At 37.3% G+C, this 66,273-nt stretch overlaps 3 protein-coding genes across 4 annotated transcripts; all 3 read right to left on the minus strand.

The window, feature by feature from the left end:
- Positions 1–7,040: 7,040 nt before the first annotated feature.
- Positions 7,041–9,085, minus strand: TAAR5 (trace amine associated receptor 5). The gene is made up of 2 exons (XM_017500615.2): positions 9,012–9,085; positions 7,041–8,162 (listed from the first exon to the last, which is right to left on the minus strand). Exon 2 carries the CDS (start codon positions 8,113–8,115, stop codon positions 7,102–7,104), a length of 1,014 nt encoding a protein of 337 aa, XP_017356104.1. The 5' UTR covers positions 8,116–8,162; positions 9,012–9,085; the 3' UTR covers positions 7,041–7,101.
- Positions 9,086–28,626: 19,541 nt separating this feature from the next.
- Positions 28,627–43,479, minus strand: TAAR2 (trace amine associated receptor 2). 2 transcript variants are annotated; one of them, XM_017500613.1, is made up of 2 exons: positions 43,394–43,474; positions 28,627–29,759 (listed from the first exon to the last, which is right to left on the minus strand). In XM_017500613.1, exon 2 carries the CDS (start codon positions 29,672–29,674, stop codon positions 28,643–28,645), a length of 1,032 nt encoding a protein of 343 aa, XP_017356102.1. In that variant the 5' UTR covers positions 29,675–29,759; positions 43,394–43,474; the 3' UTR covers positions 28,627–28,642. The 2 variants fall into 2 exon arrangements, with proteins under 2 accessions (XP_017356102.1, XP_017356103.1); XM_017500614.1 differs by lacking the exon at positions 28,627–29,759 and adding an exon at positions 36,264–38,026 and having other exon boundaries at positions 43,394–43,479.
- A 15,115-nt stretch (positions 43,480–58,594) lies between these two features.
- On the minus strand, positions 58,595–60,524 carry TAAR1 (trace amine associated receptor 1). The gene has a single exon (XM_017500616.2). The coding sequence runs from the start codon at positions 60,117–60,119 to the stop codon at positions 59,109–59,111; it is 1,011 nt and encodes a 336-aa protein (XP_017356105.1). The 5' UTR covers positions 60,120–60,524; the 3' UTR covers positions 58,595–59,108.
- Between the last annotated feature and the right edge of the window lie 5,749 nt (positions 60,525–66,273).

Raw genomic sequence — 66,273 nt, forward strand, 5'->3', positions numbered from 1 at the left:
CAAAAGACAGTCAGTTAAGAAACCAATGATCTAAGTTTGCCTGACTGAGCTGCCACATATTGCAGGACAGTCTCCTGCAGTACAAAGTGAAGCAGTTTGAAAACTTAGGGAGAGAAGGAGAGTAGTGAGGACAGTGGTGGAACTCAGTGTCAGAGGCCAGAGTAACCAGTGCCACAGCAGCAACAGAACATGAACTACCTGGGACTCACAGAAAAGGGCAGTGCAGAGACCTGGCGTGCTTGATTTTCCCTCCTAACGCCTTTTTTCCTGAAATAAAGGAACACACAGAAATAGTACTTGGATTGAGTTGGGGAAATAACAGGTCAATGAAATAAATTCTCCTTTCCCATCACTTAACTACATGGGGACTTGAGTCAAACCCCTCTAAGCTACTGATTGTTCCTCAGGATGGCTGGTGTTATCTAGAAAGCTGCCCTTAACACACCTAACCACTGAAAATGTCTCCCTGTTTGAAGTTCTACTTTCTTTGATGTCATTTAGTGGCTGTGCTGTGCTTTCAGGCTAAAGCCAATTTTTTTTTTCAAGTTAGAATTGAACTAGGGTCTGTAACTGGAAGTCTTGAATTCATTTTGAAGTCGGGAGCATGTGGCTTTGATAGTACAGCATTCAAAGTAATTGATAGTGAAGACACAAGATCTTGCATTAAATAGAAGGGAATAACATCCTAGGGGCCTGTGGTGGGCAGCACGATTTCCCCCTCCCCCAAACATGCCTATATCCTAATCCCCAGAACCTGTTAATATATTACCTTGCTTGACCAAATGACCTTTGTTGGTGTAATTTAATTGAAGATCTTGACATGTGAAGACTACCCTGGATTGTCAATATGGACCCGATGTAATAACAAGAGCTCTTATGAGAGAAAGAGAGAAGCAAGAGGGCCAAGGTCAGTTGAGATGTAACAATGGAAACAGAGGTCAGAGTGATGCAGCCACAAGCCAAGGAACGCAGGCAGCCCCTAGAAGCTGGAAAAGATGTGGAATAGAATCCCCTCTAGAGCCTCTAGAAGGCACACTGCACTGCTGACATCTTGATTTTAGCCCTATAAAAGACAATTCAGGCTTCTGGCCTCCAGAACTATATAATAATATATATTTTTTGTTTTAAACCACTATGTTTGTGGTAATTTGTTACTGTGGCAATAGAAAACTAGCACAGCGCCTTTGCTACCATCCATCTTTTAGTGAGGATGGTGTTCAGATCTGTCCCATTTCTATCCCTGCCATGCTAACATATCTGGAATCCTTAATTTTGTCTGTCACAGTGACCCTCTCCTGGAAATCAGAAAATGAGTATCAGCTTCACAAATTATCACAAACCCACAGAAAAATAAATATAGACAGATACACTCAAAGTACTGTATTTCAAAACAGCATGCTTTGAGTAGAAGGACTAGAATATATCAAATGTTGACAGCAGTTTTCTCTAGAAAGTGGGAGTTAGGAAAAAACTCTTTTCTTGCCTGTGCTTTTGGCCGTTTTCCAAATGACATACATATGCAATGAGTTATAATGTTTATCAACGGAAGAACTTATTTTAAAAAGAAAATAAAGCAGCAAAAACACATCATCTGTATTGTCTCAAATATATTAAATTATTCAACTCTGTCATCCTAACCATGTCCAGCAAGATTCAACCCAGCTGAGTCCTTTAAATTTTGCTCCTGGAAAAGAGGGAGAGTGGTGTTCTAGAAATCATGTAGACACTTTGGGTACAGATGGTTTAAGTCTCAGCTCTTTTCTTTGTTGACAGTATGAATTTAGAACAACATTACTAACCTATCTGAACCTTGCCCCTTTGCAGAGATTTTCTGAATAAGGATTCAAGTTTAATAAAGGCAGGTTTTTTTTTTTTAAGTAGCTATTAGTTTGTATACTGCTCTTTTAGTTTAATTCCAAAGTATATTTTTCTACCTTTTACACCCATTGGGAAGTGACCTAAAACCCAGTTCAAATTCCACTTCTTTTTAAATTAAGTCTTTGTGATTTTGACAATTTAGGGAGCACTTATTATGTGCCAAGTACTATGACAACTGGCTTATGCACATGATTATCCCACTTCATTTTCACAACACAATGAGGTAAGTGCTATTTTCTTATTTTACAGATGAGAAAACTGAGGCTAAGGAGAGGTGAGTAACTCCCCCAAAACACAGGAGATGGGAAGGGTCAAATCTGAAACCAGCCAAGCCTGTCTGGCTCCTTAGCCCTTGCTTTTGAATACTGGCCTCTACAAATAAGCCACAAATTCCTCCTATGATCACTATAGCTCTTTGTTCTACCTGTGTTGAGAACTGATTTTATACTGCTTTGTTTGTTCTTACTTATAGCTATTTCTATTCCATTGGACTGAAAGCTTTTTGGGTGCAGTGTTTGACATTTCTGGAATTTTGGATTCAACAGATTTTAGCATCACACTCTTCACATAGCAGATTCTCTGTAAGCATAGACAGGCTGACGAAAATCACATCTGAAGTATTTGAAGTAACATTGTACTTCTTTGAACCTAAAACCTGGGAGAAGTAATTTAGGGCCATGAACGCTGGACCTCTGGCCACATATGCAAGGCTTTCAGAGTGCCTGGGCTTGCTGTTCAGAACCCAGGTCCACAGTGGATGTCTAAGCCCTCCCTAAAAGGAAATAATTGAATAGGCATGCAGGAAAATATTTGTCCTTAAGAAAGCCTGCCCTGTGATTTCAAACTATCCCAGGATCACTGGTGTTGCCCCTCACAATACACTTAGGTGAGGTCAAGGTGTGGAAGTTGAGAAAGGTCACTCAATGCTGGCACGTACTTTCAATGTTAGGAGGACAGAAACGGAACAGGCAGAGGGCAGCATGGGACAGACACAGGGATTTTGCCTGTATTACTCGACTTTCCAGCACAACAGACTTTCAGTGATTTATGACAATGAATATTTATTTTTGCACACGTTCCATGAGGGCTGCAGGGGGGCTGCAGCTCTGCTCCAGCTGTGGGTTAATTATGGGTCTGCTCTACTTGTCTGCTTGCTGTGGGACCCAGGCTAAAGGAGCAGCTCTGATTGAGACAATGTGTTCCCAGTGGTGAACGAAGTGCAAAAGCTGAACTGAACCATGCAATTACATTTAAAGCTTCTGTTTGAACACAGCAAGTGCCACATCAGTCTGTGTTAATTGATCGAGGCAAGTCACATAACAAAGCCCCACATCAGTGAGTCTGAGACATTGGCTCCTTCTAAGACAGTAGAGAGTGAAGGAAACTACAGTGGGAAAGAGCATAAAATAGAGGTGGAAAGTATAGAAAACATACCTCTTAGTGGCAACATATGATAGGTGCCCAGGGCCAGCTCTCGGGACAGTGAATCCCTTCTCTTTGGTAGTCAGAGGTTTCCTCTACATTTCCAGCGTTGTAGCCATAACAGCTCCAGAGACAAGGTATGCAGGCTGTAAAGCCCTGCATAGGAGAATGGGCCTCATTCCCTCTCTCACTCTGTGGGCTGCTGTTAGTGTGACCTCTTGATTTTTGGTGCTCTCTACAGAACTAACTTTTTGAAGCAGCATGAATCAGAAGCAATACAGAGGGGTCCTTGCTAGGGAAATTGCCTTCCTCAGAACCTTTGTCCATCTATATGGCACACAGGTCATACAGTTCTACTCATACACACAACATATACTCATATACATACACAGCTGTTTCTGCTCATACACACATACACTCAAGTGTGTTACGTACTTACACACACTGCCAATTGGGGTGAGCTATAATGTGGTTTGACTAAGTTGTAAGAAAACAATATAATTAAGTTGAGAGGTCTTTGTAGAAAAATATAATGGTCAGGTTTATACAAAACAAGAAAGATGTAACATGAAATTTAAAACCATGCTGATACATTTAAGGAAGCAGGAAATTTTTAAAAATACCAAAAAATTCTAAGCAAGCACAAAAGCGCCAAGAAATGATTGTGCTTGTCAAGCAATCTTCCAGTGGGATTCTCTTGATAAAGATGAGTTTTTATTAGGCTTCAGACTTTCAGCAGTTAGTGGTGAAGTGTGACCATCACTGCCTCTGTTCACATCTGATCACAGAGCTTTCATGCACCGAAGAATGCCCCAATGTTCACATTTAAAGGATATTCTGAAATCAGGGGGTCCCTCAACTTATACAGGAAAAAATTCTATCTTTATATTTACTAACCTCTATGTGAAATTTTACCACTTCCTTCCATTTTAAATATAGGCAAAACCTCAGTGGTATTAGCACTACTTCTGATGTTTGTCACCAATAGAAATTGCTTCAAATCTCAAAATCATTGTTGCAGATATTATCAAATTTCATTTATGCTCATTACTACTTTGAAATTATAGTAGTTTTATTACACCTGCCAGCAGATCTTGTTATTTCATGCTTTCAAAAAGAAACACACATATGATTATATTACAAATTTGACTATTTCTAAGATATTTATATAAATATATTTTAACAATTGTTTTTCTTTATCATTCCATGTTTTTTAAAAACCTTCATTCCGTCAAAAGTTTTCATCATGAGTAGGGATCCGTGGTCTTCACCAGAGTGTCAAAAAAGTCCATGGCACAAAAACTTAAGAACACTTGTCTTATGTGTGGTTAACTTTGACTCAGCTAGAGAGAGTGATAAGGGTTATTATCACCACCGACACTCTGCTGAGATCTCAAGAGAATGTCATTGAGTACAGGCTTTCATTTGTCCAAGGGCCTAACCCAGTTTTCTGGGTGCAATGGATTTGCTTCTTACATTCTGTTCACCTATCAAAGAGGATGAAAGAGCTGAGCTTTAAATCCTGGGGTCGGGCACCTCCCCTCTCCACCCATCAGCTCACACTTCCCTTTGTGGTGTCCACTGAAGGTGCGATTCTGGTTCTCATTCTTCTCTGGCTCTTTGGTGATACAAACATTGTACCATGACATGCATGTCCATGTGTTTCTGTGATTCACTGAAAACTGAAGTCTCCTACCTGCTTTTTAGTGTCAGTCCTATTCACAGATTTATTCACTGTCCAGGTTTCCCTAATATTTCAGAGAAATAGGAGACAGGTTAACAGTTTTCAAGTAAGAAGATAGGTTAAGAGCTTTTAAGTAAGGAGACCAAGGTAGATTGCCAAGTCTTTGCGTGTCTCATCTGTGTGCCCTGTAAGGGTAGTAATATCCACCTCTCAGGTTTATAGGCCTTAAGTGAGACGCAGAGCATCACAGGTTCTCAGTAACTGTCAGTTCCTTCCCTTCCGTTCATTGAGGGGCTCTCTGGCTAAGGCAGCCTTCTCCGCCTGACAGGAAACAGCAATATGTGCAAAAAGTAGAATCACTTCTTTGTTCTGTGCAAGTGACTAGTTCAGAGCTCCACCTTGTGAAGCAGCAGGGTGTCTTACTTCCAAGATAGAGACTGCTATGCCCAGTTGATTGGGAATGGGGTGCTTATTTCCAGAAAGGCAAGGGAAAAACATGCTTTTTAAAGGAATGACTCACTTATAGGTTGCAAATTGTATTTATTGTTATATAAAAGGCACAGTATTTCTAGTATCTTAATAACAGAAAACTATATATACTAGGATAAGTTTTAGTTTATAATTCATTTGTAATTTAATTATTTAATAATGCCTAAGAGTTACCAAAAAAAAGAAACTATAATTAATTCCAAAGAAAAATTAAGTGCTAAAAAATAAATAGAAAAATATTTTCACAACAAATTTTTTTTAAATAAGGAAGAAAGTTTGGGGTTCAATATCACTTCTCTCTCTCTCCATATATCTACGTATAAATAAATGGAATAAACCTATTTTAGTTAACTTCATTGACAAAATAAATTTTTACTCCTTTACTGATTATTATTGACATGTGAATGGTTGTTTTAAGTAATTTGTTTAATGGCTGCTTATCTGAGTATTGACAAATGAATTGCTACACTCCTTCCTTCATTGTCTAAGTTACTCATTGAGATTGATTCACCTGTATCTGCATCTATAGCTACACCTGTCTGTGCATCTGTAGTTGAGAGGCTTTGAACTAATTTATAAAGAAGTTTTTCAAATAAGCAATTACTAATTTGAAAAAACATCAGTAACTAATATAAAGGAACAGTGATTAGAGGCTTTAGGAAAATATTCAGAAGATAGTCAGGGTGTGCAAAAAGGTGCCAGTGCCCTTACCAGTGATCGCTGCGAGAAACCTTTGGTTCAATTCTGAGCAAGCAGGTGGCACAGGGGCTTGTTTTTACAAAAACAAAAACAAAAGCATGTCCTGGTGTCCCTGGAAAGATAGCAGCTCTAACTTGTGTGAGAAAAATTGAAAGGAAGAAGTAATAAAATGGAACGATATCGATAATTATCATTTAACCAAATATTCCAAGTATTTTCAGGTTTAAATTATTCAAAAAGATAAGAAAAAATATTCCTTCAAGAATATGACACTTTTACTGAGGGGTTATTACAATGGACAAACCTGGCTGACAAACCTGCTTACTGCCTGGGTTTTTAGGAGATGGGGGTTCTAAAATGAACATTTTGAGAAAGAGACATTCTGAACACTTGATTATGATTATGAAATATGAAGTGAAATTATGATTCAAACTAGGTTTCCTAAAGTTAGATCACACCATATTTTCACTTAAGAACACAGTAGAAAGGAAATAGTACAGACCCCTAATTTTTAATGGAAAAACTCTGTGGCAGGAGAAGGGAGGATTCAAAGATTGTTGAAATCTCTCCTGGCTGCTCCATGTGGCAGAACCAGTGTAAGAACTCAGAAAGCCAGACCTCAGTGCTCTGTTCCTTCCATCTTTGCATCTTAGTTGTTTCAAGGAAGCAATGAACTAGGACCCAAGCATGTGCACAGTGTTCTGGCTTATCCAGGGGATATTAAGATGGTTTCATGCTCTCCTTTTCCTCCAATGCACTATAAAAACATTGAATGAGGGGGAAGCTTCATCTCTTTCCAAATTAAGGAGCTTGTCTTTTTCCTCTGCTTAACCCATGGTACCTGGAAGCATGCTCACAAGCTCAACACCACACAGCCCACTCATCCTTCCTATGAGGTCCTACTCCTTGCCTTCATTTGGTAGAAGGAATCATTCTTGATACAAATCAGCAATGCGTGTATGCGATGAGAAAATCTTCCGACTCAGCATGAGATTCAGTGCCTTTCTAAACCACTGGTAGGAAAACACATAGATGATGGGGTTGCAGGCTGAGTTGAAGTAAGCAAACCAGATAAAGATGTCAAAGACCAGTGGTGGTGTGATAAAGTGAAGGAGGCTGTCTACCATCGTGTCTATGGTGAAGGGCAGCCAGCACAAGAGATATATGCCTACAGCAATGCCCAGGGTCTTGGCAGCTTTTCTCTCATGCTTGGCAGCCCCAGCCAGGCTTTTGCTCAATGTGGTAATCTGCTGAGCCTGCCTGGTAGCAACCACAAAGATCTTCACATACAAGCTGATCATAATAAGGCAGGGGACAAAGAACAAAGGGAAGTTTAACCAGCCCCAAAATTTATTGAGAAGCAGTTGGCAACTGCCCACGCAAGGCATCTCTTCCAGCCACTGGCGGAGCCTTGTCTCTACCACATCTGTGTAGAGGAGGAAGGAAGTGTATGCAGCTGGCACCCCCCACCCTGCCAGGATGTACCTGAGGGCCATCCTCACGGTGAACTTGGAGGGATAGAGCAGGGGGTCACAGATGGCACAGTGGCGGTCAATGGAAATGAAACAGAGATGGAAGATGGAGGTGAGGCAGAAGAGGGTGTCCAGGTAGGTGTGCAGGCGGCAGAGGAAGTCCCCAAAGAACCAGCAGCTCTCCACTGAGCGAATGGTGCTGAGGGGCAGCACCAGCAGACCCAGTAACATGTCAGCCAGGGCCAGGGAGAGCAGCAAGAGGTTGGTGGGTGTGTGAAGTGCTTTGAAGTAGGACACAGCAAGTGCCACAAATAAATTCCCTAGCACGGTAATCAGCATGCCTGCTGCACAGGCCAGGTAGATGACCAACTGGATGCCCAGAGGATGTGCTGTCCTGGGGCAAGACCCATTCACCTGGTAGCAGAATGCCGCAGGGTGTTCTTGAGCACCTTGAATGAAGACAGCTCTCATTTACGATTTCTGTGCTTCCTCTCTCGGGGAACTGCCCACCTTCTCCACTCTGGGGCGAAAAAAAAAAAAAGTCTGCTAAACAATCACGATATGAAATGAAGAAGAAATGAAAGTACAATTTGGAAGCTAGTACGGTGTCCCTGGGTACTGAATCAAATGTGCCCTGAAAGTCAAATGCAGCATGGTATTCAAGGTTTCATAAGAGCTTCTTCTGCTAGCCCTGGTTTATATGACTAGGTACTTTAAAACTAGTGTAGGTGACGTGGGGATGAAGGCAGCAAACCACCTTGCCATGTATGCACCTATGCAACAATCCTGCATGATCTGCACATGTACCCCAGAACCTAAAGTACAAAAAAAAAAAACTAGTGTAGATAGTATTCTTAAAGAAAGAAAAGAAGGATGTAAACTGAATGCTTCCTCAAAGAAACCCTGATTATATCAGTAGATGGTATTAAGTAATAGAGGATGTCTCTTACATTTTTATAAGGTACTTCTGTCAAATGTAAAGTGAAATTTAAAGCAATGATCTGAACCAAGTGACCAATTAATTCTTGTTAATAAATTATTCCTTACAAAAAGTGTAACTTCTAGCTTCTCTCCTTAAGAATTACCTACATTGACAATAAAATCAGCAGATTAAGATTTTTAGTTACATGTCAACTCTTCCCAAGAGAAGAATTCAGCATGCAAATATTAATATTTAAAAGAGCAGAAATTGCTCTACTTTAGTTTTAAATGTTGCACATTTTACGGTGATAACACAAAGTGTTTACACATCTTGATAAAACTACGCTATATGCAAAAGGACTTTATCTACTTAATATCTTCACATAAGTCTGTGAGCTATTAACAAAGTCCTAATATATTGAATTCAGGGTTTCTAAGCTACTTACACAGGTAGGAATCAGAATCCCTTCTGGGAAGGAATGTTTCTGGGAGCAGGTGGACATAGGGAGTGTTAGAGTACTCTTCTGTTGGCCATAATGACAGATGTGCCATCAGTTAATGATTTTATACTCTCAATAGAAACTACTCCTCCATGTGCGATGATACAAATAAGCTGTGAAGAGGCACCATGGGACCTAGTTTGCACTCTTTGCAAGTCTCAGTTGTTTAAATTTCCTCCTCAATGCAGAGTCACTTACCCTGACAATTAATTAGAGATAAAATAAAGACACTGGATGTACATATTCTTTTTTAACTCTTCAGTTCTGGGATGTTTTGAAGGTATTCTTGCCTGCTGATGGTTGCTATATCTTCTCTAATTTCATTTTTAGGGAGTTGCTTATTTCTCTCCTGCTTTAGGATTATTTGTGTACATTTCTGTCAACATGAGAAATAGTTGAGAATAATTGATCTGAGTTTTTTGGTTCATGAAGGGGTGCTTTGTGGCTTCCACACGGGATTGATCATTGTGTGTTTTTTGAGCTCTGTATTTTGTGATGGTGAAAGAAAGCATGGTAAATGAAACAGTTCACCTGAAAGAAGAGTTAAATTCCTGTTTCATCCTTTCCTGGGCCATCGCCTATCCTCTCCCTCTGAATACCCATTGGTAAGAGTATGTATAATTACACCTGTGTAACTTGATTTCATGGGATATTATCAAGGAAAATAATATGTTGAATCATGTTCTTCTTTCTGCCTGTTGATATCTTAGAAGCTGACATGCCTCTTTATAGTTACAGAGAAACCATTTCACAATATCAGTCAAACTAAAGTTGTAAAAATGACAGAATGCTAGAGGGGACACCAAATTACATCTGCCAGAGGGGCCTGGAAGAGAAGGTGGGGGAGGTCAAAAAGAAGAAAGGAGGTTGGTATGCACCTCTCTTTTCTCTACAAATGCAGGGCTAAACCCAGTGTTTTCTAAAGCAAAGCTTCCTAGAGCCTGGTGACTGCTGGAATCTTGCCTTTTGCCAACTTCGTGTGTGTGGAAATAGATTTCTGGCTCCAGAACTTAATCAGACCAAGGAAGGATATTGCGTTACTCTGTACCTTGAAACCCCTTTAGCTTAAAAGTCATAATCCACATATAATTGGCTAAGGAGTCCTATGGCTTTATATTTTATTTGATCAAGAACCTGTGAAAAATACAAACAAATGTCTTGCAGCTGGAATAGGATTGAAGAAGAAAAGAGAGAAAAGTTTTTGGGTTTTTTTATTGTTATTTTTTATTTTTTGAAACAGAGTCTTGCTCTGTATCTCAGGCTGGACTGCAGTGGCACAATCTCGGCTCACTGCAACTTCCGCCTCCCAGGTTCAAGCAATTGCCTGCCTCAGCCTCCCGAGTAGCTGGGATTACAGGCACCGGCCACCATGCCTGGCTACTTTTTGTATTTATTTTTAGTAGAGACGGGGTTTCACCACGTTGGTCAGGATGGTCTTGAACTCCTGACCTCAAGATCCACCTGCCTCGTCCTCCCAAAGTGCTGGGGTTACAGGTGTGAGCCAACGTTCTCAGCCAGAGAAGGGTTTTTGGTTCTGGGATAGATTACATCAAACCTACTTAAATGGAATATGTAACACAAATGTATTTGAAAATGCAGAATTTTACAGACTGTTTCTTGATCACACAAGACAAACCATGCATGCTAAAGGATATTCTGTGGGGCACTATTAATAGCAGTAAAAAATGGAAATAATCTGAATGTTCTCCAGTAGGGGGATGGATTAAACAAACTAGGGTAACTATAGTACAATTCACGCAATAAGGTATTTTGCAATCATTAAAATTAATGTTATAGTTCTATCGCTATTGACCAACATATATTCTAGTATGATCTCTAAGTCTCAGATTACTTAACAAACACCACTGTGTCCAGTTTTCCCATCTATTAATTGAATATAACACATTATCTATGTCACAATTTTGTTGCGAGTATTAGCGAGTTAAGATTCATAAAGTGCAGTCTCTGGCATGTAGAAAGCTGAGTTGGGTAGACAAGAGTTTGAATAGATATCTAGTACCTACAACTGTTAACTTTCCCAAGTTATTAGTCACACGAGAGACAAATGGAAAGTAATTGATTAGTCCCTGGACAAACTAACATTGTAAGAATGCTATGAATAAATCACTCACATAGTGTGACTTTTATCAGCAGCTTTTCTCCTAATACTCAGGTACTAAATCTGTTATGAGACATGGGGAGCAACCCATTTTAGAAGTGGTGCTGTTATTACATGATCATATATATATTAATGGAAAACTCTAACTGCTCCACCAAGAAACTATTAGAACTAATAAATACATTCAATAAAGCTGCAGGATACATAATCAACCTATAAAAATCAGTGTTTCTACATACTAATAGCAAACTATCTGAAAAAGAAAATCAAGAAAGCAATCCTACTTACAATAGCTACAAAAAATGAAATACCCAGGAATACATGTAATCAAAGAGGTGAAAGATATCTTCAATAAAAAATATAAAACACTGCTGCAAGAAATTGCAGAGGACACAGATAAATGGAAAGATATTCTATGTTCATGGACTGGAATAATTAATATTGTTAAAATGTTCATGCTACCCAAAGTAATCTACAAATTCAATACAGTCTTATTAAAATATCAGTAACATTTCTCAGATAAATAGAAAAATAATCCTAAAATTAATATGGAACCACAAAAGACCATGAATAGCCAAAGCAATCTTGAGTAAACAGAACAAATCTGGAGGCATCATGCTACCTGACTTCAAAATATGTTACAAAGCTATTATAACCCAAGTAGTATGCTACTGGCATTAAAATAGATGCATGTACCAGTGCAAAAGAATAGAGAACACAGAAATAAATCTATGTACTTACAGCCAACTGATTTTTGACAGTCAAGAACACACATTGGAGAAAGGAAAATCCTTTCAATAAATGATACAGGGAAAATGTGATATTCACATGCAGAAAAATGAAATTAGACCCCTATATTTCACAGTATACAAAATCAACTCAAAATGAATTAATATATGTAAGACCTGAAACTACCGCATAGGGGAAACACTTGATGACCTTGGCTTGACCAAACATTTTTTAGGTAAGAACTCAAAAGCACAGGCAACAAAAGCAAACCTAGACAAATGGGATTGCATCAAACTAAAAAGCTCCTGCGCAACAAAGAAAGCAAACAACAGAATCAAGAGACAACCTGCAGAATGGGAGAAAATACTTGCAAACTCTGCATTTGAAAAGGGGTAAGGAACTTAAGCAGCTCAGTAGTAGAAAAAGCAAATAATCCAATTAAGAAATGGGCAAAACACTGAAACAGACATTTCTTAAAAAAAATCAAAGACATACAAATGGCCAATAGATATATTAAAAATGCTCAGCATCACTAATTCAAAGGTACTCAACTCTGGGGCCTCAGATTGGTACCAGTTCCTAATCCCTGGGCCATGGACTAGAGTTCCAAAATCCTTTTGGAACAACGAATGGAGGGGGAAGTAGCATATGTCTTATAATGGCACTGATAATGGTACTCGTCTGTGGCCTGCTAGGAACAGGGCTGCCTAGCAGGAGGTGAGAAGTGGCAAGCGAGCATTACCACCTGAGCTCTGCCTCCTCTCAGATCAACGGTGGCGTTAGATTCTCATAAGAGCACAAATCCTGTTGTGAACTGTGCATGCGAGGGATCTGGTTGAGTGATCCTTATGGGAATCTAATGCCTGATGACTTGAGGTGGAGCAGTTTCATCTTGAAACCATCATCTCACAACCCCATTTGTGGAAAAATTATCTTCCACAAAACTGGTCCCTGGTGACAAAAAGGTTGGGGACTGCTGACTAATTATCAGGGATGTGCATATCAAAATCACAATGAGATATCACTTTGTCCCAATTAGCATAGCTATTATTAAAAAATGCAAAAAATAACAAATGCTTGCATGGAGTGAAGAAAGGAGAACACTTATATATTGTTGGTGTGAATATAAATTAATATAGCCATTGTGGATAACAACCTGAAGGTACCTCAAAAATTAGAAAATTGAACACCTATATGATCTAGCAATGACACTACTGGGTATTTATCCAAAGGAAATTAAGTCACTATGTTGAAGAGTATCTGCACTCCATGTTTATTGCAGCACTATTCACAATAGCCAAAATTTGGAATCGACCTAAGTGGCCATCAATGGATTAGTGGATTAAAAAATATGGCATGTATACAGAATACTAAATGGCCATTTAAAAAGAATGAAATCCTAATATTGGTAGCAACATGGATAAACCTGGAGGACATTATGTTAAGTGAAACAAGCCAGGCACAGAAAGACAAATATCACAGTCTTAGTCATTGGTGGAATCTAAAAATCTGATCTAATAGAAGGTCACAATAGAATAGTGGTTATCAGAGGCTGGGGAGTGTAGGGAGGAGCGGATGGTAAGGAGAAACTGGTGAATGGGTACTAAGTTACAGTTAGGAGAAACAAGTTCTTGTGTTCTGTTTCTCAGTAGGGTGACTATGATTAACAATATTGTATGTTCAAAACAACTAGAAAAGAGGACTTTGAATGTTCTCACCACAAAGGAATGATAAATGTTTGAAGTGACGAATATGCTAAATATCTTAATTTGGTCATTACACAATGTTTGCGTGCACCCCATTAATATGTACAATTATTACGTGTCAATTTACAATACAATTAAAAGAAGTTACGTTGCTGCTCTAGGAGAGGTTTTTTTGAACAGAAGGGCCTGTGACCCTCCAAGGTAGCACAAGAGTAATGGGGATCTAGGAGGCAGTTTCAGAAGAGCAGAGAGGAAGCACAGAGAGGATGGTTGTGAGACTCACGAGAAGAGCATAGGCCCAGGAGTCAGGAACCTCGAATTAATCTCCCGGTGCATTTGACTGAGTCCGACGGCCTTGAGCCATTCTTGGTTCCAGTGTCCTCATATTGCCTTTCCTAGTCTCATTTCCCACTTTGTTCTATTTTCATTTTTTTATAAATATACTTAAAAAAACAATCTGGTCAATTCTTTTTTCTTGTATACATTCGTGTAAGCCATTCTTAAATCCTTTGGAACAAGGGGAGGAAGTGGATGTAACATGTATCTTATAGTTATAATGAATTCTTGGAACCAGCATTACAAATTCGAGGAATATATCCCAGGGAGATGATCAAACAAGACAAATTAAGCATGCTAAAGGATATTCTGTGGAGCACTATTAATAGTAGTAAAAAATGGAAATAGCCTGAATGTTCTCCAACAGGGGATGGATTAAACAAACTATGGTAACTATAGTACAATTCACACAATAAGGTATTTTGCAATCATTAAAATTAATGATATAGTTCTATTGCTGTTGACCAATATATTTATGACAGTTTGCTGAGTAAAACAGACAGATATCAAAAGACAGAAAGCGAAATTAGCAAAATCAATCTCTGTCAGTCCATATATTCAAGGAGAAAGTTGACAGCTGATCTCTGGTTGGTTTTGGAATTACCTCCCTCATTGTATTTTTCTGGGGTACTTGAAGTTTTATTTTGTTCTTTGTAATAAGCCTGTATAACTTTTACCAAAGGGAAAAAAAAAAAGTCTATATTTGTAGTTCAAGAAAGAAGAATGGGTCTTGGGCGTGCTCAGATATTAAACTTTGTCCCAGGCCCCCTAACCAGTAGCAATATAGTCTTTGTACTATTAGCTGTGCATGAAATCTGCTAGAGAAATACCCCAGACTAAAAATTAGTCTAGATAGCCTAGCTCCTTCTAATTTTGAATACACCCATGCATACTTGGGAAATTTTTATTTTTCATAAGCATTTGAAAATGTTTTATGGAATATTTAGAAATTGTTACTCAATTCTTGTTTATGGTCTGGAGTGTTACTATCAAATTCTAGAAACCAAATTTATTTTCCAATTACCGACAACTTTAACAAAATAAATTATAATGAGACTATGCTAATTATGATAACCTGAGATTATGAAGCCAGATGGAAGTGTTCCTAGTACAAGCTCAAACTGGCACGCCTCACCCAGGCTCAGAGACTCTCTTACTATAGCATGTTGTCTATGGACAGCCTTGGCATGCCTTTGACAGCACACAGGACAGAATAGTTCTTGATTCCTCAAAATCTGTCTGATATGGTTTGGGTCTGTGTCTCTACGTAAATCTCACGTCAAATTGTAACCCTTAGTGTTGAAGGTGGGGCCTGGTGGGAGGGGATTGGATCATGGGGGTAGATTTCCCCTTTGGTGCTGTTCTCTTGAGAGTGAGTGAGTTATCATGAGATCTGGTTGTTTACAAGTGTGTAGCACCTTCCTCCCGCCTCTTCCTCCTGTTTCAGCCATGTAAGATGTGCCTTTGCTTTCTGCCACAATTGTTAAGTTCCCTGAGGCCTCCCCAGCCATGCTTCCTGTACAGCCTGCAGAACCAAGAGCCAATTAAACTTCTTATTTATGTTACCCAGCCTCAGGTATTTCATTATAGCAGTGCAAGAATAAAGTAATACACTGTCTTTTCAATCATTCACAGAGATTTTACATTTCCAGTTAGAACTATAAATAAAATTTAAACATGATAAAAAGCTATTAGCAAACTTTCTGAATGAAAATAAAAATAAATTTTCAACAAAACTCACATTTGAATGCATGTATTAGCTCAATCCCTTGTTTCATATTTTAAAACTACTAAGTCTATATAAGGTCTAACCCACTTTTATAAGAAAAAATCTTTTCTGTTAAGAAGTGGTTTTAAAAATCTTTGAGAGAAAAATGTTAATAATGTTAAGAATATATTGGCTGTTTCTTGTTTGCAAAGCCCACTGAGCCCCTCAGCAGCAGAGAAGGCTTATTGTTTTTGTTTTGTTGATTAGGAAGTGAAGGCACACAAAGGCAAGGTAAGTTGTCCAAGGTCATTCACTGAGGAATTGGCCAAGTTGGAACTTGGATCTGTTTTACTCCAAAACCCATGCCCTTTCTACTTACTATACCTCAAAAAGATGCAAGTCTTGAACAATCACCTTTCCATCTTTGCAACAATTTCATTCCCTCTTATCCACAAAGAGCTTCTGCTGAGTATCCCTGGGTCTTGTTAGTTGTGTATTGAAAAGAAGCATGATTAGGTTTTGAAAGCATAGTTCTATGGTGACAGAGATTGGGCTGTGACCATGAAGTGGATCCTACAATGTCTCCTGCAGTGAGATCATTAGACAGACTGTCCAGGAAACCAGTTCCTATTGCCATATATTTTCTTCCAGTCTTCTTCCCTTATATAAGCCAATCGGTTATCTCAAAGGTCATTCAAGAGCCCACAGGGGTCATTTTTATAATGCACTATGAGAGACTGAAGCAGCTAATACATGGTATATGTAGCTATTTCCTAGCTTGGTAATAGGCCTAGAGAAGTAGTGTTATCTTGTGTTTTATTATATATTATATTTATACTGAGTTATTTCATATGCATCTCTTCATTCATAGGTCTATTAGAACCAGAACATTATAATTTGGTAGGGAGAAAGACAGTTAAAATCTAGTCTTGGGCTCAACATCATTGGTTATAGGATAAATGCAAATCAAAACTACAATAAGATATCATCTCACCCCAGTTAAAATGGCTTATAAAAAATGCTGGTGAGGATGTGGAGAAAAGGGAACCCTCGCACACTATTGGCGGGAATGTAAATTAGTAAAACCACTACAGAGAACAGTTTGGAGGGTCCTGGATAAACTAAAAATAGAGCAACCATAGAATTCAGCAATTCTGCTGCTGGGTAAGTATCAAAACATCTCATGTACCCCGTAAATATATACAACTGCTATGTACCCACAAAAAGTTTTTTTTTAATCAAAAAGATCTAGTATTGAAAATGTTCATCTATCTTAATGCCTCCCACACACTGAATGGACCAAGTCCAGCTTTTTAGCAGAGCACATTAGGTGCTCCCCAGCATCCTTGTGACTTCTCCTAGTTCAGCATGGCTGAACTTTTTCTGTTCCCACACAGATACCTTGCTGTTTCCTTTATTTGACTTATGGTAATGAGTCGTGCTGTGACACCTTAAGCTGAGAACTGCATCACCCGGAATCTCTTTCTGGATTTTATTCCAGGTTAGAGGAATGTTTGTGAGATTTGGAAAGCAGACATGAAGCTGTGGCCATTCTCCTGAGGGTGTTCGCAGGAAGATGCTATGATGGACAGAGAAAGCTGACGCATGTCCTCTCAGCCTCACTCCCTGGCCTAGCTCCACTCCGCTCTCGACTCTCCTTCCTGTCTGCTGACATTGCTAAGCAACAGTGGTCCCAGGTCTACCATTGAATTCCTGGGTAAGGACCACAGGGCCGTAGCTACCCTGGGGCAACAGCTCACACAAACTTTGCCACATGCCCTATCTTTGCAGTTTCACTTCAGTGGGTGAAAGTACTGGCTCAAACTTGCTTCCTCATGCTGAACTTGAGGAAGTTGGCTTAGTGACCCCTTCGCTGATGCTCTAACTCCACTTTCCCAGCTTTCCCTTGACTCTAATAGAGGCTCTGGTTCCCTTATCAAACCTGATGCTACAGTCCTTTGGTCAAAAATGCAGGCAGTCTCTCCACAACCCCATGCCAGGCTACATTTTCCTCTGCCATGCTCTCTTGGCTTCTTGTGCTTGGCTCCGTCGTAATACATGTTACCCTGTAGTGTAACTGAGCAGCTATGGTCTCTCCTATGAAGTCAAAATTCCCTTGAGGCCAGGGTTTACGTTTTATCTATCTCTGAACCACAGGCAATTAGAGAAACACTTAGCACATAGTAGGTTCTCAATAAACGTTCATTGAACTGAGTAGCTTTTAATACAGGGAGCAAGTATCATGGAAGTCGCCATTCCCCCTGAGATAATGGCTACTCTGCTCAACTTAGATGAGTACTGGGAAGAGGAGATTTGGTTTAGGAATGAAAATGGCTGTTTCACTCTCCTTGGCCTAGCCTAGGAGATGGAGCTGTTTCCTAGCACATGGAGCTGTTTTGAGAAACAATTGAGCTAATGTTTATGGACACCCTTGTAAAGTTCAATGTGCGAGGATAACGAATATGTGTACACACACATGCAATGACATGGACACGTCCCAGTATATGTACACAAAGGCTGCCTACATACATAGATCAAAAGTGTATATTGAGAGAAAGAATATTTTCCTAAACTCTATATTCATTTATCTTATTTAGTAAGACAGTCCAATTTTAACAAATACTGTAAATCTCATATCAATTCTTTCTGGAAAAGGGTTTAAGCCAAAATCAATAAAATTGGAAGTAACTACAGCTGTCTGCATTTTTCTCCCCTTCCATGTCACTAGCATGCTCCATAACTCAGGCTTCCCGTATGCCTAGGCTCTCTCCTACTCCCATAACAAGCATTAACAATCTCAAGAGAGATTTAGATTAAACTCAGGCCAGGCGCAGTGGCTCACACCTGTTATCCCCGCACTTTGGGAGGCCTTCGCAGGAAGATGACAAGGTCAAGAGTTCAAGACCAGCCTGGCCAACATAGTGAAACCCCTTCTCTACTAAAAATACAAAAATTAGCCTTAGCCAGGCATGGTGGCGTGTGCCTGCAGTCCCAGCTACTAGGGAGGCTGAGGCAGGAGAATCACTTGAACCCGGGATATGGAGGTTGCAGTGAGCCCAGATTGTGCCACTGCACTCCATCCTCCATCTTGGGCAACAGACTGAGACTTCATCTCAAAAAAATAATAAAAAAATAAGAAAGATTTAGATAAACTCAGATATACATGGCTGTCAATGATTGCGGAAACCAACTTTGCTTTTGCATCTGATGTTTTCAAGTTAAAGTGAGAAAATCTCCACATGATTTAAGCCAAAGGAGTAAAATTCTAGATCTGTAATTTGGAATCTCAGGAGTCAGCAAGGCTTGGGAGAGATTCTTTTTATTGGAGTTGTCCTTCTCAAAACCCCCAAAAAGGACCACTTCAGTAGTTTTAGTATACCTGGAAGGCTAGCTCTATGATTCCTACCTAGATGTTCATTACACCACCGAGAAATATCTCCTTATCCAGTCAATCCATACCCCTACTTGTGTGGAGAAGGGGCATCAAAGATTCCCCACCAGAAAAGAGTCCTATTGAATGAGGAACACAGCCTAAGCATGGGCAGGAAACAGGCTTAGGGTGGAAGAGTCTGGGTGGAAGATCCAGCCTGTGACAATCATCCTCAATGCCTTGCGGAACCAAGGATAAAACATGCCATATATAATGGGATTGAAAGTGGAGTTGAAATAGCCTAGCCACAGGAAGACATTGTACAGATCTTTAGGGGTTGTAAAATTAATGAAAGGATCTGTGATTGTCAAGACAAAGAAGGGCAGCCAGCATAACACAAACACTCCCATGACTATGCCTAAGGTCCTCGTGGCCTTTGTCTTTTTTAAAGGATGCCTTTTTTTTGCTTTCTGACCCAGCCTGTTTAGTCCTAGAACCTGTGCTGATTTGCTTAGCATGCTTCCTGGCTACTGTAAAAATGTGTATGTAAATTCCCACCATGATTGTCCCAGGGAGAAAGAAAGCTATAAAGGAGGCCAGTACCCCCCAGAGCTTATTAAATATTAACACACACAAACCTGTGCAGTCAATGGCTGCAATGAACTCTTCTGCACCAATTATGTTTAGTTTTGAGAATACCAGGACAAAGGCAAAAAGGATAGGGATGGACCAACTGATGAGCAGAAAGAGTTCTATGACAGGGATCGTAATTCTGGTGACATATTGCAACAGGTCGCAAACTGCATAGTAGCGGTCAACGGAGATGAAGCAGAGGTGAAAAATGGAGGTGGTGCAGAGCATGATGTCGCAGCAGCTGTGGACTTTGCAAAAGAAGTCTCCAAAATACCAGCAAGACTCGATGGATCTGATCATACTGAAAGGCATGACCACACAGCTCAGCAAAAAGTCAGTGGTGGCCATGGAGAGGATCAAGAAGTTGGTCGGAGAGTGGAGCTGCTTGAAGTGGGCAATGGAAATGATCACGACCATGTTGCCCAGCATGGTCATCACTATAGCCCCAATCATGACCAGGTACATGGCCCAGACACTCGGCACTGGCCTCACATTTCTAGGGCACGAATTGTTAACTGAGCTAAAGCAAAATTGTACTGCTGGGGGATTCCGAGGGTCAGGAAAATTCATTGTCTTTGTCTCGTGGGTGCTATGAATCTTGTTCAAAAGGGCTGTGTTCCTCTCAGTTCTGTGTAAGAAAGACACAGTAAAACAATACAAATCACCAGTAGCACAAACTAAGTGCTGCATGTACAATCCAATTACAAATTCCCTACTGACCAGAAGCACTGCTTCCCAAAACTTTGCATGCATAGACATCACCTAGGAATCGTTTTAAAAACACAGATTCTGATTCTGGGGTAGGGCTGAGAGTCTGCATCCAAGCTCTCAGAAGATGCCAGTGTTGTTAGTCCAAGGACCACTCCTTGAATAGGAAGGGGCTAAAGAAAACTGGATTGCTATTAGGTCATCATCCTTCCAGTAATACAGGTGAGTGCATGTTCCAGTTGCTCCAATATTAACCTCACTCAGGACTCCACATCCGTAGGCAGATTGAGATTTTCCTGTCACACTTACATTGGATATTTTTTAAACAATAAAAGCCCCTCAAGGATGACCAAAAACTGTGGAAGTATTATTTAATGTTTAGCTTTACAATAATTATGACCTGAAGATTATGCTGATGCTTCTTTTTTAACTTTATGTGTGAGCATTTGCCAATAATGCTTTCCATCCTGCCACTTACGACATGCTGTTCAATTAAGGAAACATTTCTGTCTCCAATGCAGAGAATGACATAGTTTTTAGAGTTTGAGCTGTATTATGGCAAACTAAAAATATACTAAGGATCACAAAGTTATACATGAATAACCAAAATATAAAGAAAAAATCCACAAATAACAGATTCTACAAATCTGTGGCTTATCTTCTTTCATTTAGCAGCTGTATTCATGAATTCAAATTCAAATTGAGGTCCTCTCCCACTGCCTTTGTCTTACATTTGTAACAAATGTGGTATGTGTGAGTCCTCATTGTTTAATCTATCATTTTGTGTCATTAATGCTGCTGCCCTTATAATATGAAAATAATAGGAATGACCCATCCAGAGTATGACATGGTTTGATTCGTTTTTCCAGTGCCAGAGCTGGATGTGCAATTCTGGGGACCAAAGTGATCTAAGGCCAGTCAAAATGGACTTTGGCCTGAGAATAGGCTAAAAACTCAGTGGTCTTTTGGGAAAATGAACCCATAAGCACAACCTCACCAGATTTAATTGAAAAAGACATTAATAAAAATACAAGCATCTTTAAAAATACTATTTTCACTATTTGCTATAATAGCTTAGCAATTATTTCCAATATCTGTGTATTATTTGAAATGCTAACTTTATGACATATTTTATTTGCTCTGGATATAGTAATTTGATTTCTCAATTTTTTCTTTAGAGTTTTTTTTTAAAAATACCAGTCACATGTTAAACAATTAAGTTGTACTTGAAAAACCAAGCCATAGAGAAATAAAATGTAAAAAGAACAAAGATGTGTTCAGCTCCTTTATAAAGTGCAGACTAGCAATCAGAATACACAGAATACATTGTTTGATTACTTGCCACTTTGGTTCCAAAGCTCTAAAAGTCTGCAAATAATCAAATCTTAATATCTAAGACTTTATTTAATAAGCTAAATTTAGCTTGCTCTTTATCTCCTTTGCATTTGTAATTTAAAAACTTTTCCTCAATTCTTTTTCAATTCTTTTAAAAATCAATCTTTAAGATAGCTAACAACTACAAAGTCACTTCAGCATTTGCCAGTATATATTCAAAAATAGAACATTGCCCATACAAAATTTTACGTTTCATTATATAGTTTTTAAAATTTTAAATTCCATGTTTGAAAACCTAATCACTGAAAGAATATAGTTTAACCTCCTCGGTTTGTTCAGTGAATGATTTATTTATTTGGAAAACATGGCATGAAACAATTTCTAGAAATTAACAGTGTTCTCTCATATGTTACAGGTGCATATACTAGAGAAATGGTTCAACATTTAAGTGTGAGATTAAGACAAGAAGATAGGGTAAGACACACACACATATTTTAAAAATTATTACGTGGGTGAATTGTTAAGGTAATGTCAAAGATAAAAATAATTTCAAACTCCTATCTTAAGTCTTGGCAAAAAGTTAGGAAAACAAGTAACTAAATGCAAATATGACTGCTGGCTTGCTGATTTGCTAAAGGGAAATGATTATGAAATTAAATCAAATTGGAGTTTTGTTTATTATTTAAAACTTAACAGAACAGAAATTCCTTTTCTTTAGAGATTCGCCTTCAGAAAAGATGGATACGGTATTTTTAAAAAAACAAATAAAATAAAGTTAAACTCTTTATGGCATCTCACTTTTATCATGGAATATTATTGTGACTTTTTCTCTTTTTAACAGTGACATTTCCCCAAGCATCAGCAACAAAGTGCTAAGTTAATTACCACATGGCAAACAACCACCTATGGAAATTATTAGTTATTTCTAGGAGGTAGAAAGAACCATTTATTGACAATTCTGGAGAGAAGAGTAAGAATTGCATAGTTTTTTAGTCCAAATGTAGTTCTTTAAGAAAGAAGACTATAGACTAATAAAGCATAAACAAGAACTCTGAAATAATTTTGAAAATGTAAACAATTATTGGCATTTCAAGGAAAAGGGTATTTATGGAATAATTTTTTCTCCAGTACTAGAACCCTGAAAGTATATTAGTGTATACATATTTCCCTCAAATAAGAAGGGGAAAATATAGCTCAACTAGTTCAGCAATGCATTGTAAATAAAAGGAAAAAAACTAGGAGAGGACATATCATATCTGCTTTACCAGGCACGATTTTTCTCTTACTGGTTACGTAGCCTAAACGCTCGACTTCTGCAGCCATTTTCACAAAAATAATGATTTTATCTTACTTTGATATATCTTACCCATACCAATAGTGGCATAAGTGAGGGAAATTATTGGTAAATTAGATTTAAGAAAGATTTGCCGTGGGTTTTCCCTTCATTGTTTCTTTCAAATCTCAGTAATTTAAAAAAGATTACCCAGATTAATTTTTATGGTTCAGTATTTTAAGAGGGATATCTTTCAACATGCAAAAATAGCAAACAAAGAAAATAAACCTATCTGATTTAATATTCTCCTTTGGCTTGTCAATATTTGGCTAATTAGGTTGGTGAAATTAACACCATTGAAAGGTGAGTTATCCATTATGCTACAGTTTCTTACCGAGCAAGTTTGCACTGTGTTCTCTTGTTGTCTGCCCTGCTCATTTCCTAGGAACTTGGGGCCACACTATTATAGGTAGGCTCCTAGCAGGCTGTGCTGTTACCATTATTTATGCCTAAAATATGCCTCTCGGGCAGTGTCCTACATCCTGCTTTTGACAAGCGTGTCTTTTCACAACCTTCAGTGTGCTGCCAGCAAGAGATTATACTGAGTCACCAGAGAAATAGCCCTCAGAGGGAGCATCAATTCTGTACAACCATTGCTATGACCTCAGAGGGACATCACAGACTAGCCTTACACAAGGCCAAAGATAGGAAGAATGAAAAAGTGGGAAGGAAGGGAGGAAGAGAGGAAGGAAAGAAGGGCAGGAGAGAGGAAAAAGAAAATTTAGTTGAAATCCAACCCATGCTCCATCCACTTATGACGAAATGCTAGCTAATGCATTCATTCCGTGAAGTCTTTAATCTCTAGTGAAAGTTTAACTCATTTATATCTTTTCTTTCTCTTACCATGCACAAGTCAGTGATATTCGTTCATACTGCAGTTCTTTTAAGTTGATAATTTTTCAGATAAAGGTCCTAGCCAAAGCTAAATGCAAAACAAAGGTTTCAACACAATTGGATGAAAAGAGGACTCTTCATCACCGTGAGGGTATTTTCATGATTACTGGGGAAGACATTTCTCTTAGTGTGCCATAGTTCCAGACACTAAGCTTCAAGGAGTTTCCATTGGTAATTTTATTATTCATCAACACCACAAAGTTGTTTTACTTAAATAATATACAACACTTTGGAGAACAGCAAAGCTTTTTTATTTTTATTTATTTATTTTTTGACAGAATCCCTCTCTGTTGCCCAGGCTGGAGTGCAGTGGCATGATCTTGGCTCACTGCAACCTCCACCTCCCAGGCTCAAGCAAGTCTCCTGCCTCAGCCTCCAAGTAGCTGAGATTACAGGCGCCTAACACCATGGCCAGCTAATTTTTGTATTTTTAGTAGAGACAGGGTTTCAGTTTCACCATGTTGGCTATGCTGATCTTGAACTCCTGACCTCAGGTGATCTGCCCACCTCAGCCTACCGAAGTGCTGGGATTACAGGCATGAGCCACCACTGCGCCAGACCCAAAGCTTGTTCTTATAGAAATAGAAACAAATTATTCATATTTAAATCAGCTGGTAAGGACTAACTTTATTATATCCTCTGAGGCTATTCTTCATGAAATTAAATGCCTTTGTGAATGGGGATGGCTGGAAGATGTTGGATTTCCTTTATATACTCAACTTGGTTTATTAAACTTTTCTTTCCAAATTTCTGTCCTAATTACTTCATAGTATATTTTTATAAATTTGGATTGCTTTAGTCAGGGGCCAGTCAGGAGAGTAGAAAGGAATAATTTTTATCTCAACAGAAAGAAATTAATTTAGAAAATTATTTTAAAATACATTTGAAAACTTAAAGACCAAAAAGCATTTGTAAACAAACAAAAAATAAACCAAAACAAACCCTGCTGAGGTCACTACTAATAGTAACTGTAGGAGGCATCTACCCCTCTAGACTGGGGAAAGGAGTAGTGGTTGGATTATCAGAACCTAGAAGCACAGAACAGGGGCCCTTCAGAATGTGTTCTGACTTCTGAGGTAAGGATGCTACCTGGCTACAGCTGGTTCCTCGGGAGCTTGGAAAGAGTCCTCTTATAGAGGCAAGTTATTATTGTTATTGTTGTTGTTGTTTAAATTATTTTCCATAAAGAGTTGGTTCATTATTGTTTACAGTTTGAGAATAATGTAAACATTTACATGCCTTGCTTGATGGAGAAGGTCTATTAATGGCTTTACATATTTGACCAGGTCCAGGTCCAGGAAACAACTCAAATGTTTCAATGGTATTTGGCTAAATAAAATGATTTTGCATGAAGATGACTCCTCAATTCTCTCCCAGCCTGACAGCTTAATGCACAGGCTCTGAGCTCACCAACCGGCCACCAGGGGGAGCTGCTCTGACAGCAGTGCTGGAGCTCCATGGAGAACAAATGACTCCTGGAATTCCAGGATTTCCTGATTTCTAAAAGTAGGAACAACAAAGGTTAATTTGTAAAAGGAAAAAAAGTTACATGCTTTGGACATGAAAAAGACATGGTCTTTCCTTGTGATTACCATACAAGTAAACCACTCTTAACTGCTCATCCCCAAAGAAGAAGAAAGTAATACAGAATAAAGGTAAAAGAACGAAGTAAATAAAGGGTAAAGTAAAAAAAAAAAAAAAGAAAGAGAGAGAGAGAGAAGGAAGAAGGAAGAAAGGAAGGAAGGAAGGGAGAGAGACAAGGAAAGAAAGGAAAAAAAACACACCAACCAGACTAACAGGTACTCATAAACTGAAGTCTTGACTTTTTAATAGGATTTTTTCTCATACACTAAATAAGAAATAAATCTGAATTAAATGCAAAATTCAAATGATTTAGATAACATTACTTTTACTTTATTGACCAAAAGCCTTGCAAAGCATATATTCATTTGTCCACGTGTTTGATTTTCTCTCATCAGAATGCAGATGGCTGGAGGACGGAGTTTAATTCTGGTTTACCATTGCGTTCTGTTCTATATCCCCCTTGGTGAGCAGCAAGAAATATATATTGCATTCAATTACAGAAGAAGCAGTGATATAATACAAGAATCTTGTATTGTTTTTTAAAAATGCTTGTATTTTTATTAATGTCTTTTTCAATTAGATATGGTGAGAACGTGCTTCTGTGATTGAATGCAATACATATCAAAAGAATCCAACAACCACAGAATTTACTGATGCATTCTCATAAAGAAATATGTTTGTGGATATTTATTGTAACATTATTTGTTGTAGCAAAAGATCAGAAACAGTAGGGATCTAGTTAAATAAATTAGGATACTTCCAAATAATAGAATCTTCTGTAGACTTTTCAAAAACTTTGGCAGGTCTATGTTTACTGACATAAAATGAACCTCTAATATGTGACAGTACGTAAAACAACCAAGATTCAAATTAGCATATATAATATTGATAATGTTTAAGAAAATTTAACATGTTAAAATATTTACAATAACTTTGTAATTACCACTTAGAATATATTATTAAATAATTGATCTAGACATAATTTTTAAGTTGAAAGGCACAAGAGAAGTTTAATATGTTTATGAAAGATATTATAGTTTTAGGAATCTTCAAATTCACTGTATTTGTAAGTCATTAAGTTTATAATTTAAGTATTATAGAAGATTTTATGTGTCTAATAATTAAATCATCAATAAGAAAACTTGAGTGTTTTAATAAATTCAAATAAAATATTAAGGGAATTCAATTCACTGGTCTGTAACTGCCACTTGAAAGGTGTTAAAAGTTGCTAAATTTGCATACAGAATAACTTCTGTTTATAAGTTATAATTATAAGTTAAATAAAAGTTACATGTTAAGTAAAATTTTAGAAGAGCTAGATTTTTCGATATCATTTTATAAATGAAATATTAGTTACAAAAGCCAAAATTACCTTGAAGTATCTTTTCTTTCTTTCTTTCTTTTTTTTTTTTTTGAAATGGAGTCTTGCTCTATTGGCCAGGCTGGAGTGCAGTGGCACAATCTCTGCTCACTGCAACATCTGCTTCCCTGGTTTAAGTTATTCTCCTGCCTCAGCCTCCTGAGTAGCTGGGACTACAGGTGTGCACCACCATGCCCAGCTAATTTTTGTATTTTTAGTTGAGATGGGGTTTCACCATGTTTACCAGCATGGTCTCGATCTCCTAATCTCATGATCTGCCTGCCTCAGCCTCCCAAAGTACTGGAATTACAGGTTGAGCCACCGTGCCTGGCCAACATATCTTTTCTATACACAAAAAGAACACAGAAGACTCAAACTGACAAACTGATCTTAAAAATAAAATAAGAAATTAGCCAAATGGAAGAGGAAGGTGACTAGCTCCCCACATAGGGCAAATGGGGTGAAGACTGAGGGGGCAGTGATTACTTCAGAGGTGTGTGCTGCAGGGAGGAGGGATTTGATGTGGAAGGACAAACAAGACCAAGTTGAGTACGTGCAAAACTTGATGCACCTTTGGGAAGAATTTCAGAACTTTATCTGAGAGCAATGAAAAGCCACCTTCATCAGGTCCAACAGGAAACAGATGGCACAGTCAACCTGGGTGATTGAGGAGAGTTTAATAAAGGACCATTTACTAGGGTGTGGTGTCAGCAGTGTTTGAGGAGACCAGCAAAAAGCAGTCTCATAGCCAGGGGCAGCAATAGCAGGAACCACTACTCCAGCTAGGCCAGAAGTGGCAGGGGAAGGAGGCAGTCAAGGGAATTCGGAGACGATGACTGCATGGAGAGGGGCTCCCGGTGGCCTTTCCTAGAGGAACACAACCAGCCCTAGGGCAACATGGCAGAAAGGTTGCCTGGGATAAGTACCCGATTTCACCCTCCTTCCACCAGCTGATCTCCTGCAGGAGCTTTCCAATGGTAAAATGTCATCTGAAACCCCGCGCATGAGAGCTCCTTAATCCAGTTTGTACAGGGAGGGGCCTTGTGATTGCTGGCCAATCATGGAGACATATCATGAGGATTAAGATGCTAGAGAAACAGGAATCAGAAAGTCATTTCAAGTGTAAACCCCAAAGTAAATAATCACAAAGGCAAAAGCTCAAATTGCATATGGTAATTCATAATCAACCTGGTTCTCCTATGGAAAAGTCTTTGTAGAGAGCCTAAAGGTATCCGAAAATAACTGAATAATTTATAAAATGATGGTTAACAATTCTCCCAAGACAAATGATAAGGCGGGCAGTTGACAATAGAGGCCAACCTTAAGGCACACTTTCTTCATGGGCCCACAGGCCACAACAATTTTCCTTTTCCTGAATTCCTAGAGTGGTATCAGATAGGAACCAAAACCACTAACACTTTTTAAAAACTTCTTATATTGATTTTTAATTGTCTCATGTATGTAAATTCAGGCCAGCCTATTCTGAACTATATTTTATATTTCTTTTGTACATTTTTCCCCACCAGTCAGCGGTGAGTGTGGATTGGAAGTGAGTTAACAATTAACAAATTAACAAGCAATTGATTTACTGGTCAAAGGTAGTGAATGTACCCCTTGTGTAGGTTTTAGTACACTTACCGAGATTACTGAAATTTAATAGTATTATGTTTGCAGTGATCTGGGGATTTAAGGTATGTGCTGCAAGTCAAAATAATAACAACCTCATATGCAATATTATATTCACTTTTGTAACAGCTTTTTATTAATGTGCTTCAGGAAACAAATTTGCAGTTGTTGAATGGGAGCAAAATATTTTTCCTGACACTATGTACTTGAGGGCTTTCTGAAACCATGGATAAAAGAAGCCATGAATGAGAGGGTTGCAAGTAGAGTTGAAGTACCCGAGCCACACTAAAAGATCCAGTATTATTATGGGAGTGGAGTAGTCTAGGTACGGGTCAATCAGAACAGCAAGAAAACAGGGCAACCAGCAAGCTAGAAACACCCCCATTACTATTCCCAGGGTCTTTGCTGCTTTCCTGTCCTTTTTCTTGGATAAGTGTTTTTTCACTTCCCCCTTTGTGTTTTCAGGCATATGGCTGATGGCGCGAGCATGCTGTTTGGAAACGATAAAGATTTTGCCATAAATACCAACCATGATGGAGCCAGGGGTAAAGAAACACGTAGTGAACAATACTGTCCCCCAAAATTTGTTGAAAGCAAGGGCACAGAAATCGAAGCAAGCAACAAGTATCTTATAGCTCTGCATACCGGTAACGTTGGCCTCAGATAGAACTAAACCAAAAGAAAAAAGAGCAGGGACTGACCAGCAAAATGCCAGCAGTCGCTTTATGGTGGAGCTTGTCATTGTGGTTGTGTAATGTAGAGGGTAACACACAGCACAAAATCGGTCCATAGCAATGGAACAGAGGTGAAAAATGGAGGTCAGGCTGAGCATCATGTCAAAGCTTGTGTGGAATTTACAAAAGCCATCCCCAAAGTACCAGCAGCTCTCCACTGATCGCACCATGCTGTATGGCATAATGACAAAACCCAGCAGAAAGTCCGTGGTTGCCATGGAGAGGATCAGAAAGTTTGTGGGAGAGTGAAGCTGTCTGAAATGCGATATGGAAACCATTATAACCAAGGTGCCAAAAATAGTTATAACCGTGGCTCCAGACATAACCGAATACATTATCACCCGGACATGAAAAGAGCGGTTGATGGGAGGACAGGATTTATTTCCAAATTTTGGACAACTGGATAGGTCTTCGGGAATATAAGTTAAATCCATGGTGATTTATCACTTGAAATTCCTTTCCAGGAGGATGAGTCACTGTTTCTTCTCTTCTTAAAATGATCCCAGTGAATTTCAGCTCCTAATAATACAACAATTTTCAAAGTTATCTGTTATTAATTCACTTCAATTGTAATTTATTCAAATATTTTAAATTATATTAACTGTGTTTGCTTTCTGAGTTACTTGCTGCATTAGAAGAATGAAAATTTTCAACTGTTTATTCTTTCCTGTGTTATTCTATTTAATTCTATTTCATCCACCTATCCATCTATGTTGGATAGATGGATGGATGGATGGATGGATGAAATAGAAATACCTATTGTCTGATTTATTCCTGGTAAAGAATTGCGAGATTTTCAAGAATTTTTGGTCAACGTTCACTTTGACCAGCCACATTCCTAGAAACTCTTTTCTTGCATCATAAAAAATACATAATACACCAAAGCCAAGTGAAATACCAAAGCTTTTCTTTTGGCATTCTTTTGATAATTTGAAATCTTCATTTGTGAACAGTGTGCTAATGTTTTTATAAATGGCATATTGCTGCTGAAGCATGCAGTACCATGAAACATGGCTTTTCTACATGGCTTTCAACAGCCATGTGGCCATAGGTTAAACCATGCACCTGGGTCAATGCTTCACAGCTTCTTTGTTTGCTACACTCTCTCTCTGTCCTACCCTCTGCCCTCCTCTCCTATCTTCTACTCTTCATTCTCCTTCCCTGTGTTTCCTAAGTCTTATAGCTTCTCTGAGATTCTAAACATTGAAGCCATGTCACATGTTCCATCACTGAGAGACTCATAAGGATTGCAAATTCTACACTGACAGACTCAGTTACTCAAATCTCACATGACTCCTTTTGGTTACCATGGGCTGAATAAAGGAGGGAGGAAAAATTGCGTAAATAAAAACTTCCAATACATTGTCATGTGTGCTTTGCTATTGGCTTTGGAATACACATCACCCTGAAAAGCCATTCCCTAGCAGCCTCAAGAGAAGCTTGACACTGTGCCTGAAACAAAGCACAGAGTCTGCTTGGTGGGCCACAGAAAAGCAGGCCCACCTCCATGGTTGCCATGGAGAGGATCAGAACATTTGTGGGAGAGTGAAGCTGTTTAAAATGTGATATGGAAACCATTATAACCAAGTTTCCAAAAATAGTGATAACCGTGGCTCCCGCCATGGCTAAATAGCCATAAAAAAGAATGAAATCTTGTCATTTGCAATAGCATGAGTGTAACTGGAGGACATTGTGTTAGGATATAGTCGTAGTGCCCAGGCATAGAACGACAAATATTTCATGTTCTCACTTATTTAGGGAGCTAAAAGCAAAGAAAGCATTGAATTCATGGGGATAGGGAGTAGGATGATGGTTATCAGAGGCTGGAAGGGATAATGGGGAGAGGGGCATAAAGAGGGAATGGTTAATGGATACAAAAATACAGTTAGAATGAATACAATCTAGTATTAACTAGCACATTGGGGTGATTATAGTTGATAAAGCATTAATAGAACTAAAAGAGTAGAATTGGAATATTCCTCACACAAAAGAAATAATAAATGCTTGAGAGAATGGATTCCCCACTTACTCTGATTTTACCATTACACATTGTTTGCCTGTATCAAAACATCACAGGTACCCCATTAATATGTACAACTATTATGTATCCATAGTAATTAAAAAAATTTTTAAAGGAAAAGCTGATGGGGTTCAGGAGAGGGTACCTCAAAATATGGCACCTTAGTATTTGAAGAAATAGCAGAAGCAAGTTTACTCTGACCTTCTCCAATGTCTTCCCTGAGGCAGACCCTAAAAGAATGAGCTAGTCTTCTCCTAAAATAGGCCATAAGACCCTCTCATGTCCTATACTCGGAGGAAAAGAATGTCACACAGAGACACCAAGAGGAATCTAACAAATAGGCCTTGTTCAGTTAGCCCCCAGTTTATTACTATTACATCATATTCTTTTGTCATATTTTCGCAAGACTGTTGACAAAAATACACAGTTTCAGCTGATGCATGGTGGCTCATGCCTGCAATCCCAGCACTTTGGGAGGCCAAGATGGCTGGATCATGAGGTCAGGTGATCGAGACCATTCTGGCCAACATGGTGAAACCTTGTCTTTACTAAAAATACGAAAATCAGCTGGGCATGGTGGTATGCACTTGTAATCCTAGCTACTCAGGAGACTGAGGCAGGAGAATTGCTAGAACCTGGGAAGCAGAGATTGCAGTGAGGTGAGATCCTATCACTGCACTCCAGCCTAGCAGCAGAGTGAGACTCTGTCTCAAAAAAGAAAAAAAATAAATACACAGTTTTTCCTGTTTTGAGGCGGTATTCATTTTTGAAGTCTCCTGTGTCACGCAAAATGTATATTAAATAAATGTGTGTGCTTTTCTTTTGTTAAAAATGACATCGAGGATATGTTTCTGTCCACCACAGTCCTCCACTCCTCATTGCCTCTCTTTATTCTTTAGGACCTAGAGCTAACACTAGCAATTATTTCTCTTGCTATAGGTCAGAAAATTATGCTAATTTTTATATAATTCATTAAAAACTGATCTTAAGCCACAAACTCTCAAACATACATTCCATTTTTATAACTTTCAGAATTATTCTTAGTCTAAAAGTAAATTTCGACTAAAGAGGAGATTTCTGTTCATTTTTATTAAACTTGTTAAAATGAAGACAACAGGGTAACAGCACAATTTCATGAGTAATTTTAATAATTTGGACTAGCATCTTATTACAAATATATACATGGGATGTGTGCTATTATAGAAAAGATAAATAAGAATTTGACATTTATAGAAATCCATAATGTTGATTTTTTCTGGTTAATTCTTTAATATAAACCATAATGAATATTATGAATGTATATAATGAAGCCATTTCAGGATTTACAATAAGTAGACTATATTCAAAGGTAACACTAAAACTGAAGATAAAGAGAAGGCAAATATTTCTCTTATAAATCTACTTTATAATGATATATAGTAGTTTATACATCCTAATGTCAAAAAGTACACATATTATCTATCATATAAATGACGTATTTATCCTAAATCACTCACAGTTCACCAGTAAGTCTTACAAAAGCACATGGCACTTGGCAATGGGCAGAGATGATGCCTTGAAAATATTTTCTTCTAAAAAGTAGCTGGGAATAGGAAAAACATTTTAATTGACAGAAAATACACACACAGAACAGGAAGAGCAACTTCTATTTCAGAGAGAAAGGGAAGAAAGGAGAGTGAAAATGAAAACCAAAATGTTTGTGTTATAATTAGCTATAAGCCATAGCATTATGCAAAAACTAGCAGAAAAGAAGAATCTCTACTAAAACAAAATATCAGAGAATCCGTTGGTAGAGGGGTGGGCAAGAGGAATTATTCTAAATAAATCTTTCACCAAGACTATGTTTGCTTTTTTTTGGTAGATAAAAGGAAAAGAGTCTGGGAAAACACACCTTGGCTAGAACAACAGACCACGGTCTTGCATGTATGTGATAAGTGTGTCTTTTCAGCCTGTGTTTTCAGGGAAACCCTGGCTGCAGCCTGTTCTCCCTTCAGTCTGCATTACTTCAGCCACCTTTAGCCATTGTAGTCCCTTTGTTGTCATACAAGTGCCCACTCCAATGCTTGGACAACTCCCTTTCCTCCATCCAATTGCCATTCCTTTATCTCTAACTACTTCAGGGCTCAGCACAAATATCATTTCCATCCAGAAGACTCTCTCAGTTGAAGTTAATCTAACTACAGACCATCAGGCTGGCCGAAGTTCTCTGGACAGGTGGTTCCACTCCCTTATCTTACAGGTGACCATGATTTCAAATACCAATGTTTTCTTCTTCTAGTACATTGCCTTCTCCTAACTTTAAATTACTTGGGAAGTGAGACAACATCCAATTAACCTGCTAACCCTTGCAACACTTAACACAGAGCCATATGCATGGCAGGTTACCAGTAACTGCTTGTTGAATTAAGTGGAAAGAAGTTCATTCTAACACATTATGAAAACCTAGTTAATGGACAGGCGTCTTATCTCATGGTATTAGAGACATGTGGTTTGGGAAAGATTAAAATACTAGGAAAATGGCAAATGTTATTTATAAGATAGCTAATAAACCCTCTCTGTACATATTAGCAAGATACCTATGTTATTTTTATGCCCACTGAATTTGAGAAGAACTGTTCTAGAGAGACTGCATTTTCAGTTTGTGCACTCCTTGTATCTGAAATGAGAGAATAGTTTTGAGAAACAGAAAGCAAGTGAATATCTTGCTATCTTTACTTAAGAAGTAAATACTTCTTGCAAGGGGATATAAAAATAAAATACGTAGTATCGGATTTAAGCAGTATGTAACAAGTATTTTTATTATTGATATATAATGCTGAAGAGGAAAGTACATTTTGGCATCATTGAAATACCTAACTATATTTACTGAATCATGTCTTGCATAGTTCTTATACTTTGCAAAAGTATTTTATATGCCACTATATAGAAATTTACCAACCTTGTCAAATGAATTTTGATGGAAAATTTAAGACCTTTCTTTCACTAGAATATCACAATAATTATATTTTAGTTAAAACCTATGTTCTCAGTTGCAACCCATTTCAACAATTTCTGATTCTTTATAAAATACAGCTATCACTATTCAATTATTTTGAAGAAGAGAATAAATCAGCAATAATTTAAAAATAATAGAACATTTCCAATTCTTTTGATTGACCTGGTACCTTTCCTTTCCTGAAAAGTTAGTTGTGAATCATTGACCTTCTTCTGGTGGCTTTGCAGGTATGATATCAGGAAATTCTGGAAAGTTTAGTGTAGAGTGTTAAGATATCTGATTCATATATAAGTTTGCTTCTGCTGTCAAGAGAATTGGAGTAGAGAACTCAGATCCATGAGCTTCCAGACAGGCACTAACTGTGGATCCCAGTGGGGTAGCTCTTTTGCTCTTTTAACTTTCTTAAGGGATATTGAAATATCCTATTTGTTTTTAATGGCTCAGTTTTATTTTCCCCAAATAAAAGACAATTTTATATGTTATTTCATGGTCATTCTAGAAAGATTAGGTACAAAAGTTTCTATATATTGAAAATACACAGACATGTGGGCTCAATTAAATGCTGGCTAATATCCAAGGAAGGAATAATTGCCTGAATCAGCAAAGGTTTCTGATTACACTTTGATTCCTGAATGTATTGATTCCTGAATGAGAAGATATTGGGGTGGGAGAGAGTTTTTACTCTTACTTCAGTGATTTGTACAAGTTTGAATTTTGAAAATCTTTATTTTAAAAAAAGTCCAGTTAAAATGACACAAATCTGAAAAAAAAGTTTAGTAAAAAATAACACAGAATAAGAAGTCAAGAGAGCTGGGCTCTTGTCCTGTGCTTATAACTGGTTGTGTAATCTAGGGTAAACCACTAAATCCCCCAGGCTCAGTTTTCTCATCTGTAGCTTACTATAAAATTCTGGATATTGAAGGACATGACTTTACTAATCCTGGGAAATGAAGGCAGAGTGAATGGTGGAAGGCAGCAAGCATACAGGGTGCTCAACGAATCTGTCATCCCCACTGGAACACAGCAGGGTGATTACATTTTGAAAGTAAAAGTTCATTGAAAAGGCATTGACAAATTTGCTTTCATAACTGTACCTGATATAACTACTCTCTTCTTGAAAACTCACAATTTTCATTGCTATAATGTAAATGAAGAAATTAAAACAAGGAATATTTCAGTGAAACACAGTTTACTACCATATATAAACACACACACACACACACACAGAGACATATCTGAAAATAAAACTTCATGAGGCTATACTTAGCCTCGGTGCAAGCAATGTATTTTGATATTACCTATTGTCTTCTATTCTAATTTGCTTTTCATTAAAAATGTTGTTTGCAGCCAGTGATATACTGGAACTACCTGTGATTATTTTCAAAAATAGTTTGTTAACTTTTCACAACTTTTGAAAGCCAGTTGACATTACATTTATAGGTTGAAATCACTTATAAGGGAAGATTTATTAAATTTCTATACCATGGAAATCATCAAACTCTACAAATTAGGACTGTTGTTTTAGAGTCCAGTGTCGAACTTACACCAACACATCACTGGTCACAGCCCATCTGTTATTAATGATTCTCAACCTAAAGTTAATAATTTTCTTCTTTATTTCTCCCTCCCACTCCTCTGTTATTAAAAAACATATGTATAGGCCAGGTGTGGTGGCTCATGCCTGTAATCCTAGCACTTTGGGTGGCCAAGGCGGGTGGATCATGAGGTCAGGAGTTTGAGACCAGCCTGACCAGTATGGTGAAACCCTGTCTCTAATAAAAATACAAAAATTAGCCGGGCTTGGTGGCAGATGCCTGTAGTCTCAGCTACTCGGGAAGCTGAGAGAATTGCTTGAACCCACTGGGAGGCAGAGGTTGCAGTGAGCCGAGATCATGCTATAGCACTCCAGCCTGGGTGACAGAGCGAGACTCCATCTCCAAAAAAAAAAAGGGTAAATATCAAGCAAAAAAGAATGATGGATTCAAAACAAAACTTTTTTAGTAGGTATTCCACATTTATTAAACACCAGAACACCAAATAGCAACACAGAATGTGGATGAGCCTATAGAGGAAAGGAGGACACTGAACAGAGTTCTACTGCAAGTAACATGGAAATCATCTGTTCTGATTTAGATGGCTCCTGAATGAAAACCCACCTGGAGCCCATGGCCCCAGTTACTCAGTTTGCTATTTCTTCTTTTGGCTAAGAAACATTTGTTCTCACAACAGCAGAATCTAGTACAGCCTTAACTCTCAGCTAACATATAACTGATTCCTGGAAGAATACGGGTTTTTAAAATTGTTATTTCTATATTTACTTACCTACCATTTTTAGTTGTTGATGTTTCAAAGTACATCTGATAAGGCACTGAGGAACAAATAGGAATGGGAATATCACACAAATCGTCTGTGGTGGGGAGAGGCACAAGCAGTTCTCAAGCTCAGCCTATGTTTTGATCCCTTTTGAACATTATAAAAGCTTTTGTGTGTCTTACCCTTTCCATCTCTGGCTTTCCCCCATGTTCTCTATGCTTTTCTGATTTTCTTTTGTTTTCTCTCTACCAGGAAGTAATGGGTGTGTAAAGAATTCTGAAAACTATTGGAGGGATTTTTGGCTCAAAGAGAAGCTTCCTTTTTTTTTTATCTTATCTTAGAAACCAAGAACTTTCTATGATAGCTAAAATAATACACACGTGCACACAAACGCACATTTTAAACAACTTCATTCTTCTAAGTTCTAGTCTTTTTGCTTCAATTTATTCATGCAGAATAAATCTACTCACTTTCTTTCTGTATACACAAATTTGTACTATGGAAACGTGAGCTGAAAATTTTACCTAGCAAAATGTACTTCAGTGCTCTGCGAAACCAGGGATAGAAGAAGCCATATATTAAGGGATTACATGTGGAGTTAAAATAGCCAAACCATGTCAAGGCATCAAACAAAACTACAGGAGTAGAGAAGTTCAGAAAGGGATCCAATAAAATTGTGAAGAAACAAGGAAACCAACATAATAAGAAAACACCCATCACTATTCCTAAAGTTTTGGCAGCTTTTTTGTCTTTCTTCACTTGATTATTTTGATTTTCTGGCAATTTATTGATGGCATGAGCATATTTCCTGGATACTGCAAAAATTTTGCCATAAATCCCCACCATCATAGACCCAGGAGTGAAGAAACCTGCCATAAACAAGGTGGTCCCCCATAGCTTGTTGAACATCACTGGGCAGGAATTGGAGCAAGCAACCAAGATATCATAGCCCTCTATTCCATCTGCATAGGCCTCTGAGAAGACCACCCCAAAGGCAAATGCTCCAGGGACCGACCAGCAGAGAAGTAGCAATCTTTTAATGACTGGAATAGTTATTTTGGTGGAATAGCGTAATGGGTAACAGATGGCATAAAATCTGTCAATGGCCACTGAGCAAAGATGGAAAATGGACGTTATGCTAAGCATCAGGTCAAAACTATAATGAATCTTGCAAAATGTAAGCCCAAAATACCAGCAGTTCTCCACCGATCTGATCATACTATATGGCATGATGGTGAATCCCAGGAGGAAATCAGTGATGGCCATGGAGAGGATGAGGAAGTTGGTTGGTGTGTGAAGCTGCCTGAAGTAGGAAATGGAAATTATCATGGCAAGATTGCCAAATATTGTGATGAATATGGCTCCTGCCATAAATGAATACATAGCCACTCGGACACCCAGAGACCTTTCATTTTCTGGGCAAGATCTATTTCCATATTCAGAGCAATCGAATGTTTCCTTCAAAAAAAAAAAAAAGAGCAGGTGAAATTTTGTCAGAATATAAATAAAATATTCTATGTTTTATACATGCTTTCATAGAAAAACTCAAGAAAAGCTGAGAAGAATCCAGGAAGATAATTTATGCTGCAATATTACTCATGATCTTTCCCATTCATTTATTTTAACCTTTATTTGTAATTTTTTAGAATTCTGACCTAATTGGCTTAAAAGATTGTTATTAGCCAGGCATGGTGGCTCATGCTGTAATCCCAGAACTTTGGGAGGCCGAGGCGGGTGGATCACCTAAGGTCACGAATTTGAGACCAGCCTGGCCAACATGGTGAAACCCCATCTCTACTAAAAATACAAAAATTAGCCAGGATGATCAGCAGGCTGAGGCAGGAGAATCACTGGAACCCAGGAGATGGAGGTTGCAGTGAGCCAGGATCTTGCCACTGTACTCCAGCTTGGGAGACAGAGTGAGACTCCATCTCAATTTAAAAAAACAACATTATTTACTCCATACTTTCTTCTATACTACCAACATTTAGGAAACTCTTACTTTATGCCAGGCTTTGAAATTTAAAAGAAGAAAAAAAAGATGATTGAGCTAACTCTTACTCATCTTCCTGCGTGTGGGAAGAATAGATATTTATCAGACAACACATGCACTTCTTCCTCCAAGGAGTTGGAAATATATAATCAGATTTGATTTGATTGTGGTCTCTTATATGTGAGATCAGGAGGTTATTATTTGAAAATAGTTTCATTCATGTGTTCTATTATTTTCACTGTGCTTTGTTTGTTTTATTCATGCCAATGTTGTTTTAAGGGGGAAGAATCATTTAATGACCCCTAATTATCTGGTAGAGTCAATCTCTTCAGCAAATCGTGAAATCTTAACAAGCATCACATCAGCCAGAGCAGTTAAGTCAGGGGTGGGTGGAGACCAAAGCTGCCAAAGCTGGACAAACCCTGAGTTCCTTGTGACGAGCAAAGTGCACCTTCTCAGAGCCCTGTGCAATGGCAGCCTGACAACTTTCCATGTGCAGGCCACACAAATGAGCAGAGGGCTAGAGAGCTTTTAGAAAGCAAGCCATCTCCACTACAAGAAAATTAAGCATATGCCCTCCTTGAGTTGGCCCAAAATGCTCATTTTGCATATTAAAATCTGCATGTTATTCTTTAATATATTTTTGAAATGTAACATGTTCATAAATTAGAATTACTTTCTTTTTAAAAGGTAAGTTAAGAAAAAAAGAGCTGCCTATATGCAAAGCATAACTCAATATTGCAGAAATGCCTTTGGCCTTCAGTGACCTCATGCATATCAGACTTATCAGTTACCAACAGATAAACCAATAAATTCTCAACCCTTATAAGAGCACATCACAAATAGAACAAGATATTTTTTCTTGAATGCCCGCAATATGCAAGATACAAGGAAAGGAAGAAGAAAGCATGAAGATAAACCCTGGCAGCAGAGATTCTACAATGCAGCTGAAGAAACAAAGCCCATCAACACTTAAAACCTAAATGATTCTGGCCAAGCATGGTGGCTCATGCCTGTAATCCCAGCACTTTGGGAGGCCAAAGCAGGCGGATAACAAGGTCAGGAGTTCAAGATCAGCCTGGCCAAGATGGTGAAACCTTGTCTCTACTAAATACACAAAAATTAGCTGAATGTGGCTGTGAGTGCCTGTAGTATCAGCTACTCGGGAAGCTGAGGCAGGGGAATTGCTTGAACCCGAGAGGCGGAGGTTGCAGTGAGCCGAGATTGTGCCACTGCACTCCAGCCTGGGAGCAGAGTGAGACTCTGTCTCAAAAAAAAACAAAGCCTAAATGATTCTGCATTGCAGATGAAAGCAATAGTGGTGATTACCTGACCAAAACCAGATCCAGGCAAAATGTACAATCAAAGATCAAAAATGGACAAGATAGTTTCAGGTTGGGCTGCACAGGAATATTGCAGCGAGGATATGACTTTTGATCTGGGTCTCAATGGGTGAGAAGAATTTGAACAGAAGAGAAAAGTCCTGTTCTACATGGAACGTAGAATAAAGAAAAGACATACAGCTGTATGTGTTTTGAGACCTTCTAAAAGGAATTCTCAGGGACCCCTAAAACACAGCAGAGAAAAGATGACGGCGGGGGGCGGAGAATAGAATGAGAGAAGACAGACTTTCTAGTTTCATTATCGTTCCTCGACAGGAAAAGTGTTCTTGGCTAACATTAGTCAAAAGAGATTTCCCACTTTGTTCTTAAATTTGGGTAATGATTTTTTTAATTAATCAAGTGAGCTAAAAGAGAGTGAGTACAGATTTGAAATTAAAAGCTTTCTCCAAACAATGCCAAGTGGTGAGTCCAAGGCAGTTTTCTCCTCCTTATTCTTTCTCCTTGCCAGCCTCATCCCCACTTGCAGAGAACGAATCGCCTGATATGTGACGGGACATATTTGAGCAATAGAACTAAAGATCTTCATACCTCTTACCTAGGTGACTGACTGCATACCACAAAATAGAAACACTACCAAAATGCATTTGAGATCTCTGCCCACATCCTAAATGCTGTTAGCAGAGACAGCTGACTTATTCATGAAAGGGTTTCATCAGAACAGTTTTATCCAGATCTGTCTAAAATGTGTACAACCATTTCTTTAACTATATTCATTTTTAGCAGCTAAAATTGGGGTTTCTAACCAAATACTGCATGCTGTCACTTATATGTAGAAGCTAAACGATGAGAACTTATGAACATAAAGAAGGAAAGGACGGACACTGGGGTCTACTTGGTGGGGGAGGGCAGGAGGAGGGAGAGGAGCAGAACAGATAACTACTGGGTACTGAGCTTAATACCTGGGTGATGAAATCATCTGTACAACAAACCCTCATGACAGGAGTTTACCTATGTAACAAACCTTCACATGTAACCCCCCAACTTAAAACAAAAGTTTAAAAACATGAAAATAAAAATTTTAAAAAGACACATTAAAAAGTAAGGGTTTCTAATACATACATATAGCATTTTGCTCTTCCTAACATTGTCACAGAAAAAAAGAAAAGAGAAGAAAAGAAAACAGAGAGAAAAAAAAGAGAGAAGTGAGAGATTTTCCTCTCTCTTGGTACTACATTTTTTAGATACTTGTCCTTTTTTGTTACCCACCTACTGACCAGTTAGACATCACCATAGAAGAAAATACTGAGAGAAAATGCAGTATTATCAAAAAGAAAAAAGGATTTCTGATCACCTTCAGTATGCTCATTTAAAAGCATAGGAGATCCAAAGCAAATTTTTTTGGTTTATTTTTAAATCACTTTACTTTTTGCAAAGTGAAGCTAAAAGAAATAACAAGTAATAAATAATGTCCTTTTAACACACATACAACATTCTTGTGCTAAAGGCATTTTCACAATAGCATTTTCTTTCTTTTACTTTAAGTTCTAAGATACATGTACAGAACATACAGGTTTGTTACATAGGTATACATGTGCCATCATGGTTTGCTGCACCCATCAACCCATCATCTTGGCTTTAAGCCCTGCATACATTAGGTATTTGTCCTAATGTTCTTCCTCCCCTTGCCTCCCACCACCCTCCTCCCCCACCCCCGACAGGCCCTGATGTTCCCCTCCCTGTGTCCATGTGTTCTTGTTCAACTCCCACTTATGAATGAGAACCTATGGTGTTTGGTTTCCTGTTCCAACTACAGTACATTTTAAGATTCAATGGTTCCCAAATTTCATTGTGTTCCTGGCTTAATGACTTTGATGTTGTTAATCATCTTGCCATCCACTGTTGTTAAAATCATGCTGAATCCTTCTAAGTCTAAAATCATAAACTGCAGGGCTTGACTAATTTTCCTTTTAACAGTCAGAGACTTTAATTACACAATTATCTTAGTACTGAAGTTCTTTGAAACAAATAATATAATATCTACATTCACACATAAATTCCTCATATGCATGCCACAAAGTATAGAGAGGTATATCAGATGATTATTTGATGAATTCATCAAATAATAATTTTAATTCCATTTAAATATTACGGCCCCCATAATTTATTTGACATAGTTCTTGCATGTGACATCTATAATCAGCTTAAACCTTTCAAGAACCATATCTTTCATATCTATGGAAAGCTAAATGCAAAAGTAGTATTTTGAAGGCTATAGTTTTCAAGGGTCACTTTTTCTATTTTTTTTAAACCTGTTAACGTAAGCATCCTTAGATACATGGATGGATTGTGATAGAGTTAAATGGAAAGTCAGATCTTTTTGCCATTACTGTTAAGTTTCTAAAAGAAGCTCAGACATAAAAAAATGAAGGTTTGTAATATAATGAATCATTTGCCCATTCTGCTTATGAATAAAGCATAAACTTTATTCTACTAAATTGTTAAAAGTGTTTTCTATATTGCCTGAGAAAGTGATCAAACTGCAAGACCATGACCACAATAATAAAGAATTTTCTATTTTTTCTAATTTATTATTATTATTATTTTTTCTTTTTTTAGGGGTAGGGAGGAGGAAGAATAATTTTCTGATATTTCTAATGTGATGCCTTTTAATTTTGCCTCGTCTTTACATTTGATTAACGCTTCATTAGTAAATAAATATTCCTCTGCTTTAGTAGCTACTTTTAAGACTTAATGGACTTTACTATGTCTTTCTGCCAGGTAATCATTATTTCTCATTTCCTTGAATTATTTTGCCCTTACCCAAACTATTGATTTCTTTCAATTGTTCGATTTCTATCAAATATTTAATGTCAATGACTCAACATATTAAGTGAATAGTGTAACATATAATATGAATAGCCTTATGAATAACCTTAGCATAATGCCTGATACGTAGCACACTATCAAAAGTTACTTTCCCTCCCTCTTTCCTTCCTTCCCTTTTTCCTTCCTTGTTGCTAATAATCACCACATTCAAGGATACATTTGACTAGAAAAGATTTCTCCTAAGAAAGAAAGGAAATGGGATTGTAAGGAAAAGGCCAGGTAACTATCTTAATACTTAATACTTAAGACAGTTTAAATACTTGACAGTGATAAATAATTTGTTCAGCCACTTATAAGGAGGTAACCTTTCCCAGGATTCTAAGTATTCTTCCCAGTAAACATGTTACGCTGCCAGAAGGCAGCATGTTATTTCATTCACATATTAAAATGACTGCCTTTTATTACAAATTCATATTAAGTCCTGCACCTTCTTCAATCTTCCACATGCCTAAACATTCTCTGTAAACATGACCAAAATTCAAAAAGGAAGACCCAATGCACCAGCAATCTACTGCATTATTAGGGTGGCAATTTATTTCTTAAGAAAACCTCAAGGAAGAGAAAACACAGATCTTTGTTTCATATCCTACATCTTCCACATACCTGTCGTACTGCAGAAGATTCCATTGTTAAGTCTTTACTGGAGGAACTTTTTTCTTTGCTTCTTCTCTAAATATTCTGAATGTTTATATGGAACGAGAAGACTCAAACTATGTGAATTGTGCTGATTTATAACTTAACAATTAGTCTCAAGGGGGTTGAATCTGAAAGAGAAAAAAACAGAAACAGAAACAAAATTCTTGTTGTTCAAAAGTTTAACAGCTCAATGAGCTTAAATCACTCCTTCATCCTCCCAGGAGTCTCCGCTTACCTAAGTTTTTATCACCTACATCATTTAAGGCTCTAGGTCTGCTATTACATAAAGGCTGTGAAAGCAAATCTGAGCCCTTGAGTTATGGAGGGTCCTAAGGAGCCTGATCTCAACCACACATGGATGGGATCTCTGATTCAAGCAGAAAAAAATAAGATATGTGTCCTTCATCATTTCAGAAAGATCTGAGACAGTCAGTGTATATTTTGTCTCAAATGCTAATCACTGAGGCCTTCCCTTTGCCTTCCTCTTTTTCCTTTGCATAAATGTGATTAAAAGTACATATCTCATTAATCCTCTTAGTTCTGAAGAAATCGAGCATAATTATTATCTTTGTAAATAATTCACATGATTATGCCAAAATCTTCTCAGATGCCACTGGTTTAAAGCTACTCGTGTTTAAAGGCTACCTTTTTGTCTTTCCTTTTGAAATGTGAAAGTTCATGTTGCTGTGATGGAACAGCCTTGGGAGGCAAGATACCCCAGATGTAGATTAAATATAACCCTGGTCATTAGAAGAAACCCAGGTCCTTCGTGGATAAAAGTTAGAGTGCTCTGTGTGATCTCGGTCGGCTCTGCCTAGGACCACTGCATAGGCATGCAGATTGTGCAGTCATACAGGGAGCTGAGCTTTGAAGAAGCCATGCTTAATTTAATGCTCTTATGTGACCTCTTGAAATTCTTAATAACTTTCTAACAAGGGGCTCTACATTTTCATTTTGTACTGGGCCTCATGAAAACACATAGCTAGTCCTGGCTGAACCTCACTTAGTAGTTCTACTTCTTTTTTTTTTTTTTTTTTAAGAGACAAAGTCTTGCTCTGGCACCCAAGCAGCAATGCAGTGGCATGATCATAGCTCACTACAGCACTGAACTTCCGAGCTCAAGCAATACTCCAATCTCAGCCTTCCGAGTAGCTGGGACTACAGGTGCATGCCCCATCATACCTAGCTAGTAGCTCTTCTTGAAGTAGAGAAAGAGGAACAACAAAAAATATCTCTTTTCATCTCAAAGCATATTCATAGTTATATTATGAATGAGATGAGATAAAATAATGATGTATGGTATGAATGAGATAAGATCATGTATATGTATATTTCTAAAGAAATCTTTACATATATTAGACAAAAGAGTAGAAATAGCAAAAGACATTGCTACTAAAAAGTTTCCAGCAACTTCTATGTCTTCTGGGAGAGACCAAAGTCATTTTGGACAAACTTTCTGGGTTCTGTAAAGAATTACTTAAGTATTCTCTTTTAATCCTGTGGATGGGAGACAAATAGCAGGGGAAGGTTAGAACTTCATGTGCATTTTTAACACTCAAAGGAACTTATGTGGCGCAAAGGGAATAAGACTTGTCAAGCCCAGTAGTTCAAAACCAGCCTGGGCAACACAGTGAGACCTCATCTCTACAAAAAATTAAAAAATTTAGCTCAAGACAGACCATGACAGATGGCAGAAGGAGAACCAGGGATGAAAAGTCAAAATCAAAGCCTGGAAGCAGCATACAGCTGAGCCTAAGAAAAGTCTTCAGACCCAGTGTTTCCAGTTCTGAGCACAAGATTAAGAATAACAGCTCTGTGGCAATGCAAATGTAACGAGTACCAGCTCATTCCTCTTGGTTTTGTCTAAGCCCTTAGAAGCCACAGCTTCCCCCCATAACCTGGTGTCTCCACATCATGGCAGTAGGAATGACATCACACAGGGTGACCACCTATTTTCAACAGTGACACCTGCTGGCAGTCTGGGAAAACTGAGTCTTTGGATTCATTGCCCAGAGAATATAACCAAAGGACAAGCCCCCGAGTGAAATGGGGAAAGTGCTAATTAATTTGAATATTACGAAAAGGTTTTTTTTTCTATTGCAATTTAGGTTCCGGGGTACATGTGCAGATCATGCAGGATTGTTGCATAGGTACATACATGGCAAGGTGGTTTGCTGCCTTCATCCCCCCATCACCTATATCTGGTATTTCTCCCCTCGTTACCCCTCCCCACCCTACCCCCGCTGTCCCTCCCTTAGCCCCCTCCAATTGACTGCAGTGTGTGATGCTCCCCTCCCTTTGTCCATATGTTTTAATTGCTCAACACCCACCTATGTGTGATAACATAGGGTGTTTGGTTTTCTGTTCTTGTGTCAGTTTGTTGATAATGATGGTTTGGATTCAACCATGTCACTATGAAGGACACGAACTCATAATTTTTTATGGCTGCGTAGTATTCCATGGTATATATGTGCTGCATTTTTTTTATCCAGTCTATCAATGATGGGCATTGGGTTGGTTCCAAGTCTTTGCTATTGTAAAGAGTGCCACAGTGAACATATGTGTGCATGTGTCTTTAAATAGAACAATTTATAATTCTTTGGGTATATACCCAATAATGGAGTTGCTGGATCAAATTGTATTTCTATTTCTAGGTCCTTGAGGAATCGCCACACTGTCTTCCACAATGGTTGAATTAATTTACACTCCCACCAACAGTGTGAAAGCATTCCTATTTCTCCACATCCTCCCCAGCATCTATTGTCTCCAGAATTTTTAGTGATCGCCATTCTAACTGGCGTGAGATGGTATCTTAATGAGGTTTTGATTTGCATTTCTGTAATGACCAGTGATGATGAGCATTTTTTCATATGTTTGTTAGCATCGTCAATGTCTCCTTTTGTAAAGTATGTGTTCATATCCTTTGCCCACTTTTGAATGCATTTGTTTGTTTTTTTCTTGTAAATCTGTTTTAGCTCTTTGTAGATTCTGGATATTAGCCCTTTGTCAGATGGGTAGATTGCAAAAAGTTTTTCCCATTCTGTTGGTTGCCCGTTCACTCTAATGATAGTATCCTTGGCTGTACAGAAGCTCTGGAGTTTAATTGGATCCCATTTGTCTATTTTGGCTTTTGTTGCCATTGCTTTTGGTGTTTTAGCCATGAAGTTCTTGTGTATGCCTATGTACTGAATGGTTTTGCCTAGGTTTTCTTCTAGGGTTTTTATGGTGTTAGGTCTTATGTTTAAATCTTTAATCCATCTGGAGTTAATTTTAGTGTAAGGTGTCAGGAAGGGGTCTAGTTTCTGCTTTCTGCACATGGCTAGCCAGTTTTCCCAACACCATTTATTAAACAGGGAATCCTTTCCCCATTGCTTGTTTTTCTCAGGTTTGTCAAAGATCAGATGATTGTAGATGTGTGATGTTGCTTCTGATGCCTCTGTTCTTACTTTTTAATGACTTTATGATTTTCCTTCAGGAGTGGTTGTTTGATAATCTGTAGTTTACTTAATAATTCCCATGATGTTAAAGACCTCAATTTATAAAGTTTTGCTATTACAAATTATATCACCACAAGCATCTCTTTGAATCANAGTGTAAGGTGTCAGGAAGGGGTCTAGTTTCTGCTTTCTGCACATGGCTAGCCAGTTTTCCCAACACCATTTATTAAACAGGGAATCCTTTCCCCATTGCTTGTTTTTCTCAGGTTTGTCAAAGATCAGATGATTGTAGATGTGTGGTGTTTCTTCTGAGGCCTCTGTTCTGTTCCATTGGTCTTTGTCTCTGTTTTGGTACCATGCAGTTTTGATTACTGTGACCTTGTAGTATAATTTGAAGTCAGGCAGCATGATGCCTCCTGTTCTTTTTGCTTAGTATTGCTTTGGCTATGTGGGCTCTCTTTTGATTCCATATGGAGTTTGAAGTGTTTTTTTCCAGTTCTGTGAAGAAGGTCATTGGTAGCTTGATGGGGATAACATTGAATCTGTAAATTACTTTGGGCAGTATGGCCATTTTCATGATGTTGATTCTTCCCAACCATGAGCATGGAATATTTTTCCATCTGTTTGTGTCTTCTCTTATTTCATTGAGCAGTAGTCTGTAGTTCTCCTTGAAGAGGTTCTTTACATCCTTTGTTAGTTGTATTTCTAGGTATGTTATTCTCTTTGTAGCAATTGTTAATGGGAGTTCACTTTTGATTTAGCTCTCTGTCTGTTATTGGTGTATAGAAATGCTTGTGATTTCTGCACATTGATTTTGTATCCTGAGACTTTAGTGAAGTTGCTTATCAGTTTCAGGAGGTTTTGGGCTGAGATGATGGGGTCTTCTAAATATACAATCATGTCATCTGCAAATAGAGACAATTTGACTTCCTCTCTTCCTATTTGAATACCCTTTATTTCTTTCTCTTCCCTTATTGCCCTGGCTAGAACTTCCAGTACTATATTGAATAGGAGTGGTGAGAGAGGGCATCCTTGTCTTGTGCCAGATTTCAAAGGGAATTCTTCTAGTTTTTGCCCTTTCAGTATGATATTGGCTGTGGGTTTTTCATAATAAAATAGCTTTTATTATTTTGTGATACGTACCATTGATGCCTAGTTTATTGAGAGTTTTTAGCATGAAGGGCTGTTGATTTTGTTGAAGGCCTTTTCTGCATCTGTTGAGATAATCATGTGATTTTTGTCTTTGGTTCTGTTTATGTGATGGATTACATTTATAGACTTGTGTATGTTGAGCCAGCCTTGCATCCCCAGGATGAAGCCTACTTGATCATGATGAATAAGCTTTTTGATTTGCCGTTGCATTATGCTTGCCAGTATTTTATTGAAGATTTTTGCGTTGATGTTCATCATGGATATTGGCCTGAAGTTTTTTTTTTCAGTTGCATCTCTGCCTGGTTTTGGTATTAGGATGATGTTGGTCTCATAAAATGAGTTGGGGAGGATTCCCTCTTTTTGTGTTGCTTGGAATAGTTTCAGAAGGAATGGTACCAGTTCCTATTTTTACCTCTGGTAGAATTTGGCTGTGAATCTTTCTGGTCCTGGGCTTTTCTTAGTTGGCAGGCTATTAATTACTGCCTTAATTTCAGAACTTGTTATTGGTCTACTCAGGGGACAGATCTCTTCCTGGTTTGGTCTTGGGAGTTGTGTCCAGGAATCTATCCATTTCTTCTAGATTTTCTAGCTTATTTGCACAGAGGTGTTTCCAGTATTCTCTGATGGTAGTTTGTATTTCTGCGAGATCAGTGGTGACATCTCATTTATCATTTTTTATTGTGTTTATTTTATTTTTCTCTTTTTTCTTCTTTATTAGTTTGGCTAGCAGTCTATTTTTTAAATTCTTTTGAAAAACAAACTCCTGGATTTATTGATTTTTTGAAGGGTTTTTCATGTCTCTATCTCTGTCAGTCCTGCTTATCTTAGTTATTTCTTGTCTTCTGCTAGCCTTTAAATTTGTTTGCTCTTGCTTCTCTCGTTCTTTTAATTGTGATGTTAGGATGTCAATTTTAGATCTTTCTCGCTGTCTCCTAGATTCTGGTACGTTGTGTCTTGGTTCTCATTGGTTTCAAAGAACTTATTTATTTTTGCCTTAATTTTGTTATTTACCCAGTAGTCATTCAGGAGCAGGTTGTTCAGTTTCCATGCAGTTGTGAGGTTTCAAGTGAGTTTCTTAATCAAGAGTTCTAANGTAGGCATTTAGTGCTATAAATTTCCCTTTAACAACTGCTTTAGCTGTGTCTCAGAGATTCTGGTACGTTGTGTCTTGGTTCTCATTGGTTTCAAAGAACTTATTTATTTTTGCCTTTATTTTGTTATTTACCCAGTAGTCATTCAGGAGCAGGTTGTTCAGTTTCCATGCAGTTGTGAGGTTTCAAGTGAGTTTCTTAATCAAGAGTTCTAATTTGATTGCATTGTGGTCTGAGAGACACGGTGTTTGGGTGATCTGCCATTAATCCTATTTTCCATCAACCCTATTATTCTTTGTGCACAATATTAAGGACGTTAGTTTTTCAGGTGCCTGCACATTATGTTAAAGCAGAAACTCCTGTAAGTAGTCCTTGACCATTACAAAGGAATTAGTAGCTTTAAGTATTCCTATGAAGAAAACTCCATGTCATGTTCCTATGATTTCAATGGTAAGCTCTACTAAATATTCAAGGACCAAATAAGTCCCATCTTACACAAACTATTCAGGACACCAAGAATAGTTAATTTGCCAATTGATTTTATGATGACAGCATAAACTAGAAACAAATTCTGGCAAGAATCTACAAGACAGAAAAATTTAAGTTTAATCTTACTCATAAACTTAGATGCAACAGTGATAGAGTTCTGAGTTACTTGAAAAAAGAAGATAAATTATACTTACATTGGTCTACCTTAGGGACATAAGCATCGTTTGATTATTTGACATAAAGACATTACTTAAAGTATTTTATCATAATATCAAATTAAGAGAGAACAATCATTTACTTATTTCAACAGACACATGACAAAATTCAAACCTGTTTATGATTTTAAAAAACCCTCTTAGCAAAGTAGGAAAACATAATTTTCTTAACCTGATTAAGGGTATCTATAAAAACAAAATCTTTTTAGCAACTATCTTATGTAATGATGAAACATTAAAATTATTCCTTGAAGGTGAGAAACAAGGCTAGAGAACCCTCTAAAGCCGGGGTGTCCAAATCTTTTGGCTTCCCTGGGCCATACTGGAAGAAGGAGAATTGTCTTGGGCCACACATAAAATACGCTAACACTAATGATAGCTGATGAGCTAAAAAAATTTTTTCAAAAAAACCTCATAATGTTTTAAGAAAGTTTACAAATTTGTGTTGGGCCACGTTCAAAGATGTCCTGGGCTACAGGTTGAACAAGCTTGCTCTAAAGCCATTTCAATTTCTTGCTTTTGCTGGAGCCCCTAACCAGTGTAGTGAGGCTGGAGGAAAATGTAGAAAAATTAGAAAAATGAAAACAAATTATTATGATTGACAAATGATGTAAATGTCTGTATAAAATATCCAAGTATGCACATACATTTTTAGAGTTAATAAGAGAGATTAGCAAGGTTGACAGTTAAAAATCTTAAAATACATATAACAAACCTTCACATGTATCCCCAAACCTAATACAAAAGTTTAAAAAAAACTTAAAATGCAGAAATATATTGTTTTTCTGTCTAGCAACAAGAAATAACTCAAAATTGTAATTTGTAAAAAAATTTATTTTTACAACATAATCAAAAATAGAAAAAGTACCTTTAAAAGTAGATGTGCCAGTCCTTTATGGAAAAATTTTTAAATTTTATTAAAAGACATAAACAAAGACCTAAAGAAAGATTAAAAGAATCATTTTGGTAAAGATGTTAATTTTCCCAAACTAGTCTAGAGATTTAATGGACTCTCTATCAAAATCTCAAAGGATGTACGTGTGTTGTATACTATTTGACAAGTTGTCCCCAGAATTTATAAGGAGTTACAAAAGTTTACATAAAGCTAAATTCTTCAGATGAAGAAATAAACAAAAGTGAAAAAGAAGAGAAAATAGAGTGAAGAAATTTTTCTTAACCTCATTTCTAGACTTAAATTAGCGGTATTTGTAAAACAATAAATAAATTGATAAATGGATCCTTTAAAGAACCTAAACACCCCTCCCACACAAGTGTATAATAAATTATATTAATTATAAATTATAAGTTAATAAATTATATTACTAACAAAGAAGTTGGTAATATGATAAGTCTACACACGTCTGTGTATGGAAATTTAATTAATTAATTAATTAATTTTTAAATTATACTTTAAGTTCTGAGTACATGTGCAGAACATGCAGGTTTGTTACACAGGTATACACGTACCATGGTGGTTTGCTGCACCCATCAACACATCATCCACATTAGGTACTTCTCCTCATGCTATCCCTCCCCTGGTCCCCCACTCCCCAACAGGCCACAGTGTGTGATGTTCCCCTCCCTGTGCCCATGAGTTTTCATCGTTCAACTCCCACCTGTGAGTGAGAACATGCGGTGTTTGATTTACTGTTCTTGTGTTAGTTTGCTGAGAATGATGGTTTCCAGTTTCATCGATGTCCCCACAAAGGACATGAACTCATCCTTTTTTATGGCTGCATAGTATTCCATAGTGTATATGTGTCACATTTTCTTTATCCAGTCTATCATTGATGGGCATTTGTGCTGGTTCTAATCTTTGCTATTGTGAACAGTGCTGCAATAAACATACATGTGTATGTGTCTTTATAGTAGAGTGATTTATAATCCTTTGGGTATATACCTGGTAATGGGATTCCTGGGTCAAATGGTGTTTCTACTTGTAGATTCTTGAGGAATTGCCACACTGTCCTCCACAATGGTTGAATTAATTTACACTCCCACCAACAGTGTAAAAGCATTCTTATTTCTCCACATCCACCCCAGCATCTGTTGTTTCCTGACTTTTTAATGAACGCCATTCTAACTGGCATGAGATGGCATCTCATTATAGTTTTGATTTGCATTTCTCTAATGACCAGTGATGATGAGCATTTTTTTCATATGTCTGTTGGCCACATAAATGTCTTCTTTTGAAAAATGTCTGTTCATATCATTTGCCCACTTTTTGATGGGGTTGTTGGTTTTGTTTTGTTTTGGTTTGGTTTGGATTGGTTTTTTGTAAATTTGTTTAAGCTCTTTGTAGATTCTTGATATTAGCCCTTTGTCAGATGTGTGGATGAAAAATTTTTTTTTTCATTCCGTTGGTTGCTGGTTCACTCTATTGACAGTTTCTTTTGCTGTGCAGAAGGTCTTTAATTTAATCAGATCTCTTTTGTCAATTTTGGCTTTTGTTGCCATTGCTTTTGGTGTTTTAGTCATGAAGTCTTTGCCCATGCCTATGTCCTGAATGGTATTGCCTAGGTTTTCTTCTCGGGTTTTTATGATTTTAGGTCTTATGTTTAAATCTTTAATCCACTAGGAATTAATTTTTGTATAAGGTGTAAGGAAAGGATTGAGTTTCAGCGTCCTGCATATGGCTTGCCAGTTTTCCCAACACCATTTATTACATAGAGAATCCTTTCCCCCTTGCTTCTTTTTGTCAGGTTTGTCAAAAATAAGATGGTTGTTGATGTGTGGTGTTATTTCTGAGGCCTCTGTTCTGTTCCATTGGTCTGTATCTCTGTTTTGGTACCAGTGTCATGCTGCTTTTGTTACTGTAGCCTTGCAGTATAGTTTGAAGTCAGGTAGCATGGTGCCTTCAGCTTTGGTCTTTTTGCTTAGGATTGTCTTGGCTATGTGGACTCTTTTTTGGTTCCACATGAAATTTAAAGTAGTTTTTTCCAATTCTGTGAAGAAAGTCAATGGTAGTTTGATGGGAATAGCATTAAATCTATAAATTACTTTGGGCAGTACGGCCATTTTCACGATATTGATTCTTCCTGTCCATGAGCATGAAATGGTTTTCCATTTGTTTTTGTCCTCTCTTATTTCTTTCAGCAGTGGTTTGTAGTTCTTCTTGAAGACGTCCTTCACATCCCTTGTTAATTGTATTCCTAGGTATTTTATTCTCTTTGTAGCAATTGTGATTGGGAGTTCACTCATGATTTGACTATTTGTCTATAATTGGTGTATAGGAATTCTTGTGATTTTTGCACATTGATTTTGTATCCTGAGACTTTCCCAAAGTTGCTTATCAGCTTAAGGAGATTTTGGGCCCAGATAATGTGGTTTTGTAAACATACAATCATACCATCTGCAAACAGAGACTTGGCCACAGTTACGCATTTCACATTTAGGTTTTTAACTTACTTTAATTCTGGAATTGATTATTGTTTATGGTGTAAGATAAATTCTTTTATTATTTTTTTATTTGCTTTATTATTTCTGTGTAACTAATTGTCCTAACACTATTTATTGAAAAGTGTAACCTTCCCCTCTAACCAGTTATTAGTTCTATAATAAATTAAATTTGCTAAATTGGAAAATCCAGAAGAAATGGATAAATTCCTGGACACATACACCCTCCGAAGAGTAAACCCTGGCCGGAACTTCCAATACTATGTGCAATAGGAGTGGCGAGACAGGGCATCCTTGTCTTGTGCTGGTTTTCAAAGGGAATGCTTCCAGTTTTTGCACATTCAGCATGACATTGGCTGTGGGTTTGTCATAAATACCTCTTATTATTTTGAGATGCATTCATTCCATCAATACCTAGTTTATTGAGAGTTTCAAGCATGAAGGGTTGTTGAATTTTGTCAAGGGCCTTTTCTGCATCTATTGAGATAATCTTGTGGTTTTGTCATTGGTTCTGTTTTTCCGATGGATTATGTTTATTGATTTGCATATGCTGAACCAGACTTGCATCCCAGGGATGAAGCCGACTTGATTGTGGTGGACAAGCTTTTTGATGAGCTGCTGGATTCGATTTGTCCAGTATTTTATTGAGGATTTTCTCATCAATATTTATCATGGAGATTGGCCTAAAATTTTCTTTTTTTGTTTTGTCTTTACTAGATTTTTGTATCAGGATGATGCTGGCCTGATAAAATGAGTGAGGGAGGATTTACTCTCTTTCTATTATTTGGAATAGTTTCAGAAGGAACGGTACCAGCTCCTCTTTGTACCTCTGATAGAATTTGGCTGTGAATTCATCTGGTCCTGGGCTTTTATTGGTTGGTAGGCTATTAATTGCTGCCTCAACTTCAGAACTTGCTGTTGGTCTTTTCAGGGATTTGACTTCTTATTGGTTTAGTCTTGGGAGGGTGTATGTGTCCAGGAATTTATCCATTTCTTCTGGATTTTTTAATTTAGCAAATTTAATTTATTATAGAACCAACAACTGGTTAAAGGGGAAGGTTAGACTTTTCAATAAATAGTGTTAGGACAATTAGTTACACAGAAATAATAAAGAAAATTAGACCCTATTTCAAATCATACACAATAATCAATTCCAGAATTAAGGTAAGTTAAAAACCTAAATGTGAAAGGTATAGCCATAAAACTCTTAGAAGACAATATAGAAAAATTTCCTTATATCTCATGGTAGGAAAGGATTACTTAAGTAAAAAAAAAAAATTAAGAAAAAAATGATAAATTTGACCTCAGTAGGATGAAGAAATAATGTTTATCAAAGGTCATAATAAATGACTGAAAAAATAAGCTACTGGTTGGTAAAGATATTTGTCCCAAATATAATTGACAATGAGATAACATCAGGAATATGCAGACCTAAAAATCAATAAGAAAAATTTTTAAAAGGTAACATGATTTTTTTCTAAACTGAGCATAGGCTGCAAGGACACTCATTGTAGGTTTCATATTTAATATTCATATTTTATATTTTTTCTGTGACATATTTTAATCTATTTATTTTAAAAACTATTTTTTAGAAACTACTTTTTTGTAAAGAGAAATAATCACCATGCAGTATGTTATGTACAATAACAAAACTACACTTAAATTGCCTCTGGTAACAGTGAAGACTACAACCTCCCCAGCCTGAGTGGGATGATAACAAGAAAGCTTCAGAAAACAGTTTCACTCAAGGTAGAGCCTCAAGAACAAGTAAGTAAATCATTTGGTAAAGAACATTCTGAACAATAGGAATAGAATGGCCTAGTCTAGGAATTCTGAAAAGGCATGGAGTTTTCAGGAAATTTAGGTAACTGGATATGGTTGAAATATAATACACTGGTAAGAAACGGGCAGGAGATACAGAGAAAAAACTAGGTGAGACAGATGACAGAGAATCTTTCATGCCAGCCAAAAAATGTGGACATTATAGTGTAACACAGAAAGTAATACACAACCATTTATGGATGTTCAACTGCAGAAAGACATAGTCAGATTTAGGTTTTAGATGAATCAGTGGCTACTGTGGGGAGAATGAACTAGAGGGATCAAGACTTGAGGAATGAAAAGCAGTTTGGGAATTAATCCAGAGTCCACGGAAGGGAAAGTTAAGACTTGCATGAAGGTTCGTTGCCCACCCTTGACTGGTGGGTAGGGAGTAAGGAGAAGAAGGAGTCAAGGATTACTCCCATGCTTTCAGCTTGAGCAATTCCAAGAAGAGTGGTGTCATTCAATAGAAAACATGGGAAGAGAGGGTGAGTAATGAGATGATGTGGTTTAGTTCAGCACATGTGAAATCTTGGACACCTACTGCAAAGGAGAAGACCAATTGACAGGAAAAAAACACCAGTACATTTTATGTGAGTTGGACAGACAGAGAAGGAAACTAGATGCCAGTAACAGTATGATCACAACGGTAAGTTTCAGAGTTTCCTATAATATATAATGGTATAAGATGACATATAATGATGTGATCTGGGCTCAGAATTGGCAGTTAGGGAGACAGGTTTTAATTCTATCTCTGTACAAGGTCAAAGTGAATTGTAAATAATAATAGCAAATCAAATTTATTGATCATGTGCTATGAACTATATGCTGTACATTATTCAAACACATGACAAATATCTCACTTCATTTAGCAAAGGTTATCATAAATGACTGAAAAAAAGTGATAAAAATAATTTCCATTTTGTGGAAATAAAAACTTCATTTAATTCCCTTGGAAATTCCAGAGGGTTGGAGAAGATACTGGTCTTGTTCACACCTGAACTCTTAGCATCTAGCTAACACATCTATAGGCATTTAATACATGCATAAAAAATACTTGTTACAGGAATAAATAATTTAATTAATGAATACCTCTTTATAAGAACCCTGAAAGTTGTGTATTATTTGAACCTTGAAAGTTATGCATTAAATAATAATATAAATGTTACTCATATTTCTCTAGAAATGAGAAAATTGAAATTTAAAGAGGTTTACTAAATCACTTTCTACTGTAGAACATTGCTAAGCATCCAGTCTTAACAAGTGTCTGAGAAAAACTCAGGCCAATGGATTTCTAGGTATGTCATAAGTAATGATCTGGCTTCTTTTGTTTGTTGTCCTATTTGACGGCGGTAATAGGAGTGATGAAGAAGACAATTCAAATGATTCAATTACCCTGGTAATGATTGGCATTTTGCATTTTATTTTATTTTTTTACATAGAGCTAACTTGTGATCTGGCTGCACATGTTCTAATGTAGCATTGTGGTAACTCCACCTCTAGTCTAATATGGTTGTAAAACGTATTGTGCTGTGGTGTTTTATTTATTTTGTTGTGTTTTATTTTATTGTCCCTAGTAATATAAACCATGGAAGGAAGACCAGTTGACGATATGTGTGTTTTTCCTTGATCCCAAAACTTTCTATAATGTCTCACGCTTAGGAAAAGATGCAGACAAGATGAAAACTTTAAGTCATTTAGGCTCAGAGTTATCAACACGTTTCAAGCAGATGAGATTGAGATCACTATTTACAAACTCTCTGGTTGTTAAAAGTAGTCTAGGGAGGATTGCTTATAGAAGTAATTAAATGTGTTGATTGGCTATTTACCAATGCCTACCTCAGTTCATTTATGGTTTGACACTTTGTTGAGCCCCCAGTCCAAAGAGACTCCTATAAACAGCATCTCTCTCATTTTACTCTTATTTGCCAAACTTCAGTGTAAATAGAGACCATAGGGCATCATTAACACATCTGCTCTTTTGTGTTGATCATGATGGAACATAATTTCACACTAGAAGTCACTGGGGAAGTAGGTGTACTTAGTGGAGATAGGAAAACATTTATCATGAAACTTTATTTGAGGAACCAAATACCTGGGGAATTCTCAGACTATTAAGCAAAGACCAAATGTAAACCTGAGAAAGAAAACTTTAGCTGATGCAAGAAAAGCAAGACAGTGACCCGTACCTTAGTTTATCTACTTATTTGATGTAGATGTTTATAGATTTGGCACATGAGCAAAGCAAGGAGTTTCTCATCTGGAAGATAACAGAAGTCTCAGGAAAACCATCTAACTAACATCACGTCTCAGCCCTGGTTGGCTGATACAGGAAATCCTTAATTAAATACTCATTTGGTATTCCCTTAATAAGTAATTTCAAATATTAAAATTACAAGTATGCTGCATACATCGAATAAGTTAAGCTCCTCTGTCAAGAGAGAATAATACAGAACAAGGCCAACGTTTTTCTTAGTAGCAACAAGTTGCCTGTGTTTGGCTGTTGCCTTTGTCACCAGTCTCCAGTGGATTGCGACTGTGGGTTGTTAGGAGTCCCTGTGCCTTTACTTTCCTTGATGATTGGCGCTGATCATAGTCTCTCTGGTCCTCCTCAAGCCCACTATAAGACCTTGTTGCCCAATACCCCTTTCTTGCCCCTAGGGTTATTGAAAAGCTGGAATAGTGCATTATGGTATTTCATTAATAAACATTTTTTAAAATTTGGGGGGACAAATATAGGTTTATCCAATACCTCCTATTATCACTATATTTTCATAACTGAAAAGAGTATATTAATCCTGGAAATTGAGTAAGGACATAATCTTAGACAACAAACAGTCTATTAAATTGAATAAGTTTTCCAATATGAAAAGCTCACCATATTATTTTGATTTTCTCACTTTACAACTACTTGTAAAAAGTCTGTCACAACCAATACTAAAATTCAGACTGAGGGGATTTGGGAGTCTTTGACTTAGACTATCAAGGTACCATTAGTTTGAGGAAATATTAAAACACCAAAATCTCAAGAACTAACTTTAGAAATAAAGTTTTTCCTTGCTGGTTTAAAAATGTTGCATTCTAATCAGCATAAAGAAAAGAAGTAAAATCCTTCTAGGTGTTTTCATGACTTCAGTAGCAAGTAAAAAGTAGAAATTCCATTTAATTTATATTATTTTATAAAACATTAGAAACAACTGGAATTGTTGACACTTCACAATAGAGAAGTGGTTAAAAATATATATTTGTATATCTGTGCAAAGTCACATTATACAGCCACAAAAAAGGATTACTCGTAGCTCAAACCTCAGCATCATGCATTATATTCAGTTAACAAATGTGCACACATGCCCCGACTCTGAAATAAAAGTTGAAAAATAAAAATATTAATATAAAATAAAGAATTTTATGTGATATAATCCTCACCAGGAAGTATACTATAAGTAACATTTTTTTAAAAAAATTCATTTGGTTTGTATATATTTTATTTTTATATTTTCCGTTATTTTTCAAATTTCTTAGAAGTATGAGAATCAGAAAAACATACTTTAAATATGAAAATCAAGATATTTAAGGATTGGTATATATATTAACAATATAAATAAATTATGTGTCAATAATTATTTAGCAGTAACATTTAATGTGTGTGCTTTTAGTTGATTTTACAAAAGACATATACATATATGTGACAAGGACATGTATAAATATATGACAAAATCATTCTAATTTGGATTCTCAAATTCAACACTATGATTTCCAACACTGAACAGCTGACTGAGGTACCACTATAAACTCATGGCAGTTCTTCTAAGGGCAGGAGAAGTTAAATAAAAGGTAGGCCCTTAAATGCTGGATTTGCAAAGCTCCAATAAGGTAGTAAGAATGGAAAAGATTATACCTACTATGTCCCAAATAGGAAATTACCTATAAGCATCGTAATTTAACTCACCATGCATACTTTGACTCAAGTAACTGATTTTAAAAATCCAGGTGGTTGGTGCATGGGGTTGGTTAGGTTGTGTTCATAAATATGATCATCAACTGATTTGCAAAACAGTAAAATATAATAATTCCACTAATTCTATTCCAAAAATAAATTACACCTGGATGAATCTTTTCGGAAAATTGTACCAAACAGAATCATCTTCAGTGCTTTTCTAAACCAGGGATAGAAAAATGCATAAACCATTGGATTAAATGTAGAGTTTAAGTAGCCAAACCAAATCAATACATCGTTCAAAGCAGGTGGAATAGTGTAGTGCAGAAAAGGGTCCATAACTGTACAGACAAAGAAAGGGCACCAGCACACTAGGAAAACTCCCATCACAATCCCCAGTGTCTTCGCAGCTTTCCTTTCTTTGCTCCGTGAAATTCCATTTTTCATTTCCAATCCAATTTGGAGCTTCTGATTGCCATCATTAATTGATCTTGCCTGCCCTTTAGCTATAAGATATATTCTGTAATAGACACATAACATAATAGATCCAGGTATGTAGAAAGAAGTCATGAAGGCCAGTACCCCAGATATTTTGCTAAAGAAGACAGAGCAACCTCCTCTGCAGTGAACATGTTTGTAATATATGTCTTCAGCTCCTTTGAAGTTTAGCTCCAGAAAGATCATTCCAAATGCAAAAATAGCGGGGACACTCCAACTAATGACGATCATCACACAGATAACCATGATATTGATCCTGACTTTATATCTCAATGGGTCACACACAGCATAGTAGCGGTCAATGGAGATGAAAGACAAGTGGAAAATGGATGCTGAGCTCAGCATAATGTCGGTGCTGGTGTGAATTTTACAGAAGACTTCTCCAAAATACCAACAGTGCTCAATAGATCTCACCATGCTGTAAGGCATGACCAAGCACCCCAGAAGAAAGTCCACAGTGGCCATGGAATGAATGAGCCAATTAGTCGGAGTATGGAGTTGCTTGAAGTGTGATATAGAAATAATAACTATCAGATTGCCAACCAGTGTGGTCAGAATTATGAGCACCATTAAACTGTACAGGGAAGCACGGACATCATTTGACCAGTTGTTTTTCACACAGGAAATATTAACTATATTGTGGCAAAAGGGCATCATTCCAGAGGGCTATCAACCAGTTTACTTTTCCCTTTGTGTGTTGAGTAACCTTTTTTCCAAATTCATCATCAAGTTACAGTGCCTTTTCTTTTTTATTTTTTATTTGCACATACCTTTCCCAGAATCCTAGGAGAAAAAAAAAAGAGTAAATAATTAGCAATTTGATTTCTCGCACTTCTAACACATTTACCTATTACTTTCTGTTGAAGAATAGTTATTTTGGAAGGAACTTTATTTCCAAGTTCCATTCAATAGTTCAGCACAGCAATTTTCTTTTAAAACTTTTACCTGGAGCTGGACATTGTTCTAGAAATACAAAGCTAAATTATTAGGTTGAACTATATGAAACTGCCACATTTGTAGAGCAGAGAAGATCAAATGATAATGATCACACATCTGAATATATGGAAACAATCTGTGTCCACAGGAAGCCAGTCTAGGGGGAGACTTACATAGAAAAAAATTGCCAGAAAATTTGGAAGTAAAATTTTTTTATGAAAAATAAAAGAAGTGTTTTAAATGTGCCTCTTTTGCAGAATTAATACGCACTAGTGCCCACTTTTGCATTTGGTCATACATAAGTTATACATTTCTTATTTTATAATTAATTATAATAAAATAAGCATACATATCTTTATTTCCAGCTTGCAAAGTACTTCTACATATATTCCATGCATTATTTCAGTTACCGTTTCACTTGAAATTTATAATACCAACATCATTTTTTGTACAGAAGACACGACATGCTTTATTAACGTCATTTTACTGTAAAGAAATTAAAGTTTAATTCACAAAATTATTAAAGCTTGAATATGAGCTGTGGTCTCAATTACTAGTCCATTTTCTTTTATATCAGTCCAGTCTTCCTCTGCATTGCAGAGAGAACCAACGTGAGATAAATTTTAAAAGATTAAGCTTTAAATTTTCATATAAGAATGTATGCTGTCTTAAGTAATGGCACCTACTAGTGAAGTATGATATTGTGGTCCCACTTATTAAAGATGTTTGATATACAGACTAAAGTCTATTGTAAGAAGTGAAGTGGCACGGCACAAGGAGCACTGAGGTGAGAGCCCCTGGAAGCTGTTTCCATATGGGCTGTGGGCAAGGCATACGATCTCTTTATTTTTTAAGTTCTGAAACTCAATAAATCCCAACTTATAAAACAGGTAAAAGAAATTATTACAACGAGAAGGGATCTTCTACTAGGCCCCCTCTTCTTGTACTTCACTCAAGAACCTCAAAGCTCCAAGGGACTCAGTTGGAAACTTTCCCTTTTGTTTCTATATGACCTTTTAATTCTGAGCTAAATCCTAGAACTTGGACTTACACACACACATGCATGTGCATACACACGTACACACACACATATGTAACATATACACAGACATGTACATGCATATATATTCAGAGAGAAAGCAGAGAGACAGAGAGAAAGAGAGAGAAAGGAAGAAAGAAAAAGAAAAGGGGAAGAAAGAAGGAAGTGAGGTAGGGAGGGAGGTAGGGAGAAAGAAAGAATGAAAAAAGAAAGAAGAAAAAGAAAGAAAGGAAGAGAGAAAGAGAAAAAAGGGAGAAAGAAAGGAAGGGAGAAAGAAAAAGAAAGAGAAAGAAAAAAGAAATAAAGAAAGGAGAAAAAAGAAAAAGAAAGAAGGAAGAAAGAAAAAGAAAGGAGAAAAAAGAGAAAGAAAAGAAAGAAAGGAGAGAAAAAAGGAAAGAAAGAAAGAAAGAGAAAAAAAAGAAAGGAAGGAGAGGAGGAAGAGCTTGAGGAAAGAGTATAAATTTCTAGCAATGAAGTCCTACAGTCTATCACTTTGGTATGCGAATGCTACAAAATAGCAACAATTCCTAGAATTCCAGGAGTCTGCCTTCCTTTTTATCTTCTCCCCCTTCCCTCTATGCTGATGGTTTAGAATGAGAGAAATGCAATATTTAGGTATGAAAATGTATATTTTAGTATATTTGAAATACTTCTCCCCTAATCTCCTTTGGTCTTCTATTCCCAGAAGGAAACATATTTATGACAAATAAATCTGTAAGATTTATTTAAAAAGACACCCAGGTTCATTCCATTATAGAAGCTAAACAGCAAACAAGAACTGTTATTTAAACTAAGCAATATTTGAATTATGATTAACATTTCACTAAAACAATGATGGATTTCTTACTATGAAATTTAAGTTTGCATTTAACTAACTCAATCAGTTAAGTTATACATTTTCTAGTTAGACTTTTCCCCCACTATTTCCATCTCTTTTCCTTCTTTCTTTTACTTATTTGTTGACTCACTAAAGGAACCATGCAACACTAAAAATCACTGTTTAGAAGCGTCTATTTACTACTGACTCTTAAAAACATTTCTACCTGATGTCATATTGAGTAGGGTCTCTCACCAGGAACCAGGGTTCAAAAAGAAGTAAGGGAAGGTGGAAATAAAGCAAAATAAAAATTTCACTTTTAGAAGTTGAAAAAACCATCTGGCAACTTCATAGGCCTTGTTCTTTGTGGCTGCAAAATGAGCAGTCAATTCCCAAATAAAAACCAGTATGACTCCTACCTCAAACTCATATTTGCACATATTGGTTTAAGAGAAAACAAGCCTTAGGCACAGTATCTTAGGAATTGTTGATTGTATGAATGCCACATCTGTAGAACAACTTGTCTACCCAACTTAATATTAAACATTGTTTGTATGAGTGCTTTTAAAAGTGTTATAATTTGTTTTTAAATAGATTTATTTGTTTAAATAAGTGCCCTATGACAACATTATCCTTATCTAAGGACCTGGCAGAATAGTGTTTTTGTTTCTTTTCTTTCAGCTTTAAGAATTTACGAGCTATAAATTATTATTATCTGTATATACAAATTATCCAGGTTGAATATACAATGGCAATATGGGAAGTTAATAAATTGCTGTTTGATTGCCTAGCTAAGCAAATAGTTCTGTGCAAATGATCTAATCATCTAATGTTTGAAAATGACATATGAATTTTAAAATATGTTGATAGAACTTACAGTTTAAAATAGATCTGTCTAGCAAGGCAGGAACTCCCTGGGAGATTACCCCAACTTTCCAATAGAAGGTCATGAACCCTAATCCTACCATAACCTTTGTCCCTGATTCCATCAATCGCCCATCCATAATTGCTCAGACTTTCGTCTCTAGCCTAGTCTACTCATTTCCTATCTAAACCCATTTTCCATTGTGTTATTACTTACAAAACCCTTCTAAGTGTGCCCTTGGGGACTCATGGTCTTTATTCTATTTCCTAAAACTCTTTTTTAAAGGTTTCCCTCTCTTTGTTCTAATGAAAACTCTCTCCCCTCAGAATACCTTCTCCCCTGCAGTCTTGTCAATGGTGACTATTTTCTTTCCTACATCCCTTGTACCTCTTCATATTATACGATCTTGAGGAAGAGTAAGTGCCCTCTTAACACTCATTGCCATTGAAGATCATTGTCCCTCTTTCCTCCCTAACCTCTAAGCCCTGGCAAGCTTTGAAGTTCATGTCTTCATGCTATACCTCTGTATTAGTTCATTTTCACATTCCTCTAAAGCACTTCATGAGACAGGGCAATTTATAAAGGAAAGAAGCTTAATTGACTCACAGTTCTTCAGGGCTGGGAAGGCTGCAGGAATCTTACAATCATGGTGGAAGGGGAAGTAGACACATCCCTCACATGGTGGCAGCAAGGTGAAGTGCAGAGTGAGGTGGGGGTAAAAGCCCCTTGTAAAACCATTAGATCTCGTGAGAACTCACTCACTATCACGAGAACAGCATGGAGATAACACCCCCATGATTCAGTTACCTCCCACCTGGTCCCTCCCATGACATGTGGGGATTATGAGAACTATAATTCAAGCTGAGATCTGAGTGCAGACCCAAACCATATCAACTTCCTCCTATTGCAGGCATGTACAGACTCCCAAGTCATGTCTCCATACTTCTTGAAGATATGAACTCCTGGCTTACGGTCACTGTCTGCAATGCTACTCCTGCCAAACTTCTTAGCAATTTTATTGTCCACCTTAATGATCCTTCCAATAATTGACTCTTCGTTCATTGACCTCTATTTTTGAACAATTATAGACTCACCTCTGTCTCATCTCACGCTTCCATGGTCATATCCTGGGATGTCATTATCAATGACAAGAGTCACCCAAATGATTGGTTTCAAGCTCCACATCCTGTCCTCCCAGCCCATGGCCACTAGTGCTTCCTTTCCAACAATTTTTTAACTCCCATGAGACCATCAATTCATGTATTTTACACGCCTTTCCAAGTCCTTCATTTACTTAAGCCTACCTCTTTATTCAGTTTAGATTCCAGGATTTCCTAGGATTATCTTAAGCTCTCTCCCACTAACACACCTTCCTGGCTAAACTTGAACCCTGGTTAAGTGAAGTTTTCCTCTCACTCTACTCCTGCACATTGAAAGTGGCATAGAAAATACACAGCAGCCTTCTTTTAAATTCATAGCCAACATGGACCATTACAATTGCTCAGGAATCCTACTTCATTTTCTTGCTACCTTCACTCCTCTCCTCTCTGAGATGACTATTTCATGCCTCCTCCCTTCTTGAATCTCAAATACTTATTCACAACCTTACTCTTACCTAATGACTTTGCATTCTCTTTCACTGAAAAAAATGATGCAATCAGAAGAGAATGTCCACATCCCACCATGCCTGTTTGCATATTCAGCCCACCCCCATATTGCTACAAATTACTACAAATGAATGGACTCTCTCCCATCACAGGCTACCCCTCAGATGTGCCCCATACCCATCTCTTTATGCCTATTTCAAAATACACCCTCCAATTCTCTCTCCCCTGCATCTTCAGTGGTTCTCTTCCAAATATCTTCAGTCTCAAATATGCGGAAATATTTTCCACCTTAAAAGAATTATTTAAGCCCACATCTTCTTTCATTTACCAACTACCCCTTTATCAGAAAAGAACGCTTTGAGTCATTTATACCCCTCGTCTCTAATTCCCCCAATCCTATCTTTTACAACTCATTGTAATGAGAATTTCATCATCAACATTCCACCAAAACAGTTCTTAACTAAGTTTTTCCACCCAGTGGTAAGTTCTCAGGCCTCAAATTCTCGCTTGGTCTTTCAATTCCATCTTGAAACAATTTCTTTCCTTGGCTCCTGGGTCACCACCCCCTTGCAATTCTGCTACCACACAAGCTGCTCTTGTCAGTTGCAGTCATGGTTCTTCATCTCACTGGCCCTAAGGCTCAGTCCTCAGTTCCCTCCCTATTCATAATCACTCCCTTGGTGATTTTGTACTGCCTTATGGCATAGTCTATATGCTGATGAGTCTCAGATGAACACTTCCAGCTTCGACCTTCCCCCTGAACTCTGGACTAATATTACCTGCTGCCCAGAGGATATCACCACTTAACTTGTCTAAAGCCAAGCCCTTGAACTCTCTCTGTGCCTAGCTTTTTCTCTTTCTCTCTACATAGCTAGAACATGACAACTCTATTCAACTCTATTTTTGAACGTCCTCCATCCAAACTTTGAGGTAATTCTTAGTTTCTTACCCACACTCAACAACATATTCAATTCATCAATAAATGATCTTGGCCCTTCATTGAAAATATATCTAGAATCAGATCATTTCTCATCATTTCTAATATCATCATTCTGGTCCAAGACACCAACAACCTCCAGATTAATCTAATAACCTCCCAGCTGGTTCCCCTGCTTCTTCTCTTGTCTCGCCACAGAAAGTATTCCCAACAGGCAGCCAAAGTGATCACATAAGTACATACATTTTTAACATAAATTCTTCCAGAATGGTAGAACATGAGTCTCAAATGTAAAAGAACAGCAGCATAAAAAATATGCCCAGAGCCAATACTAAGACATTGCCAGCCATGCACCCCTATCAAGCCAAAGAAAGCTCCATGGTGACATGCTGCATCTGTGCCTGCCTGATGTTAAGACCACACATCTCACAATGTCTCTTGGAAATTGATCTAACTCTATAGTGGTGTGTGTATGTGAGGCTGCATTCTGTCCATCTATAACCTACTTAAATTCTTCAAGTTCTTTATACTTTCAAGCATGAATAACTATTTTAATATAAGTGAGTTAGTACTGCCTTTTTTTTTTTTTTTTTTTTTGAGACAGAGTTTC

This window comes from Cebus imitator, unplaced genomic scaffold, assembly GCF_001604975.1.
Source record: "Cebus imitator isolate Cc_AM_T3 unplaced genomic scaffold, Cebus_imitator-1.0 Scaffold267, whole genome shotgun sequence".
Classification (NCBI taxonomy): Eukaryota; Metazoa; Chordata; class Mammalia; order Primates; family Cebidae; genus Cebus; species Cebus imitator.

Coding starts and splice junctions, on each gene's coding strand:
- TAAR5 (XM_017500615.2), bottom strand. CDS start 8,115: ATGAGAGCTGTCTTCATTCAAGGTGCTCAAGAACACCCTGCGGCATTC.
- TAAR2 (XM_017500613.1), bottom strand. CDS start 29,674: ATGGATTTAACTTATATTCCCGAAGACCTATCCAGTTGTCCAAAATTT.
- TAAR1 (XM_017500616.2), bottom strand. CDS start 60,119: ATGATGCCCTTTTGCCACAATATAGTTAATATTTCCTGTGTGAAAAAC.